This window comes from Lactuca serriola, chromosome 8 (assembly GCF_051521515.1).
Source record: "Lactuca serriola cultivar US96UC23 chromosome 8, Lser_US96UC23_V15, whole genome shotgun sequence".
NCBI lineage: Eukaryota > Viridiplantae > Streptophyta > Magnoliopsida > Asterales > Asteraceae > Lactuca > Lactuca serriola.
In genome coordinates this window covers 42,161,095-42,222,042 of record NC_136415.1, presented here as the reverse complement: position 1 = coordinate 42,222,042, position 60,948 = coordinate 42,161,095, and the positions used below count along the sequence as shown (strand labels likewise).

Sequence of the window (60,948 nt, the reverse complement as noted above, 5' to 3'; positions counted from 1 at the left end):
GAGTAGGTTCCATCGGGTCATAAGCTGTGAGATGAGCTTGATTATCTGCCAGGCCATTGGTACGAGAAGCAGGCCTACGAGAAGAAGGAGTCCAAGGCTGGGATGGTGGACAATTCCATGGAGAGTTCCAGCCTGCAGTTGTTGGGTGAGGACAGGGAGGTGGGCTCCAATAAGCCCAATAGGGAGCACGAGCATTTGAGGAAAACCAAGGTTGTGCCTCTGCTTGCTGAAGCTGCTGAGACCTAGGCTGTTGATTCGTGGGGTTGCGCCTTGGAGCAGAGGAAGAACTACTCTGCTGAGAATTAGGCCGCTTGCCATTTGGCATGTTGCCTTGGCGCCGACGATTGAATTGAGTAGATGGAGCAGAATGTACAGCAGCCATGGCTGTGGGTGGGGATAGGGTCTCACGGGCTATCTGCCTTTGGTGTTCGAGTTCCAGCATACTCACAGCCGTCTCCCACGAGGGAAGAGTCTGATTAATGTAGGCCGTTGTTGTATCATACCCAGCAGGTAATCCACGGACTAATTGAAGAACTAATCGTTGATTGTTGACAGGGCAGTCCACATCATTAAGTCTGTCACCTAGTTCCTTGAGCTTTTGACAATATGCTTCGAGGGATGGCATGGCTTTCAGAGTGAGATTGTTGAACTCGTGTTCAAGGGCTGCAGCCCTTGAACCTTTATTATTGAGGAATATGGTCTGAATGCAACACCAAGCTTCACGAGCCGTAGACTGAGTTTCAAGGACACGAGTCAGCAGGTCATCAGATAGTGTCCCATAAATCCATTGCAGGACGATTGCATCGATTTCGGACCATGATTCATACTCTGGATAGGTTTCGGCAGGAGGTTTCGTACCATCAATATGTGCCATGACTTTATAGCCCTTGGCATGAAGCTGGAATAACTTAACCCATGATGAGTAGGAGACCTTCAAGCCATCGAGAACCCTGACCTTGTGTTGAATATTGGCCACAGTATACACAGGGTGCAAGGTTTTGGCGACAACAGTGGATGAGGCTTCCGGCTTTTCAGACATGAGAACAGGTTGGAAAAAGAAAAAAATAACAGAGAAAAGAAAATAGTAGGAGGTGCAGATCGTGATCTGCAGGTAAGGATTTTAGGTAGAGAGCGATGACTCTGATACCATGAACGCAATTGAATTTCGCCTCCCTTCATTCCACAGCAGAAAACGTACATATACAGGGAGATAGCTATAAAATAGGAAATTACAATCTTCTAATTTTGGAGCAATATCTTGACTAGGTATATAAATACCCTACTAATATACAGCTAATGATATACAACTAATATACAGCTAATACCAAGATGTCATCTGTGAAGATTAATTAATTTTACTGCCTCATTTTATGTTAGTCTTACATGTTTTATCATTCCTCGCATAATCTTACTTTGTCGATTTCGCCCTAGCTGCACAATGTAAGAAATTGTATCCCAAATGTTGATCTAGCTCCTTGGTAACTTCAAGACCGAGGTTACCCAATGTTTTGCACATTCCGCAAAATATGAATATTTTTTCTTAAATATGATTGATTTTTTAACTTTTTATTTATCTACCAAAGCATATTGGTTTTCTTGAAATTTTCCAAATTATAAAAAAGAAGATAAAGCTCTTATCATCACGACCTACATATGCTTTCCATAGGGTTAATTGCCTTTTCTTTTACACAGTTACTTCTTTATTTCTTCTTATAGCCCTTGACATGAATTCCTTTTTCCAGCAAAGGCACAAGTGCATAAGTTCATTGCTTATTTTAGGCTGAATTGACTTCCTACACATTTGGTTTTTCTAATTTTTTCTACTGTCAAGTTGTGTTATCATATGGATCTGACTTGTACTTAAGATTGTTATATCTTTTTTTTTCATCTTATTTTCAGTGGTACACTTTGTTGAATCAGAAGGCATATATATTAACTCTTATAACTTGTTCTCCTTGCTTATTCATAAAATTTGATGCCAGGTTGTTTTGATTTAACAAAATACATTGTGGATGGGTAATTGCAGCTATCGGGGAGGCAATTTTTTTATAGAAAAACGTGCACTTTGAATCGGTTTTATTGAATTTTTTTGGTCAGATTTGTATGTAAATAGGACTGCATATTTGGGTGCTTTCATGGTCCATGGATCATATATATATATATATATATATATATATATATATATATATATATATATATATATATATATACATATATATATATATAAAAGTGTTTGGCTGATTCCATATTGCATTGTGCATTGCTATACTTTTTCCTTTAAACTTAAATTAGCAAGGACCACCAACTGAAAACTTACACAGATGCATTGTTAAACGCCCTTTGGGGTAGAATTTCATAAACAAACCTCAGTGGGCGTTGCTTAGCATGGCCCGTACACATCCCTAGTATATATATATATATATATATATATATATATATATATATATATATATATATATATATATATATAATAACAAGACTAGTACAAAAATGACCTACGGACACACCATAAAAGTGTGACCATATGCGTATAGTGACATTTTACTTTTTCACTGAAAGTGTGATAGAAGGTGGCGTCATTGTATGGGTCTTATGGTCACTTTAAAATGTAGTGTCCGTATGATATGAGAAAATCTAGTTGTATCATAAAAGTGTGGCAATTGGGTAGGGAATTTTGTTGCTATAATCAATAATTTTATCCAATATTGTGGCGACAAACCGTCAGTAGACACACTTTTTTAGCAATTATAGTGACTGTATATCACCAACTGGCGACATACATGTTATTTCAATGTGGCGTTTTGCTAGTAAATTGTCATACAATTCAAAGTTTATTAAAGATTATTAGGTATGTTTTGCAGACATACAATTATAGTGAACATGACCATGATCACTAAATGATCACATGTAATTAGTTTCATAAATAACGATTTGCTAATGATTAGTCACAAAAACAATATTTTAGTGTGACTATTGCTTATCGTATAGAGACACACATTTAAGTGAAACATGATCATAAGTATTATAAAGAAACACATTTTATTAAAATTATGGATTTGATATTAGCTTGCATCCATGTTTATATTACTTATCATAACCGATACTATCATTCAGATATATAAAAAATCGTAACTATGACTATTTTATATCGTTTCGACATAGACAATCAATCAAGAATAACCATAATTGATTTGTAGATACATTGGTGTGACTAACATTTATATAAAGCCACATAAAATATTGTAGTTATGGTGTGACTAATATTTATATAAAGTCACATGAATTTTGTTTAATATGGTGAAACTAATGTTTATGTAAAGCTACATATATCAATGGAAATGTTATCCATTTTATTTCCAATTTTTTGTAAAATAAAAACAGTAGTAAACATGATAAAACTTAAAAAGAGAATGATATTAACATTAATAATAAAAAATCAATACATAAGTTTTCAATTTAAATAGTTAAGACATTAACTTGTAATCAAAAGATATATATTGAAGGCTTTACACATAAACTAAGAACTATTTCTCTATCATTTTTGGTTTGTTCACCTTACTGTTGCTCCTTGTCTGTTTCATGCCCTCTAACGGTGTATACGTTTTCTTTTTTACTCTGAAAAAATAACAAGTTCAAACATATGAATCTAAAATGGCATAAAATAAGTGTATACAGATGGATTGGGTGTCTGTTGAGGTTGCAGATGGATTCCCGGTGGTATAGAACCAGAGGAGTTCGAAAGGGATGCAAGGATGGAGCCTTGGATTTCCAGTATGATTGTGAACAGGAGGTTATGTATGTAGCGGTAATTCATCCTGGGGATGTTTGGAGGTATCGTCAGTGTGTCGGGTTTTTCCAGCCCGAGGATGTTAGAGCAAGGTCAGCATGTGTATGTGATTGCAGAGTAGAGCTCATGGGAGTTGCTTAGGAGCTGAAGGATGTGTCATCCTGTCAGCATGGAAATAAAAGAATTGGATTCGGAAAGGAAGCAGGATAAGTCCCAGCAGTAAATTGGATAAAGTTGTGGCAAGCGAGGAAAGGGATAGCAGTTAGTACCGGGTCAGAACCCGGTGGTTCAGGGTGGTATCTATTTGTAAGAGTCAAGTGATTATGTGACTTAGAAAGATGGAAGTATCATCAGGTGATCATTGGTTGATAAGTGTTCTTGTCAGAGAAAGAAGTCGGTGGCCGGCTTGAAGCAGGTGTCGTGACTTTGTGTGAAAGAATTGGACTTTATAGGGGTTTGATAGCAGTGTTTGGAGGAACCTGGGTCGGTTGAGACCAGGAGCTGTGTTGTGGGAGTATCATCTGAGATGTGTCAATTTAGGCTTTGAGGACGAAGCCTAATTTAAGTGGGGGAGAATTGTAACATCCCAAAGTCAGAATCAAGAGTTCAGGGGGTAAAAATGTAAGTTTGGAAGAGAGGAACTCGGCAAGTAGGAGCTGCAACTCGTCGAGTCTAAGCGTGTGTCGGGCCCATGTTAAGTGACCGGACTTGCCGAGTTAGAGGCTGGACTCGACGAGTCCGTGCTGGAATAAGAAACCCTAATTCCTGGGGTTTGCACCCTATATAAGGAACCTTAAGCCCCACCCCAGCCTCTTTAGTTGTGACAACCCGAAGTTGTCCATCCCCGAAACCCATTTCGTCCGTAAAACCCGTCTTTAACGATTCGTTCCGATTTCATTTTTGGGCTAAGATTATTTAAATTCATAAGTTTATTTTAATCTCATGAGTGTTCAAATCCCTTAGAAACTCATGAAAATGGCCCAAATCATTAATTTGAAATTTTCTAAATTCAATCCCGCCGGATTACGACAACTTAATCGGGTGCGACCAAAAGCCTAATTAGATACAAGTCCTAATTAGATACAAATGTATATCTTTTCATAATACATAGGAATCTTGTGCGTTTGCAAACCCAGAACTGACGTTTAGGATCCAAAACGACGCGTTCCTCAACCGATGAGGTCATACCCCTACCATTTTTCTGTGTTTTTCAAATGTTTTCAGGGGGAATACAAGCAGAAGTACAAGGAAATCTTGTACTTAAACTTATTATTTTCTGTTCAAATGTCTCATATTACGTATGCTTTTAATACCGAAAATCGTACTAACCATTGGTTCAAATTGCAGAGTAAATTGTCAGACTAAACGTAGATTCCTTTAAAAGATGTTATAATCTATGTTACATATTATATTTTGTAAAGGAATCATACTAATCATAAACTAAAATTAATACTAATAAAATACGAATACGGATACGAAAGTACCATTAGGATAGAACAAATACGAATACGAAATAACCATTAGGATAGGACGAATACGAATATGAAATAACGCCTTTGGATGACGCCAAGACTTCGGAAATACAGTTAGTGTACGCCTTGAGTGTCACCAGAGTTTCGAAAATAATTCGAAAGTACGCCTCTAGACATCGACTGAGTTTCGAAAACATACGCTTTAGAATGTCGACAGAGTTTCAAAGATACGTCTAATGTACTCTTTTGGAAATCACCAGAACATCGAAAATACTGTTAATGTACGTTTATGAGTGTATCCAAATATTCGAAAATACAAATAAGTATAGTAGATAATCGACATTCAAGTGTAGGATAACTAAGATATCAGAATACCTAACTAATACTATAAGTATGGTAGTTACTAGTACATCGAAATCTAAACTAATAACTAACCACAACACTTTGGAAAATATGGGATTTTCCTGGGATAACATAACAACTCGTAATCGAATTTATAATAAATGACAACTAAACTGATTTTACATAAGAAAATATGGGATTTTCTTGGATAACAACTTTTTTCAGAAAACCAAAGGAAACTCGATCTTTTCAAAACTAAACCGCTTATGAACTCACCATCTTTATGCTGATTTTCAAACTGCTTGTATTCTCAGGTCCATATTAGACAAGTACACCGCCATCCTTTGGAGAAGACGAAGCGTCTGGAAGACTCATCTTTGCTCTTGTTCATATGATATATATATATATATATATATGTATGACACTTGTAACATTTTGATTTCAAAGAAATATAATAATTCTATGTAATGTATTGTTTTGTGTTTACTACGCTTACTATGTACATTGGATTTGATACTCAACGTGGAGTCCGCCCTGGAAATGTTTCCGCCTTCGGTTTTCGGGGTGTGACATTAGCACCCCCTTTGATGTCCAGAAGCTTTCCCCATCGTTTCCAAACCATAATTTGGGAGCGAGATGGATTTAACTGTTTTGTGGAGCTTGAAGAAGAAGGATACTTTAAGCAAGAGTTGGTGGGATCTTAGAGGAGCAAAGTGGATCTAATTTCCTTGCTTGCTGACATCAGATTAAAGGTAAAAACTTGTTGCCTTGACTTTGTTGTGCTTAGATTGTTCATGAATGAAGTTTTAGGGCCAAATTGTCATATATTAGTCTCTTTTCGAGTTTTGAGTTCAGATCTGTGGTTACCACTACAGATCTAGACTGGTCTTCACTCATGAATCTGGAAAGTGATAGCTTTGGGGCTTGTTTGAGAGTGTCCTTGCCTTAAACCTTCATTTTAGCTTGATTAGAGCTTGTTGAGCCTTGCATGCACGTAAAGTTGGAAACTTTATGTGTGAATCTGGCCCTAGGAGTCCAGATCTATGTATTGGAAGCATTGGAATGGCCTGAAATCGGCTGGATGAAGATGTCACGTCTAGACTCAGCGAGTCATAGGGGTGCACTCGACGAGTTATATGAACATGTGCATGGTCTCGGCGAGTTGGAAGAACAACTCAGCGAGTCTGTTGAAGATTGCCTTGGACTCGACGAGTCTGTTCTTGGACTCGGCGAGTCTGGTCGTGAAGTCCTAGCCTTTTTGGTTGAGTTGTGAATCGGTGAGTCGAGGGACGACTCGGTGAGTTAAGCAGGAAGTGACTCAGAGTTTGTTGGACTCGGCGAGTCTTGGGGCGACTCGTCGAGTTGAGTCGTCGAATGGGAGCTTCTAAGTATAGGGACTCGACGAGTCAGCGGGTTGACTCGGCGAGTAGAGTCAGTCAGGAAGGTTGACTTTGACTAAGGACTTTGACTTTGACCAAGAGTTGACCAGTTGACTTCTAGGGGTATTTTGGTAATTATTTGGTATTTGTTGATTTCAGTCATTTGGTATTGATCAGTGGTGGAGTTCGTGTTGGAGGTTGGAGCAGCGTGATCTTATCTTTCCAGTCAGCAGTTGCGAGGTGAGTTATCCTCACTATATCAACAGGGTCTAAGGCACCAAGGCCGGCCCTTTATCGGATGGAAATCCTGGTAGTTGTGTGTTATGGTATTGCTTTGTTATGTTTGCATCCTGGTAGTTAGGATGGTATATGTTAGACACCTGGTTAGGGTCGGTATCCTGGTTTTAGGATGATGCTATGCTAGTGACCGGTTAGGTCGGAATCCTGGTAGGGATATGCTATGTATGTGATCTGCTAAGATCGGTTTGATTAGTTGTGATTTGATATATCATTATATGTTTATGTGCACATGGTTGTTGGACTGGAGTTGGGTTGAGGCGGGTCCTGCTTTGTGTTGTAGGCCAACATACCCAGGGCGGACCGGTTATCCCGAAGGCCCAGCGAGCGGTCCAGATAGACTGTAGGCCCCAAGAGGGCGGACCAGACGTGTCGAGGCTCGGAGAGTGGACCAGGCCGACTGAAGGCCCGGTGCAGGCGGACCATTCATACTATAGACTCGGAAAGTAGACCAAGTGGATTGAAGGCCCGATGCGGGCGGACCAATCACACTGTAGACTCGATGTATATGGCTAGACTCGGAGGGTGGACCAGGTGGACTGTACGCCCGGTGCGGCGGACCAGTCACACAGTACACCCAAAGTGCATGGTTGTTCTATTTTGGTTATGATATTATGTGTGTTTGGTATTGTGGTTGGTATTTTGGGGGTATCTCACTAAGCTTTCGGGCTTACAGTTGTGGTTTAATGTTTCAGGTACTTCAGGAGACCGTGGCAATGCAAAGGCGTGATCGTACCGCTCCTCATGTCTATTTTTTGTGATATGGTTCTGGGACTACTCTAATAATAGATGTATTGAAAACCTTTTTGTAATAACTTATTGAAATTGGGTTGTTTTTCAAAAGTTTAAATTGGTTGGAATTTTAGAGTGTTACACATGTTATTGTTTTTTGTTGGCAAAAACATGGTATTTGTGTGTGAATTATATTAGATCGTCTCTTGATCAAGAGAAAAACGATGTAATAAAATATTTTTCGGAAAGATAAACACCTCGATCCAGGAATGTAGAGTGATTGTATAGCGTCTATAACTAACACTGCTAGTTCCCGTTGTAGCTCAAATATTCTCTTCCCTTCTTCAATGTTACTACCAAATGTTGTACGTGAAATAACATCACCGAATAACATTTCACTACAAGGATCGAGCACTATGCAAACGAATGATAATAATAACAATAATAAAAGGTTCCAACCTTTCATATAGTATATACAAGTTTTCAGCATTAGAGACATCAAATAAAGTTAGTGTAATGGTAAAGGTGTTGCCCTTGACACCCAAAGGTCGCACCTACGAATAATGTAATCCCCAAGGGTGTGTTTTTCAAACAAGCTTAAAAAGCTGGCCTTTCAGCGACATAGTCAGTCTAGATGTGGTTTTCCATGTATGTAAGCAACTTGTTTTTTTTGAACGACCATGTTTGTATTTGTCTGGGATTGAACCCAAGACCTCCTGCTTAGAAACCCTAGTTAGACACCTTGTATGTAAGTAACTTGTAACCGACAAAACCTGCTAAAAAGCTATAAACGAAAAAATTAAACAAAATTTCTGTAAGCAACTTGTAACCGAGAAAACCTGCTAAAAAGCTATAAATGAAAAAATTAAACAAAACTTTTGATATTACTGAACCTAAAATAGGTCAAAGGGTAAAACCAAAAATTTTATAAAAACTTAATGACTTTTAAGTCACTAGCCCTATTAGCAAAAAGCTTGTTTTTTAAAAAAGCTTAAAAAGCTACCTTGTCCGGCTCAACGCCATGTCCGCTGATTGAGCCAAGTCCGCGTAGACGTGGTTTGCCACGTCTTTAAGCAACTTGTCGTAACCAGAAAAATTTGCATACTAAAACGGTGTAAACGAAAAAATTAAACAAAACTTGTAGTTTCACTAGACTGAAAATACATCAAAAGGTAAGACCAAACATTTCCTAAAAACTTTAACGACTTTTATATTATTAGACTATTTATTAACATATAACCCAAATGTAAAAGCCATAACCAAAAGGTTGCAAGCGCCCATTTTATGCCAATCTATGAATATGAGGAAAAAATTAATATCAGACTCAAAATAATATCGGAATTAATAAAATAATAATGTAAAAGATTTGAAGTGTTTACTCAAAAAATTAAAACAAAATATTTCAATATTAAATATATATATATATATATATATATATATATATATATATATATATATATATAAATTGCAACTAATAATATAATAATTATATTAATATAATGATTAATAAATAATAATCATTGAAGTAATAATTAAAATAAAAAATGTATATATAATGTTAATCTATTAAGAAAAGTAAAATTAACTATTAATTATTAATAATTTACTTTTACAAACTACAACTAATTAATTATTAGTATTTAATTTCGCAATCTGCTAATAAAATAATTATTAAAAAGATATGATAAGAAAAACTGCAATCTGATATATTGGAACTCAAAACAAAACTGCACAGACAAAGTTCAGGAAATGAGCAAGAAGGTAGGAGTTCTTAGGCGGCTATAGCTAACAACTGCGCGCCACTCTCTTTTCTTACCAATTTCCTTTACTCGGACTATATCGTTGACTAAAACAATTGGTCAATGTTCGAACAAACCATTGGGGGAATGATCGTGTATAAATAGATCCTTCATAAATGGTTACTTACACATTCATATTCATTCAATCATTGAAAAAATGGCCTCAATCTTAAAAGGAGGAAGACTTACCTTGGCTCTTATCATCCTCATCGTCATTAGTTCATCATCTCACATCATTACAACCACCGCCACTGCTCGGACTCCATACAACCATGTCCGCCAACTAGGTTCGGTTTTCTCTAAACCTCTCACAGTTAATAATAAAAAAACGCTAATAGAAGCTGCTCCAGTATTTCTTATAAAGTAACTAAAGTTGCATTGAAAATACGTGTAGTTATTTTTTTATTATTAGTAATAAGAAAACAGTTTGATTTTATCTTACTTTTGGAGTTGTAGCGTTATGTTCTGCTGATTTTTTTTATCTATATCTATTTCATTCGTGTATTTAGTATCAATCGTCTATAGCTACCTAATTTGTTTTCCATTCATCACCGATTTCCAGATTTTCTGATCAAACTAACCTTATATAAGAGTGCGTATGTACAACTTGTCCTTCCCTAATTAAAGATTAAAAATATTAGAAATTGATGTATGCAGCTACAAATTGCGATTATGACCCCATACAACAAAATGATGGACCCGACGGGTGTGGAAGTGGAAGTGGAAGTGGAAGTGGTGGATCACCAAAACCAAAACGAATACCATGCGGTTCAATGCCAGGTAGGAGCCTTTGTAGGAAGGGTTGCTGTGGAAAGACTAAAATGGGAAGGGCCGAATGTTGCTAGTAGTACCGGAGGTTGTACTACATCAAATAATGTATCTGAATCCCTTGTTTGGATCAGAAAATAATATTTCAAATCATTTCCACCCTCTGCTTTTCCTTAAATTCTATATGTAAGTCTACAAAAATTTTATATCCAGTTGTTCGAATCTGGAGGAAAAGATTCTATCATTATATTTGTCAAGATGGTTCACAACTTTAGTAGAAGAAAACAGAAATCAAACATGGCTAGCTAACTTTAACTTGCACAAGTGGCATGAGCTTCATCCACGTAACTTTAGATCCCATATCGACCTGAAAATGTTGGTTAATTTAATGCTGAATCAAGATGGAAATATGGGTTGTTTGTATAAGACCAATATCCTAAAACGGAGACTAACCATTAAAGGCTAATCATGATGGTGATGTGGCAATGAGCTATTCGAAGGAACGACTGTGCACACCATCATGAAGGTTGACCGGTTATGCAGTCAGAATTGTAACAAATTGATAAAACGAGTGTCTAATTTAAGATTAAAAAAAAATAGTCTCGAAATCAGATTTTTATGAAAACTTAATTACCATAATTTGCAATATTTAAAATTTTGTGAACATAAATATCAAGTGTTGGGTTGAAAATTGAAACCATAACAATAGACATAACTTAATGTCTATTTGAATGAGTAATTGAAGTTGCAATGTAAACGTAAACAAAGGACAATAATAGAAACATGTGCTCAAATACACGTCATTTAGAGTTTACGCAAAACCGAATGACCCCCAAACTGAGGTTGAAGAGTGACAATGGTATGTGGAGCATGTGAATAGGAGGGCGAGAGATCAAAGCAAAAGTGTTGCAGAATCACGACAAGTGCCATTTTGGCTTCTAACAAGGCAAAATTCAGTCCAACACATATTTGTGGACCGCCACCAAAAGGGAGATATGATGTTTGTCCCTTGGTCACCTTCGAGACACCTTCAGAAAATCTTTCAGGCTTGAACTCGTTCACATCATCACCCCATATATCACGATCATGGTGCATAAGCATAATCTGCAACCGGAGGAAAGTTCCACCTGGTAATTTTATGTCCCCTAATTTAGTTTCCTCATGTGTCATTCTTCCTAGTCCTACTGCTGGTGGGTATAGTCTAAGAACCTCATGCAGAATCATGTTAACCTGAAAAACATAATTGGAGAGAAACGAATACATAGCATCACAGGAGGATGTATGGTTTTATAAAGCTATTGAAAGGCTCACAATTTTTAAACGATTCAACCCATCACTTTCTGGTTTTTCATGCCCAAATACTTGTGAAACTTCTTCTCTGGCACGCTCTTGCCAATTTATGTGTTGAGCCAACAAAATCATAGTCCAAATTGCTAGTAAGATTCCAGTGGTCTGTTGTCCAGCAAAGTAGAAAAGCTTACACTCATCGATCACTTCATCAATGGTTAATCCAGAATTCTTATTCCCATGTTGAATTTCTTTGTAATTTGAATCCAAGAGTATGCCCAACAAGTCATCTTTACTACTTTCTCCAGCTTTCATTGCGATTATTCGTATGTCAATGATACTCCTTATGGTAGCCCTCACTTCTCGGTCAATTTTATTTATCCTGTTATTGTTTTTTGTTGGCAAAAACATAATATTTGTGTTTGAATTATATTAGATCTTCTCTTGATCAAGAGAAAAACGATGTAATAAAAGATTTTTCGCAAATATAATTAAGCACCTAGATCCAGGAATGTAGAGTGATTGTATAGCGTCTATAACTAACACTGCTAGTTCACGTTATAGCTCAAATATTCTCTTCCCTTCTTCAATGTTACTACCAAATGTTGTACGTGAAATAACATCACCGGATAACATTTCACTACAAGGATCGAGCACTATGCAGACGAATGATAATAATAACAATAATAAAAGGTTACAACCTTTCATATAATATATACAGGTTTTCAGCATTAGAGACATCAAATAAAGTCAGTGTAATGGTAAAGGTGTTGCCCTTGACACCCAAAGATCGCACCTACGAATAATGTAATCCCCAAGAGTGTGTTTTTCAAACAAGCTTAAAAAGTTGGCCTGTCAGCGACATGGTCGGTCTAGACGTGGTTTGCCATGTATGTAAGCAACTTGTTTTTTTTTTTGAACGACCATCTTAGTATTTGTCTGGGATTGAACCCAAGATCTCCTGCTTAGAAACCCTAGTTAGACACCTTGTATGTAAGCAACTTGTAACCGAGAAAACCTGCTAAAAAGCTATAAATGAAAAAATTAAACAAAACTTTCGATATTACTGAACCTAACATAGGTCAAAGGGTAAAACCAAAGATTTTATAAAAACTTAATGACTTTTATTTCATTAGCCCTATAAAATAGGTCCGGTGGTGCATGCTGCAAGTGCGGAAGAGAGGGGCATTACGCAAGGGATTGCCGCCAGTCAGCCCCGATTCAGAATATGAGGATTTGTTATCAATGTCATCAGGTTGGTCACATGAGGGCCAACTGTCCTCAGCTTGCTGCAGGACCGGTGCTGACTCCAGCACCGGCCACTTTGAGGATTACGGGTGGAGGTCAGGGTGGAGCAGTGCCCCCGAGGACTCATGGGCGTGCTTTTCAGCTTACAACAGAGGAGGTCAGGGCAGAGCCGTATGCAGTTGTGGGTATGTTTTCGTTTCGTGTTGTCTGGTTATCTTGTTATTTTTATGATGTTGTATTTTTTCGCCTTTCTGCATGTTTCATGGTTTGGTTGGAAGTATTAGTAGTCAGGATTTGTACGTGGTTAGCATCTAAGGGATCGATAATCAGAAATTGGTTGTAAGGTCTTATTGTCGGGTATAGCAATTGCGATTTGAGAAGTGTTCAGCGGAGAGTCGAACTCCCTAAGAGTTCGTGATGTGCGATGCCGAAAGGTGGTTTTGTGGAGGTTGCTCAATTTAAAGGAAATCGGTTCATGAATAAGAGGAGTATGTTCAGTAGGGGTGATTGTTTTATGCCGGTTGGGTCACCGGTGGTTGTGAGTCAGTGTTCTAAGTAGGGAGAATTGGAAAATTCTCAAGAGGATCGACAAGCATTAGAGGTCGATTAGCTGTTGTGATTCAGCAGTGTTTCAGTCAGCCAAGAGTATGGGCTGGTATGAGTAAGTGACAGACAAGTGGGGGGCAGGGAGCAGACCATGGGTTCGGGGAAGGTAGTGGTCGACGGGAGGCCTGGGTCGAGGCCATGGAAGGATTCCGGGAACGGAACGGGAGTTCGGAACCACAAGAGGGCTAGAACAGTATGTAGGGGAGAAATTCCCGGGAAGGAATGGTTCAGGGTGACGTAAGACAGTTTTGAGCGGTCCGAACAGACTGAAGGCCTGTGGGCGTACCAATCAGGCCGAAGGCTCGGGGAACAGTCCAGACAGGCTGAAGGCCCAGGAGGGCGGTCCAAACATGCTGAAGGTTCCGAGAGTGGTCCAGATAGGTTGAAGGATTGGTAAGGTGGTCCGACCATGCTGAAGAGTCTGTAAGTGTTGATAGATCTGTATGCGGAAAGTGATTTGAGTATGCTGCTATGAAATAGCAAGTAGTGGGTCTGGCCCCGGGTATTGATCATGTTAGTGGAAGGCAGTGCATGGACCTGAGAGTCCCTGCGAGCAGATTCAGAACACATGTGATGCATGAAGTAGCGGTTACTCTACAAGAGATAGTGTAGAGTGGGGTGTGAGCACCGTGACACTTGTCTGTAGTGGCAAGGTTGGCAAGTAGATTTCCTTGGATAAGGAAAGGGAAAGGTATGTAACTCCGGGAGGGAGTGTTGGTTCACGGAAGTGAAAGCAGTAGTGAAAATGGATGATTGAGAGTATTTCAATTATGGTTGTTGAGCACTGTGATTGTGCCAGTAGTATGGAAGCACATCTGGATTGGGTGTCTGTTGAGGTTGCAGATGGATTCCCGGTGGTATAGAACCAGAGGAGTTCGAAAGGGATGCAAGGATGGAGCCTTGGATTTCCAATATGATTGTGAACAGGAGGTTATGTATGTAGCGGTAATTCATCCTGGGGATGTTTGGAGGTATCGTCAGTGTGTCGGGTTTTTCCAGCCCGAGGATGTTAGAGCAAGGTCAGCATGTGTATGTGATTGCAGAGTAGAGCTCATGGGAGTTGCTTAGGAGCTGAAGGATGTGTCATCCTGTCAGCATGGAAATAAAAGAATTGGATTCGGAAAGGAAGCAGGATAAGTCCCAGCAGTAAATTGGATAAAGTTGTGGCAAGCGAGGAAAGGGATAGCAGTTAGTACCGGGTCAGAACCCGGTGGTTCAGGGTGGTATCTATGTGTAAGAGTCAAGTGATTATGTGACTTAGAAAGATGGAAGTATCATCGGATGATAAGTATTGTTGTCAGAGAAAGAAGTCGGTGGCCGGATTGAAGCAGTTGTTGTGACTCTGTGTGAAAGAATTGGACTTTATAGGGGTTTGATAGCAGTGTTTGGAGGAACCTGGGTCGGTTGAGACCAGGAGCTGTGTTGTGGGAGTATCATCTGGGATGTGTCACTTCAGGCTTCGAGGACGAAGCCTAATTTAAGTGGGGGAGAATTGTAACATCCCAAAGTCAGAATCAAGAGTTCAGGGGGTAAAAATGTAAGTTTGGAAGAGAGGAACTCGGCAAGTAGGAGCTGCAACTCGTCGAGTCTAAGCATGTGTCGGGCACACGTTAAGTGACCGGACTCACCGAGTCAGAGGCTGGACTCGACGAGTTTGTGCTAGAATAAGAAACCCTAATTCCTGGGGTTTGCACCCTATATAAGGAACCTTAAGCCCCACCCAGCCTCTTTAGCACCCCTTTTGATGTCCAGAAGCTTTCCCCATCGTTTTCTAACCCTAATTTGAGATTGAGAGGGATTTAAGTGTTTTTTGGAGCTTGGAGAAGAAGGGTACTTGAAGCAAGAGTTGGTGGGATCATAGAGGAACGAAGTGGATCTAATTTCCTTGCTTGTTGGCATCAGATTAAAGGTAAAAAGTTGTTGCATTGACTTTGTTGTGCTTAGATTGTTCATGAATGGCCAAATTGTCATATATGAGTCTCTTTTCGAGTTTTGAGTTCAGATCTGTGGTTGCTACTACAGATCTAGACTGGTTTTGACTCATGAATCTGGAAAGTGATAGCTTTGGGGCTTGTTTGAGAGTGTCCTTGCCTTAAACATTCATTTTAGCTTGATTAGAGCTTGTTGAGCCTTGCATGCACGTAAAGTTGGAAACTTTATGTGTGAATCTGGCCCTAGGAGTCCAGATCTATGTATTGGAAGCATTGGAATGGCCTAAAATCGACTGGATGAAGATGTCACGTATGGACTCGACGAGTCACATGGGTGCACTCAACGAGTTGTATGAACATGTGCATGGACTCGGCGAGTCTGTTCTTGGACTCGGAGAGTCTGGTCGTGAATTCCTAACCTTTTTGGTTGAGCTGTGAATCGGTGAGTCGAGGGACGACTCGGTGAGTTGAGTAGGAAGTGACTCAGAGTTTGTTGGACTCGGTGAGTCTTGGGGCGATTCGGCGAGTTGAGTCGTCGAATGGGAGCTTCTGAGTGTAGGGACTCGACGAGTCAGTGGGTTGACTCGGTGAGTAGAGTCAGTCAGGAGGGTTAACTTTGACTGAGGACTTTGACTTTGACCAAGATTTGACCAGTTGACTTCTAGGGGTATTTTGGTAATTATTTGGTATTTGTTGAGTTCAGTCATTTGGTATTGATCAGTGGTGGAGTTCGTGTTGGAGGTTGGAGCAGCATGATCTTGTCTTTTCAGTCAGCAGTTGTGAGGTGAGTTATCCTCACTATATCAACAGGGTCTAAGGCACCAAGGTCGGCCCTTTATCAGATGGAAATTCAGGTAGTTGTGTGTTATGTTATTGCTTTGTTATGTTTGCATCCTGGTAGTTAGGATGGTATATGTTAGAGACCTGGTTAGGGTCGGTATCCTGGTTTTAGGATGATGCTATGCTAGTGACCGGTTAGGTCGGAATCCTGGTAGGGATGTGTTATCTATGTGATCTACTAAGATCAGTTTGATTAGTTGTGAATTGATATGTGATTATATGCTTATGTGAACATGGTTGTCGGACTAGAGTTGGGTTGAGGCGGGTCCTGCTTTGTGCTGAAGGACAACATACCCAGGGCGGACCGGTTATCCTAAAGGCCCAGCGAGCGGTCCGAATAGACTGTAGGCCCCAAGAGGACGGACCAGACTTGTCGAGGCTTGGAGAGTGGACTAGGCCGACTGAAGGCCCGGTGCGGGCGGACCAGTCATACTGTAGACTCGGAGAGTGGACCAGGTGGATTGAAGGTCTGGTGCGGGCAGACCAATCACACTGTAGACTCGATGTATATGGCTAGACTCGGAGGGTGGACCAGGTGGACTGTATGCCCAGTGCGGCGGACCAGTCACACAGTAGACCCGAAGTGCATGGTTGTTCTATTTTGGTTATGATATTATGTGTGTACGGTATTGTGGTTGGTATTTTAAGGGTATCTCACTAAGCTTTCGGGCTTAGAGTTGTGGTTTAATGTTTCAGGTACTTCAGGAGACCGTGGCAAGGTATTGAAAAAACCTTTTTGTAATAACTTATTGAAATTGGGTTGTTTTGAAAAGTTTAAATTGGTTGGAACTTTAGAGTGTTACACATGTTATTGTTTTTTGTTGGCAAAAACATGGTATTTGTGTGTGAATTATATTAGATCGTCTCTTGATCAATAGAAAAACGATGTAATAAAATATTTTTTGGAAAGACAAACACCTTGATCCAGGAATGCGGAGTGATTGTATAGCGTCTATAACTAACACTGCTAGTTCCCGTTGTAGCTCAAATATTCTCTTCCCTTCTTCAATGTTACTACCAAATGTTGTACGTGAAATAACATCACCGGATAACATTTCACTACAAGGATCGAGCACTATGCAGACGAATGATAATAATAACAATAATAAAAGGTTCCAACCTTTCATATAGTATATACAAGTTTTCAGCATTAGAGACATCAAATAAAGTTAGTGTAATGGTAAACGTGTTGCCCTTGACACCCAAAGGTCGCACCTACGAATAATGTAATCCCCAAGAGTGTGTTTTTTAAACAAACTTCAAAAGTTGGCTTTTCAGCGACATAGTCGGTCTAGACGTGGTTTGCCATGTATGTAAGCAACTTTTTTTTTGAACAACCATGTTAGTATTTGTCTGGTATTGAACCCAAGACCTCCTGCTTAGAAACCCTAGTTAGACACCTTGTATGTAAGCAACTTGTAACCGACAAAACCTGCTAAAAAGCTATAAACAAAAAAATTAAAAAAAACTTCTATAAGCAACTTGTAACCGAGAAAAAACTGCTAAAAAGCTATAAGTGAAAAAATTAAACAAAACTTTCGATATTACTGAACCTAAAATAGGTCAAAAGGTAAAACCAAAGATTTTATAAAAACTTAATGACTTTTATTTCATTAGCCCTATTAGCCAAAAGCTTGTTTTATAAACAAGCTTATAAAACTACCATGTCCGGCTCAACGCCATGTCCGCTGATCGAGCCTAGTCCGCGTCGACGTGGTTTGCCACGTCTTTAAGCAACTTGTTGTAACCGGAAAAACTCTCATGCTAAAATGGTATAAACGAAAAAATAAAATAAAATTTGCAGTTTCACTAGACTGAAAATACATCAAAAGGTAAGACCAAACATTTCCTGAAAATTTTAAAGGCTTTTATATTATTAGACATATTTATTAACATATAACCCAAATGTAAAAACAAGAACCAAAAGGTTGCATGCGCCCATTATTATGCCAATCTATGAAATTAATATTAGACCTAAAACAAAATCGGAAATAATAAAATAATAATGTAAAAGATTTGAACCGTTTACTAAAAAAATTAAAACAAAATATTTAAATATTAAATGTTATATATATATATATATATATATATATATATATATATATATATATATATATATAATTGCAACTAATAATATAATAATTATATTAATATAATGATTAATAAATAATAATCATTGAAGTAATAATTAAAATAAAAAATGTATATATAAGAAAAGTAAAATTAACTATTAATTATTAATAATTTTCTTTTACAAACTACAATTAATTAATTATTAGTATTTAATTTCGCAATCTGCTGATAAAATAATTATTAAAAAGATTTGATAAGTAAAAATGCCATCAGATATATTGGAAGCCAAGACAAAACTGCATAGACAAAGTTCAGGAAATGAGCAAGAAGGTAGGATTTCTTAGGCGGCTATAGCTAACAACTGCGCGTCACTCTCTTTTCTTACCAATTTCCTTTACTCAGACTATATCGTTAACTAAAACAATTGGTCAATGTTCGAACAAACCATTGGGGGAATGATCGTGTATAAATAGATCCTTCATAAATGGTTACTTAGACATTCATATTCATTCAATCATTGAAAAAATGGCCTCAATCTTAAAAAGAGGAAGACTTACCTTGGCTCTTATCATCCTCATCGTCATTAGTTCATCATCTCACATCATTACAACCACCGCCACTGCTCGGATTCCATACAACCATGTCCGCCAACTAGGTTCGGTTTTCTCTAAACCTCTCACAGTTAATAATAAAAAAACACTAATAGAAGTTGCTCCAGTATTTCTTATAAAGTAACTAAAGTTGCATTGTAAATACGTGTAGTTAAACTTTTTTTTTTTTATAAGGAAACAGTTTGATTTTATCTTACTTTTGGAGTTGTAGCGTTATATTCTTCTGATTTTTTTTTCTATATCTATTTCATTGGTGTATTTAGTATCAATCGTCTATAGCTACCTAATTTGTTTTCCATTCATCACCGATTACCAGATTTTCTGATCAAACTAACCTTTTATAAGAGTGCATGCATAAACAACTTGTCATTCCCTAATTAAACATTAAAAATATTAGAAATTGATGTATGCAGCTACAAATTGCGATTATGACCCCATACAACAAAATGATGGACCCAACGGGTGTGGTAGTGGAAGTGGTGGATCACCAAAACCAAAACGAATACCATGCGGTTCAATGCCAGGTAGGAGCCTTTGTAGGAAGGGTTGCTGTGGAAAGACTAAAATGGGAAGAGCCGAATGTTGCTAGTAGTACGGAGGTTGTACTACATCAAATAATGTATCTGAATCCCTTTTTTAGATCAGAAAATAATATTTCAAATCATTTCCACCCACTGCTTTTCCTTAAAGTTCTATATGTATGAGTATGTATGTCCACAAAAAATTTATATACAGATAATGTTGTTCGAATCTCGAGGAAAAGATTCTGTCGTTATATTTGTCAAGATGGTTCACAAGTTTAGTAGAAGAAAACAAAAATCAAACTTGGCTAGTTAACTTCAACTTGCACATGTGGCATCAGCTTCATCCAGATAACTTTGTACCACATGCATTCTGTAGCACATCGCTAGAAGCCGATGGTCATTTCTTTGTATCGTCTTTTAGATCCCATATTGACCAGAAAATGTTGGTTAATTTAACGCTGAATCAAGAAGGAAATATGGGTTGTTTGTATAAGGCCAATATCCTAAGACGGAGACTAAGCATTAAAGGCTAATCACTTACCGATGTGGCAATGAGCTATAGGAAGGAACGGCTGTGTACACCATAATGAAGGTTGATCGGTTAAGCGGTCAGAATTGTAACAAATTTGATAAAACGAGTGTCTAATTTATGATTAAAAAAATCAATCTCAAAATCGGATTTTTATGAAAACTTAACAACCATAATTTGCAAGTGTAGGGTTGAAAGTTGAAACCATATTTATGATATAAATAATATATATGACTTAATGTCTATTTGTATGAGTAATTAAAGTTGCAATGCAACATAAACAAATGACAACAATAGAAACATGTGCTCAAATACAGAGTTTACGCAAAATCAAATGAGCCCCAAACTGAGGTTGAAGAGTGACAATGGTATGCGGAGCATGCGAATAGGAGGGCGAGAGATCAAAGCAAAAGTGTTGCAGAATCATGACAAGTGCCATTTTTGCTTCTAACAAAGCAAAATTCAGTCCAACACATATTCGTGGACCCCCACCAAATGGGAGATATGATGTTTGTCCCTTGGTCACCTTCGAAACACCTTCAGCAAATCTTTCAGGCTTGAACTCGCTCACATCATCACCCCATATATCACGATCATGGTGCATAAGCATAATCTGCAACTGGAGGAAAGTTCCAGCGGGTAATGTCATGTCCCCTAATTTGGTTTCCTCATGTGTCATTCGTCCTAGTCCTACTGCTGGTGGGTATAGTCTAAGAACCTCATGCAAAATCATATTAACCTGAAAAACATAATTGGAGAGAAACGAATGTATAGCATCATAAGAGGATGTATGGTTTTATAAAGGTATTGAAAGGCTCACAATTTTTAAACGATTCAACCCATCGCTTTCTGGTTTTTCATGCCCAAATACTTGTGAAACTTCTTCTCTGGCACGCTCTTGCCAATTTGTGTGTTGAGCCAACAAAATCATAGTCCAGACTAGTAAGATTCCAGTGGTTTCTTGTCCAGCAAAGTAGAAAAGCTTACACTCATCGATCACTTCATCAATGGTTAATCCAGAATTCTTATTCCCTTGTTTAATTTCTTTGTAATTTGAATCCAAGAGTATGCCCAACAAGTCATCTTTACTCCTTTCTCCAGCTTTCATTGCCATTATTCGTTTGTCAATGATACTCCTTATCGTAGCCCTCACTTCTCGGTCAATTTTCTTTATCCTGTTATTGTCTTTTGTTGGCAAAAACCTAATATTTGTGTTTGAATTATATTAGATCGTCTCTTGATCAAGAGAAAAACGATGTAATAAAAGATTTTTCGCAAAGATAATTAATTAAGCACCTCGATCCAGGAATGTAGAGTGATTGTATAGCGTCTATAACTAACACTGCTAGTTCACGTTGTAGTTCAAATATTCTCTTCCCTTCTTCAATGTTACTACCAAATGCTGTACGTGAAATAACATCACTGGATAACGTTTGAAGATAAGGCCACACATCCACTTCACATGACCTTTCCTTTTTTAACCTTTCTTCCCATTTGTTGATCATCTCAGCACAGCTTACATAGATTGCAGGCACCATATGCTATAAAAAATTATGTTATTCATGGTGCAATGGGAAAAAGACATAAGAAAAGGAAAACCAACCTTGAGCTTTTCGACATGATAAGCAGGATTGACTATTTTTCTGTGTTTGCTCCATCGATCACCATCTGCATCTGTTAAACCTGCTCCTAGCGTCCTTATTAATGGGTTTCCTCCTCTTGGCTTTTGAAACTGATAGTTATTTGCCAAGACCTCCCTTACCATAGACGGATCAGTTATTTGCACCTTAGGTGTCGTCCCCATCCATGTGAAACAAATCTTGCCTAATTATACGATTAGCCCAATAATCGGTTTCTATCACTTGGAAGAATCAAATTTCACAACTATGATATGTAAACAGTTAGATAGAGGAAAGAAAAGGGAAAACACTTAATTACCATAAGCAGTGTGCGATTTGTGGTCAAAGGGCAAGACTCGGGGGACAATTTCATTATTTAGATTTATGGGTGTAGATTTCGCATCTCTTAACATGTTAACCACCTCTTTCAAGTCTCCGAACAAGAATTTATAGGAGCTTCCGTTCAGGCCTTGGGCTCTTAGACATTTTTCGTTCTTCTTTGGTTTCAGCCATACCCAATTCAGAAATCTCCAAGCATAACAAACCAGGATTATTAACGCTCCCATCCCACACCATACTGCACTTACTTCCATGATGGGGGAGAGTAGTTTGAATCTTGTGACATTGAGATGGAGGAAAAGGATAATTATTAATGGATGAATTTCACTTTAACTCCCCTATACTTTTCAGTAACGTACGGTTATGCCTATATGTTTGGTATTTTTTTTCGTTTGACCCCCAATATATTTAAAGACTAATGAGATACTCTTCACACCTCACCATATAATGGGAGACTGTATTGGAAGGTGGTGTCAATTGCATGAACACACTAGTCACTATATATCCCAAATATGGACCAGGAAACTAATGAAAGCATGCGACTCGAAGCTATCATTAGTACAAAAATGGGTTTTGCCGACGCATAAAATTTCACTATGACGGTTTTTTTTTTTTTTTTTTTTTTTTTCATTCAATACCTAAGGAAACTTCGCGTCATTGATGATTAGTTATGGTGACTTGTAATTATGGTGACTATAACCCATTAAAACCCATTGTTGTATGTATGTCAAACTTGTCACGATATGATAGAGAGCTTTTGAAGTTGTACGTATTTTATTTTGGTAACCATCACATATAATACACTTAATATATATAGGGTTAGGTTATTTTGTTTTCACTATCTATTGTGTGTATGTATGACTGATTCTGCACCAATCATTTTAGTTATTTTAAGAAAGTAATCAATGCATATTACATGTTGAAGATATAATATGTATTAATTACATCTTCAGCATATAATAAGCATTAATTACTTTCTTAAAATAACTAAAATGATTGGTCCAGAACCAATCATACAGACACACAATAGATAGTGAAAATATTTGAACCTAACTATATATATATATATATATATATATATATATATATATATATATATATATATATATATATATATATATAGGAAAAAGTAAATATACCCTTAAGGGTATATAAACTTAGGTACCCAAACTCACTATATTACGTCGTTTTGTATCATATATGCACATTGTAATCGTCCAATGTTCTCCTAATTCAACTTCGAACTTAATTTATTTCCAAGATTTTTATAAAATTTGCATTTATCTTCCTCTTACTTAATTTTCATTTTTAACTACAATATATATGGCCTATTAGGTGTTCGACATAAAGATGTGATGTAATAGGAAGATAATATTGAAATTTTGAAAATCTTGAAACTAAAGTTAAAGGTTGGATTTTAAGAACATTATAATGAATATATCAAACAAAACGAAGTATTATGGTGGGTTTGGGTACCTAAGCTTATATACCCTTAAGGGTATATTGACTTTTCCATATATATATATATATATATATATATATATATATATATATATATATATATATATATATATATATATATATATATATATATATATATATATATATATTTTCAAAACACATATTACATATTACTAGCTTAATATATATTCATCTTAAATAAATAACCAGAGGGACCAAAATCTATTTTTTATATTAAGTTTGTCCTCTTTTGACATGCCTAGATTTATTTCAAAATTCGAAGGCGTTCCAGAATTAGTTACATGATATGGGCGGATCAAGAGGAACTTTTGGTATTCTTTTGTAATGAATCGCCTTGGGCACCTTCCCATATTATAATATTATAACTATTTTTTACTTTGTTATAAGTTTTTTCATGTGGTAAATTTCAATATAAGAATTAATCACTTAAAATTAAACTTTGTGACCTTATATATCCTTACATCTTATTTAACAAATGTCACAAGGCAAAGATACATATCAAATAAAAAATCCGTTATTAAAGATGACATTTGGCCACCGTTTTTTTTTACTGTGATACTACTTTTCACTATTCTTATGTAAACTGATGTTACTATGTGAAGTCTTATTTGCAATTGTAACAACGTGAATTCCAAAAACAATTTTTCATTTTTAAAACATAATTTTATTCATAAAATAATATCAAAACATAATGTATCCAATGTTATTATAACAAAACATATTCCAGAATCTCAAAACATAAACTCCATGAGTGTGTACGGATCATGTCGGCGCCTTCCCGCGATCCTCGCTAGTATCTGAAACACATAACACAATAACTGTAAGCATAAATGCTTAGTGAGTTCCCCAAAATACCACATACAACGCATACGCCACTCAAGGCCATATCTCTGTGGGACCTTCCGGTCCAAGTGTCTCAGGGGACTTCCGTCCAGAAATCCTGATAGACCTTCCGGTCCTACCCGTATTGACCTTCCGGTCCTACCCGTATCGACCTTCCGGTCTGTAACCTCCTGACCTTCCGGTCCATATCATCTTGACCTTCCGGTCCTTATCATTCATAACATACATAACACATACATATCATATAACAGTATACAACACATACATCTCATAGCATATAATACCTTCCGGTCACACATAGGTACCACTCTAGGTACAGTATAGTGATAAGACTCATCTCGTACGAAGTCGGATAAACTCTCGTGCTTGACGCCCCGACCTAGCCTCCTCCTATCATTCAAATAACATTCTTGATCAATACCCTCTCATAGTCTCATCTCTAAAGATTGGGTAGAAAGCCATTCTACCCCTCCCTGAACCCTCTTGAATCAGCTTGACCAAAACCCTAAGGTCAACTGAAGTCAACGGTCAAACTTTGACCCGACTCGTCGAGTGCACATGGGCGACTCGGCGAGTCCATGCGGGTCCTCTGAATCCTTCTAACCTCACTTGGCACGTTGAATCATCCGTTCACTCGACGAGTTACTCCTGTCACGAATCGCGAGGCAACCTCGACTCGACTCGTCAAGTCCACTTATGAACTCGGCGAGTTGCTTCCATGGCAACACTCAAATGACCTTCTGAGGCCAGATCTGCTTCTCTAACCTATAGATCTGCCCTTCCCATACACAATAATCACATAAAGGTCCAACCTTTACATTCATGCAACACCCATAGGGATCCCTTTGGTGAAATTATCTCTAAAAAGGCAACCTAAGGTCATTTCTTCCATGGAACAACATAAAGCAGGTTGGATAAGGCTCTCTGGACCTCTAAAGGTCCAGATCCAAAGTCTAACATTCAAAGGGACAATATACTCATCATTTCAAGCCATAAAAAAGGTATAGAAAACCCTAGATTCAAGGATCTTATACTAAACAGAAGAAGGGATCGATTTACTACCTCAAAGTTGCAGATCCAAGCTGGAAACCCACAGAATAGCAATCCCCTTGACCTCCTCTTGCTGGAAACACCTTCTCCTTTGCAAAATCACACTAACAAGGATCAAAAAGGCTCTCCCTCTCTCTCTCACACAACTCGTTCAAGCTCTGTACGGTTTCTCTCTTTGTACTGGTAGCCACAATTGAGGGCTATAAGGACCCTTAAATAGGGCACATACCCAAAGATTTAGGGTTTCTGCCGCCAGCACGGACTCGTCGAGTCACCCTGCTGACTCGTCGAGTCCATTCATTAATCCAGTCAGCAAATCGCGATCCTACTCGACGAGTCTAGGCGTCGACACGTCAAGTCTTTCTCTCTAACTCAAAATAATGAATAACATAGAATATCTGGGAATCCGGATGTTACAGCAATGTTGACGTGTTTTGAGTAAAATGTTATGGAAACAATCCTGTAAATTAATTTATTATCTTTAGCAATGAGAAATATGAAAATCGACACATCGTTGTTTTTAGAAACCATTGCTAAAAGACAGTTTGTATTAGTGTGTGAGAAAACTATATACCTCTAACGAGGGAATGCCAATGAAAACCTAAATTTATTTTTGAACCATATTGTTTAATTGTGGTAGTGTGATGCAAGAAATACAGATAAAATAAGCACACGAAGAATATAATGTATGTGTGGAAGCCCTTTCATGAATAAAACTAATATTGAATCTAAATAGCTTTATTTAGGTTAGTGGGTATCCATACCAAATTTTCGCCACATCATCCTCCACGTCATATCATTTTTTGATTAAAATACCCACCACATTACTAAACCACTATACACATAAAAGCATTAATTTTTTTGTTTTTTTTAAATCTAAGGTCAAAGGTCCGTTTCTTCTTCTCTTTTATCGTTGATTTGCGCTGATCAAGCAACGAGAATTTACACAATGGCTAGGTATTGCGGTGTTTCTTCAGCCTCAAGGTTGTGAGGGCGTTCCATCTCAGCCTCTCAATAAAGTTGAGAGACCCATACCTAACAACCTTATAGACTTACAAATATAGTTATAACATTATAGTCGTATAACTCCTAACAATAAGGAAGCATTCGTAACCAGTTGTGTGACTTGATAATCAACTAATCAACTCATATTTTAGGTAGGATTCAGCTCACATGCTAAAACTCATGCATCATTAAAACAAATGGTTCATTCAAATTGGAATATGCAATGTTGCATAATGCAACATTTTAGAAAATAGAGGTTTCGATGCATCTTCAAGAACTCCATCTTGAGATGAATCCAATCTTTAGAAAATTTAACGCCCGTATTTTTGCGTTAAGCATTTCATAGAAGAATCTTAAGTTACGTTAGTTAATAAAGTAAATTTCTTATAAATAAATAAATAAGCATTTTCCATACATGATATGTATTTGTATAAATGTTATTTGTATATAAATAATATACGAGTTAGTTTTATAATAGAATAAAATAATCTATATAAATGTGTAGTAACCATAAATACAAACCCATGAGTATAAACATCGTGAAAATCTGACACTTTATAAAGAAGTTATGATTTGTCAAGACACAACGTGCCAATCTTGTTTATAAAATATCAAATGAAAATAGATTCTGAAGTAGTTGTTAAGATATAAAAGAAAATTTTAGCAGACATAAATACGAAACAGTAGATATAAAGTATTTTATTTTGAAAATGGAGCGAGTATGCGAAAGTTACGATTTCCGAAGACATCAAGAAAATAGGAGTTTCCAAAGCAGCAACCTGGCCACCAACTACCAACTCGCCTCTATTGGACGCACCAGATGTTGCCACATGGCAGTTGGAGAAGTCTCAACACCAACAACCACTTGATGACGTGGTAGAAGTAGAAGACACCACGTAAGGCGCGACACGCTTTTCAAAATTTTTTCCTATAAGAAGATTTCGACCTCCTCCTTCATTCCTTACTAATTCCGATCGGATTCTCTTTCAACCCTTGAGATTTTAGTCACTCATGATTTGATTTTTTCTTTCTTTTACTGAAGCGTTGTAGAATCTTTTCAGAAGATGGATTTAACGTCGAAGTCACGCTCACATAATTCCTAATGTTATCCCAATAACTTTTAATAATAATGAAACATTCATAAATAACTGTGTAACTTGATAAACAAGTAATCAACTTGTATTCTACATAGGAATTGGTTCAAACGATAAAACCCATGCAACACTTTACGAACGTTTGTATTGCACGAAAAAAAATATTTATTGTCCAATGTAGAATTTCTTGATATCTTCAACCACTATATAGGTTGATGTATCTTGCAATGTATTATATTTGTATCATGTTGTGTATTATTTACATCGATGGTTAATGTTTTATACCATTAATTTGTCAATCGGAAATGGTTATAATCATGGCCAGACTTGAGGAGGTTCGAGGTGTACGACAGCATAGGATTGTGTCTTTAATGGGGGCCAAAAAAAATTACGTAAACGGAACTTTTTGTTGGAAATTTGTCACTAATTGTCGTTAATGCATCACCAATCCATCGCTAACCCGTTGAATCTTGGATTCAAGTGGTTTCTTTTGTTGTTGTTGTTAATTATTTGTAAATAAACATTTTATTTTATTTTATTCCTAGGCATTAACATAATTAACAACAATCTATTACGTATTGAATCTTATCGTAATATTAATAAATTTTGTTTATATTTGAAAATTATTATTAGAGGTCGGTTTTTACTTACCCCCCGTCCTTCAAAATTCACCCCTAGGGACAAATGAGAAAAAGTCCATGACATTTAAGGGGACAAATTAGAAAAATGAGAAAGAAGTCCATGACATTTTCCAGTTGTAACATTTTCCAAGTCGAGTGAGCGTTCTATTTTAGTGAATGTAGGACCTTATGTTAAAGGCCATGACATTTAAGGGGACAAATGAGAAAAAAGTCAATATTTGGGTATGCAATTGGAATGATTCCAAAGTCCAGGGATGCAAACGTACAATAAATTTGTGTCCCGATAATTTATAGTGAGAGAGGATGGGAGGGACGATAAACATTCAGCGAAGACGTGGAGAGAGATGAAGCATCATAAGCCTGCAGCTGTTCTTGGAACCTGAGATCAAGATCATAATTGAACCCTTCATATGCCACATCTTATAAATTACTTGTTTTCACGCATATAGCTAGGGAGAAAATCCAAATGTGTTAATCTCTCTACTTCTCGCCTCTTATCTTTTTATTCGGATTGAATAATTATTTGATTTTACAACAAAGATTACTGTTTAAATTATTTTATTAAATAAAAGCGACGTATTTTATAAGATCAAATTAATGTTATGAATACTACTTTTTAGGGCGTTTTTAACATATTTTACGTCATAAAAGAGTATTTAAATTAAGAATAATAACAAAATTGACCATTGTAATTTTACCTTTTTATGACTACTTTTGAGTCATTTGCTAAAATAACCACCATTGAAATGGGTCCATTAAGACTTGTTTCCGACTAACTTTAAGTTACATATGTTTTCTTTCAAAAAATATATATTTTGGATTTGGCAATACACAACAAAAAGTTGGAGTATTAGGGACGTACCTTTTTGCGACGACATGAGTAATAGCGGCGACACTAGAGTACACGCAATTGGTGTCGCCGTTAAAACATTGATGTCGTCGCTAATAGCGTCGTCGCTAAAGATCATCACCGGTTATCCGTCGGAGACACGCTACTTTCAATCCGCACCCTTGGTTCGGCAAATAATCCAACGGATAGGGTTTGTTCCTGTGAATAAGAATTAGAGACGACGCTTTTAGCGGCGACGCGTCGCCGCTAAAGGTGTCGATTCGTTGACCAACCTTAGACCAAATACTGGCCCTACGATGCTTTCCCAATCCAACGGTTGGGAATTGCCAGAAAGCGCGTGTATGATTTCCCTCCAGCTTGTCGCCGCTAATAGCTCCTTCCTTGTCGCCGCTAATGGTCCCTTCCCGTTTAGTTCCAGTTCGTCTTCCCCAGACGACATTTTCTCCCATTTGTTGAAACGGCGATCGATTCATATATCTCCGGCGACGACCACTTTTTCCACCGGTGATTGGGCTCCAAACTCGACTCCCACCCCCGATTTGCCTCCAAGGCCGAGTCCCACCACCTCCTCAGCCGATTGCCGCCAAATTTCCGACTGGAACTTCGATTTCCTGTTCGTATCTCCGGCGAGGTTTGTTTTCAAGACCAATTTCTCTTTCAATTCTTCTGTTAACACACATAAAAACCACCGATTAATTCTATTTCAATTGTTTTTTTTTCGTTCCAGTTGGGACATCGACGATTGCAGCTTCACCACTGCATTTACCTTCGTTTTTCCTGGAGAGAAGAGGTTAGTTTCATTTGTTTCAGTTCTTAATATTGATTGTATGTGGATATTCATAATTCATGAAACTGTTAAATTTGGAAACTGTGAAATTTATTATGACTTTGAAATTTAGAAAGTGTGAAAAAACTGTTAAATTGAATGTGTATGTAAAATTTATTGAATGTATGTGATTAAAACTTGTTAACTTTGTTAATTCATGGAAACTGTATGTAAAATTGATGGAAACTGTATGACATGAAACTGTTAAATTGAATGTATATGATTTTGATTTTGACTTTGGTTATTTTGATTTTTTTCACTTGTTTGAATGTATGTTGAATGTTTAAGTTGTTTGAATATATATGTAAAATTGATTGAAATTGTTAACTTTGTTTGAATGTATATGTAAAATTGATATGTTTGAATGTATGGAAACTATTGTATGCAGGAACATGGTAGTTTGATTAGTTTGATATGTTTCATTTGTTGATAATGTAAGAATTGATGAATTTATATGTAAATTGATATGTTTCACTTGTTGATCATGTATGTTCATGTATGAGTTAATGAATTTAATTATATGTGAAGTTTATGTATATATATGTGAAACTATTGTATGTTTAGCGTGAGTTTATATGTAAAATTTAAGAATGTTCATATGATTATTAGAAATATATTTTATTCTACCTTAAAAAAAATACATCATAATAGATTGGTCAAAAAGGTTTTTAAAAGAAAAAATAATAATAAACTAATTAAATAAATAACAAATATATAATTACTAAGTTATAATTACTCAAAATAGAAAAAATTAAAATTGGTCAAAAAGGTTTTAAAAAGAAAAATAAAAATAAAATAAAATTGTTTAAAGTACTCAAAATAGAAAAATAAACCAAAATTAATAAATCAAAGTTATAATTACTAAGTTATAATTACTCAAAATAGAAAAAATAAAATTGTTTAAAGTACTCAAAAAGATTTTAAAGAAAGTCTACGAAGTTATAGTTACTTAAAATGGAAAAATAAAAACAAAAATAAGTTGATAAATCAAATTGGTCAAAAAGGTTTTAAAAAGAAAAAAAAAAGAATAATAAACTAATTAAATAAATAACAAATATATAATATCGTTTAAAGTAAAATGTCATAAAAAAAATTTTAAAATTAAAACGCTAAATCTACTAAGTTATAATTACTCAAAATAGAAAAATAAAAATAAAAATAAGTTGATAAATCAAATTGGTAAAAAAGGTTTTAAAAAGAAAAAGAAGAAGAATAATAATAAACTATAATAAAATAATTAAATAAATAACAAATATATAACATCGTTCAAAGTAAAATGTTTTAATAAAAAAAAATTAAAAATTAAAACGCAAAATCTACTAAGTTATAATTACTCAAAATAGAAAAATAAAAACAAAAATAAGTTGATAAATCAAAATATGAAAAAAAAAAAAAAAGATGATATAAATAACAAATATATACTATCGTTTAAAGTATCATGCTATAATAAAAAAAATATTTTTTTTAGTTTAAGCCTCTTCTTTTTAAACCATCAAAAGCCTAGAAATACCCGCCCGAAATTGATTAGAAATTAATTTCGGGTTGTCCCCATTTTGGGACTGCTTTTTGAAAACCTTATCTCATTTAGGATGCATATGTGTATTACATGATTGATTGTTTAAGAAATATTCGGTTGTTATTTTCTCTTTGCTCATCGGTATATAATTTTATATATACTTAGGAGCTAAAGGGAAATGATGCCGAATTTTTCTTAAATGATTAATCATGTAATACACATTTGCATATGAGGTAAGGTATTCAAAAAGTGGGTTTAGAAGCCTACCCTTGTGAATAATCTCATGTTGTTTGGTTTTCTACTCTATCCTTATAAATATTCAATCCAAACTCTACTTCTTGTAGAGTAAACACTAAAACCTAACTTATGTTTCAGTTGCAACATGCCTATTGATAAAACTTGGACTACTATTGAAAACCATAACTCTACCTTGTTCCAACAAGGGCTCGAATCTTTTCTCGAGAGGTCCAAACCACATGTCGATAACAAAGGTCAAATTAGATGCCTGTGTAACAAATGTAATGTCAATAAATTTATAGTACTAGCCATAATGAAATTCCATATACTTCAACATGGTTTTAGTCCACATTATATTATATGGAAGTATCACGGCGAAAATACAACTCACCCGGTTGTCGAAGACATACCGCGTAGTAACGAGATGGCCGATGTTATTGATGATGTTATGGGGGGTGTGATTGAAAATGATACCAACCGCAACGAAGGGAACCCAGATACAGACGGTAGAGGTGTTGATGATGGATTTCAAAAGCTGTTAGAGGAAGTCCAATTCAAATTATATCCAGGATGTTCGTTTTCGTCCCTTGACTTTTTAGCAAAGCTGATGCATATCAAGGTGATCAAAAAATGGACTGATAGTTCATTCGATCAACTTCTTGAGTTGTTGCAAACTGCATTTCCTGAAGGAAACAAGCCCCCCCCCCCCCCCCCCCGTCACATTACGAAGCAAAAAAGACACTTAAAAAGATCGGCTTAGGTTATGAGTCAATACACGTATGTAAAAATGACTGCTTTCTTTTCTGGAAAGAACACGAGTTGTTGCAAAAATGTACAGTTTGTAATGAGAGTCGGTGGGTTGATGAACACACAAATGGTAGGAAGGTGGCTCATAAGGTTTTACGATACTTTCCCGTGACCCCCAGACTACAACGTTTGTCCTGTTCAAGACACACAACTAAAGATATGATTTGGCATAGTACCGGACAATCCAAAGATGGTACGATGATTCATCCCGTTGATGGTACTTCATGGAAAAAAATTTATATGAAGTATCCTGACTTCTCGAGGGAACCCCGAAACGTACGTTTAGGGCTTGCTGTTGATGGTTTTAATCTGTTTGGTAACATGTGTAATCCTCACAGCACGTGGCCGGTCATACTCACCACTTACAATCTTCCACCATGGCTATGCATGAAAGAGTCATCTTTCATGTTGACCTTGTTGATTCCCGGCCCCAAAGCACCCGGGAAGGACTTGGATGTGTTCCTTAGGCCGTTGGTGGATGAGTTGAAGCAGTTATGAAGTTTTGGAGTACGTACTAAAGATGCAGCGACAAATACATTCTTCAATATGAAAGTGATGTTGTTATGGACAATAAACGACTTTCCCGCTCGTAGTAGTTTATCCGTTTGGAGCGGACAAGGGTACAAAGCTTGTCCGACTTGCAACGAAGACACTCCGTCATATCGAGTATCAAATAAAGTCGTATATTTTGGTCATCGCCGGTTCTTAGATGCTGACCATCCATGGAGAAAAAGTTTGGTCTATAATGGCGAACATGAGACAAGAGGTCCTCCAAGACAGTTTAGTGAGGAAGAAATACAAGTGCAACACGCTCGTCTATTGTTTCGTCCACCGGGTAAAGTAGTTGCTCAACGAGCTGGTATTAAGAGAGATCGTGAGGATTTCGAGTTGAATTGGTCCTAAAAGAGCATATTCTTTGAACTTGAGTATTGGTCTTCTCTGGAGCTGAAGAACAACTTCGATCTTATGCATGTTGAAAAAAATGTGGGTGTGAGTCTTGTGGGTACTTCTCTGATGAATGATAAGTCTAAAGACACATCAAACGCTCAGGCGGACTTGACAAAACTGAACATTTGGAAAAATCTATGGTTGAAAAAGAATGGAAACAAGTTCCATAAACCCCATCCACCTTACTCGTTCACGAAACCTGACCGCATTCATTTTTGTAAGTTTATAAGAAATGTGAAACTGCCAGATGGATTTGGATCTAACATCGGTAAGAAAGTGAATGAAACCAATACTAACATTATTGGGTTGAAATCTCATGATTATCACATTCTTATGCAACGTTTGTTATGATGGGTTTTGAGCATTCTAACACTTCCTAAGTGTACATGCAACCCTAATAAACCTTGGATCTATGTTTGTCTAAGATACATGCAAATAATTAATTTTCCAAGGTTCATATCCTAACTAGCATGGCATGGGGAACATGAATCAAATAAAGCTAGTAGAAATACTTACCTTGTAGTAGTAGTTGATTGCTTGGAGTTTTAGACCCTAACACCAATAGTGTGAATGCCTCAAATGGAAATCACAAATCACCACAAACTTGGAACTTTGAGAGAATAGCCACAACTATCTTGAAATTGGCCCTCTTGCTTTACTCACTTCAACTAGTCTGATTTCAAGAACCAAAACCTCCTTTATATAGTGTGGTGGATTAGGGTTACATCCATGTAAACCCTAATACCCATGTCTCTTCATTTCCATGAGATCCATGGGTTAAAGCTCCATGGAGTATCCATGGACTTTCCATGCAAGCCTAGCCCATTCTAAATAAGCATTAGCCCACACTATATAAATATAGAAGCCCATATTTAATTAGTAATATCCTTGATCTCTAAATTAATCCTAGATTAATTATAGATCTGTAACAGCCCGGATTTCCAGGTATCTTTTATGTTTTCAATTTTTGATGTTTGTGAGCGGACTCGGCGAGTTGGAGCTCAGACTCGCCGAGTAGGATCGCGATTCTGGACGCGGGTTCGCGCCTGGACTCGGCGAGTCCGCACTGTTTAATGAAACCCTAATTTCTCGGGTTTGGGACCTATTTAAAGGGCCTTATGGCCGTCATTTGTGCTCACCAGTCCCTTGAGTGAAACCCTAATCGAGTGTGAGCGTTTGGAGCAAAGTAGGAGGCCATTATTGATCTTGGAGGTGTCATCTTGCAAGGGAAAGGGAGGATCAGCTAAAGGAAAGCAGGAGGAGTCACTTTCTGAGAGTTTGGAGTCCAGAGCATCGCTTTTGTGGTAATATCCTCGAGCTATCCTCTTCTATGTTGATGTTTGCATTGATTTAGGGCTTATTGAGCCCTTTTGTGGCTAGATTTAGGGCTCCCTTGGTCCCTTAAGCGATTTAGACCATAGATCTGGACCCTTGGAGGTCCAGAGTGTCCCTTTGCCCAAGCTTTTTGTGAATCAATGGAGGTTTTGGATTGGAATCCTTATGCCTTAAGTCAAAATACCATTTATGAGCCATGGGGTGTGTTATGGACACCAAGATAAGGACTTTACGTGATGAATCAGTCTAGGAAGGCCAGATCTATGAATTGTTGGAACATATCTGACCTTAGAGGCAAGTTTGAGCGATTGCATGGCATGGACTCGCCGAGTCCGATGATCAGACTCGGTGAGTAGCTTGAAGATTGCCTTCAAACCGCCCGGTGAGTGGTCCAGTCGAGTCATAGGTTGACTCAGTGAGTCAGGGCGAGTCAGAGAGGGTTGGCAGGTGGACTGAGTTGAGCTGGGACTCGCCGAGTTGTTCTTGAGACTCGGCGAGTTGAGTCAGGGTGGACCCGCGATTCTTCCAGGTGGAACTCGTCGAGTCAGGGGGGGAACTCGACGTGTCAAAAGGGAATCCTAGAGAGATTGGTGAAAACGTCTAGACTCGCTGAGTCCGGTCAAAGTTGACCGTTGACCGTTGACCAAGAGTTGACTAGTGTTGACTTATAAAGGGTAGTCAACCTTAGCGGTAAAAATGTTAATAAGAGACGTATGATGATATAGGGAGATTGTAGCTCAGACGATCGAGCACGTGTGATTCCAGGATTTGCTAGCTATCGGTATTCGCGAGGTGAGTCTTCTCACTATAATGTACCCGGAAGGGTTTTGACTGTGTGACCGGAAGGTCGGATATGGTATGAGACGTATGTGCTATATGTGAAAAGTTAATTGTTATATGCGCTAAGTATAATATGCTTGATATGGGCCGGAAGGCGAATATGTTATGGGCCGAAAGGCGTTGTAATGTGGACCGTAAGGTTGGATTGGGTAGGACCGGAAGGTTTACCCAGCAGGGACGGAAGTCCCCTGAGACACAGGGACCAGAAGGTCAGGGCCTGGAAAGGCGTATGTGCTTAAGTTGTATTTTGGGGAACTCACTAAGCATTTATGCTTACAGTTGTTGTGTATGTGTTTCAGGTACTAGCGAGGACCGTGGGAAGGCGCCGGCGTGATCTGTACACACTGATGGATGATTTATGATTTTGGGATTTATATGATTGTATTATGACATGATACATTGGATATTCATGCCTTGTTTTGGATGAAAATACATTTTTAGAAATGAAAAATTTGTTTTAAAATTTCAATTGTTACAATTTGGTATCAGAGCCTTGGTTTGAGGGATTCGGGTACACCTTCGGGCGTAACTGAACTCAAACCGAGGATTTGAGGAAAACTTTTAAAAACAAAGGCATAAAAATTTTATAAAGGATTTTGGTGGTAAACAAAAATGAAGCAGTGTGTACGATCAGCCAGCGCCCGAACGGTAAAGATCCCCAAAATACCCTTACAATGATGTGTTAAGAGATATGATATGATATGAATTGTTATGCATGCTAGAAGACTAGGTATTCATGATAGGACTAGAGTGGCCTGATTTGTGATGCCTTAGTCTAAGGAAGTCTGTTGCTATGAGATGCTTCGGGAGCGAGCGGGTGGTTAGTGCATAACAAGAATAGAGTACTCAGGATCCGGGGTTTGGGGAGGAGGGCTTGGGATGAATGCTGATGCGGTGTGGTCGGTAGTATTGGGCCCGTACTACCGAAGGCACCGGGTCAGTAGGCGACCCAAGTAAGAATCCCTGGGTATCGGAGACTGAGTAGCGTTGCGTTATCGAGTGCGATTATGCTCGATAGAGTCTCTGATAGTTCTATGTTGTATTTCAGAGGCATAATGGTTGGATCACGCCACAGACCGAGTACGAGCAGTGTGAGTGACGAGGAGATTCGTCAGATGATTCATGAGGAGGTGGCTGCAGCGATTCGGGCTGAGATTCCGGAGATGTTTGGGTCTATTAAGACCACTTTGATGGAGACCTTTGATGACCGGTACGCCGCGTTGACTGAGGCTGCAGCTACCCCAGCTGTGGCCGCTGCCAGACCACAGGGAGGTGACTCGTTGCTGTTTCCGGAGTTCAGCAACATGAAGCCACCTGAGTTTGACGGGACGTAGGATCCGATCGCTGCGATGAGATGGATTGCTGATATCGAGGGATGCTTCTACACTTGTTCATGTCCGGAGCATCTGAGAGTACGGTTCGCCTTGAACCAGCTCCGTCTGGGAGCGAAGGATTGGTGGAAGTTCGTGACGGCGAACTTCACTTTGGCAGAGATTTCAGCTGTGACGTGGGAGAGGTTTACCTCTATGTTCAAAGACGAGTACGTTCCCCCGGTGGAGAGGGAACGGTTGGTTCAGGAGTTCTTGACCCTCAAGCAGGGTAACGATTCAGTTACGGTGATCACGCGGAAGTTTCATGAGAGGGCGATGTTCTGCCCCGAGCAGGTGTCCACAGAGCAGGCTCGGATGAGCCGGTATTTGGGTGTGTTGAGGAGGGATATCCGGGAGTTCGTGTCGAACTCAACATATCATACCTTTGCTGAGCTTCAGGCGAATGCCAGGAAGCGTGAGATCGAGTTTGAGACCCAGGCCAGGGAGGAGGCCGAGTCTCAACGGGTGGATCGGCGGCCGACTCAGTCTCAGCCGGCAGCCAAGCGAACTAAGTCCGCCGATTCGAGGACGGGAGGTCCGAAGGGCCGCACTTGCGGAAAGTGCGGCAAGGGTCACTAGGGGACATGTCGATCAGGTGCTTGCTACAAGTGTGGCAAGGAGGGGCACATCGCTAGGGATTGCCCCAAGGGGTTTATGGTTTGCTTTCATTGCAACCAGACCGGCCATCGGAAGGTCGAGTGCCCTCAGCTTCATCAGGGATTTGCACCTGCTGTCAGGGCTACTGAGATTCGACCAGTGAAGGCCGAGACCCCGAGGGCTCGTGGGAGAGCTTTCCAGTTGACTGCGGAGGAGGTCCGCGCTGCGCCCGACGTTGTGGCAGGTATGATTTATTTCATGTATTTATTTTGATGTTGAGATATTATGCTTATGTTATGATATGTGTAGGTACTTTCCTTGTGAATTCTGTACCTGCTTTAGTGTTATTTGACTCGGGTGCGAGTCGGTCTTTTGTATCCTTGGCATTTAGTCGGCATATCAGTGTTAGCCGTGAGCCATTGAGTCGGCCTCTGAGAGTTTCTATAGCTGACGAGAGAGTGATTTGTGCCACGAAGGTTCTCCGGGGATGTGTATTAGAGATTTTCGGGGTTGAGTTTCCGATTGATCTGGTTCCTATTGCGATGGGTGATGTCTGTGTCATTGTAGGCATGGACTGGTTGAGTCGATTCGGCACAGTTATCGACTGTGAGCGTCAGCTGGTGACCATACGAGACCCTAGTGGGGGAGTTCTTTCAGTGTACGGCGAGGGTACACGTTCGGGATCAGCTTTTTGTTCGGCCGCTAGGGCGAGGCAATGTCTACAGCAGGGCTGTAAGGGTTATGTGGCGTATGTGATGGATATGCGGGTGGCTTCCGAGAGGCCGAGTTCAGTTGAGGAGGTTCCGGTGGTGCGTGAGTTTCCAGATGTTTTTCCCGAGGAGCTGCCGGGTGTGCCTCCTGTGAGGCAAGTGGAGTTCAGTATCGAATTGGTTCCGGGGGCCGCGCCTATCGCTAAGGTGCCTTATCGCCTTGCACCTCCAGAGATGCAAGAGTTATCCTCACAGCTTCAGGAGCTGCTGGGGAAGGGATTTATTCGGCCGAGTAGCTCGTCGTGGGGAGCACCTATTTTGTTCGTCAAGAAGAAGGATGGTTCACACCGGATGTGCATTGATTACCGGGAGTTGAACAAGCTGACGATCAAGAATCGTTACCCGTTACCGAGGATCGATGATTTGTTCGATCAGTTGCAGGGTGCATCTTGGTTCTCCAAGATCGATTTGAGGTCTGGATATCATCAGGTGAGAGTGCGGGATGAGGACGTCCAGAAGACAACGTTCAGGACGCGTTATGGACATTATGAGTTTGTGGTGATGCCTTTTGGGCTCACCAATGCCCCGGCAGAGTTCATGGATCTCATGAACAGGGTATGTAGGCCGATGTTGGATCGATCGGTGATTGTATTTATCGATGATATTCTGGTATATTCGAGATCTAGAGAGCAGCATGAGGAGCATTTGAGGGAGGTCCTTGAGGTCCTGAGATCGGAGAAACTTTATGCAAAGTTCTCCAAGTGTGATTTCTGGTTACGGGAGGTCCAGTTCTTAGGACATCTTGTTAACCAGGAAGGGATACTGGTCGATCCGGCCAAGGTTGAGGCGGTGATGAATTGGGAAGTGCCGAAGTCACCCTCTGAGATCAGGAGTTTCCTTGGGTTGGCAGGGTATTATCGGAGATTTATCAAGGATTTCTCCAAGATCGCAGTGCCACTCACCAGATTGACCCGGAAGGGTGTTGCTTTTTCATGGGGTCCCGAGCAGCAGACCTCCTTTGAGACACTTCGCCAAAGGTTGTGCGAAGCCCCGGTATTAGCTCTCCCGGAAGGGATGGAGGATTTTGTAGTATATTGTGATGCATCGATTTTGGGGCTGGGAGCGGTACTGATGCAGAGGGGGCATGTGATAGCATATGCATCGAGGTAGCTGAAGCCTCATGAGACGAGATATCCCACTCATGATCTAGAGTTGGGGGCAGTAGTGTTCGCCCTCAAGATTTGGCGTCACTACTTGTATGGGGTTCGGTGTACGATATACACGGACCATAAAAGTTTGAGGTACTTGATGGATCAGCCCAACCTAAATATGCGGCAGAGGAGGTGGTTGGATGTGGTCAAGGATTATGATTGTGAGATCCTGTACCACCCAGGCAAGGCTAATGTGGTAGCCGATGCGTTGAGCCGCAGGGCGGAGAGCACTCCACTGCGGAATGTATGTTTGAGATTGACCGTGATCGCTCCGGTACTGGATGCCATTCGTGGGGCACAGGCCGAGGCTGTGTAACCTGAGATGCAGAAGAAGGAACGGGTCGTGGGGTTGGTTTCGGAGTTTGTCACGGATGGTCGAGGGCTTATGACTTTTCAGGGTCGGATTTGGGTACCGTTTGTGGGCGGTACGCATACTACTTTGATGGAGGAAGCGCATCGATCGAAATTTTCGATTCATCCCGGGGCTACGAAGATGTATTTGGATTTGAGAAAGGAGTATTGGTGGCCCTGTATGAAGAGAGACGTCGCATGGTTTGTTGAGAGGTGCTTGACCTGCCGTAGGGTTAAGGCCGAGCACCAGAGGCCGCATGGCAAGTTGCAGCCATTGGAGGTTCCCGAGTGGAAGTGGGAACAGATCACTATGGATTTCATCACCAAATTGCCGAGGACTGCCAGAGGAGTTGATGCAATTTGGGTGATTGTGGACAGGTTGACGAAGAGCGCTCACTTTCTTGCCATCAGTGAGAGTTCTTTAGTGGAGAAATTAGCGGAGGTGTATGTGAGAGAAGTGGTATCTCGGCATGGGGTGCCGATCTCGACTGTTTCGGACCGTGATGTGCGTTTCACTTCCAGATTCTTGAAGAAATTTCATGAGGAGTTGGGTACTAAACTGCAGACGGTCAGAGTGAGCGGACGATTCAGACGCTTGAGGATATGCTCCGCGCATGTGTGTTGGACTTCGGGGGTAGTTGGGATGCGTATTTACCCTTGGCAGAGTTCTCTTACAACAACAGCCATCATTCGAGCATTGGTATGCCACCCTTTGAGCTGTTGTATGGGAGGAGGTGTCGGCCCCCCATTTGCTGGGGTGAGGTTGGGCAGAGAGTGATGGGTAGTACAGAGATCGTGCTTCAGACGACAGAGCAGATTCAGCAGGTCAGACAGAGGTTGTTGACCGCCTAGAGCCGACAAAAGAGTTATGCGGACAGACGTCGATCCGAGCTTGAGTTTCAGGTCGGTGATCTCGTTCTCCTGAAGGTCTCTCCTTGGAAAGGAGTGATTCGATTCAGGAAGAGGGGCAAATTGGGGCCCCAATATATTGGTCCATTCCGTGTGGTTGCGAGGGTAGGCCGGGTAGCTTATCGTTTGGATTTGCCAGCAGAGTTGGGGCAGATTCACGACACTTTTCATGTGTCGCAGCTGAGAAAGTGTATAGCCGATGAGTCGGCAGTGGTTCCATTAGAGGATATTCAGGTGGATGCGAGCCTGAATTATGCCGAGAGGCCGGTGGCCATCAGAGATCGGAAGATCAAGGTTCTAAGGAACAAGGAGGTACCCTTAGTGTTGGTTCAGTGGCAACATCGGAAGGGATCAGAGATGACCTGGAAGCCGGAGCGAGAGATGCGTGAGCAGCATCCGGAGCTATTTTCAGAGCGAGACTTCGAGGGCGAAGTCTAGTTCTAGTGGGGGAGAGTTGTAACAGCCCGGATTTCCAGGTATCTTTTATGTTTTCAATTTTTGATGTTTGTGAGGGGACTCGGCGAGTTGGAGCTCAGACTCGCCGAGTAGGATCGCGATTCTGGACGCAGGTTCGCGCCTGGACTCGGCGAATCCAGGGTATGGACTCGGCGAGTCCGCGTTGTTTAATGAAACCCTAATTTCTCGGGTTTGGGACCTATTTAAAGGGCCTTATGGCCGTCATTTGTGCTCACCAGTCCCTTGAGTGAAACCCTAATCGAGTGTGAGCGTTTGGAGCAAAGTAGGAGGCCATTATTGATCTTGGAGGTGTCATCTTGCAAGGGAAAGGGAGGATCAGCTAAAGGAAAGCAGGAGGAGTCACTTTCTGAGAGTTTGGAGTCCAGAGCATCGCTTTTGTGGTAATATCCTCGAGCTATCCTCTTCTATGTTGATGTTTGCATTGATTTAGGGCTTATTGAGCCCTTTTGTGGCTAGATTTAGGGCTCCCTTGGTCCCTTAAGCGATTTAGACCATAGATCTGGACCCTTGGAGGTCCAGAGTGTCCCTTTGCCCAAGCTTTTTGTGAATCAATGGAGGTTTTGGATTGGAATCCTTATGCCTTAAGTCAAAATACCATTTATGAGCCATGGGGTGTGTTATGGACACCAAGATAAGGACTTTACGTGATGAATCAGTCTAGGAAGGCCAAATCTATGAATTGTTGGAACAGATCTGACCTTAGAGGCAAGTTTGAGTGATTGCATGGCATGGACTCGCCGAGTCCGATGATCAGACTCGGCGAGTAGCTTGAAGATTGCCTTCAGACCGCCCAGTGAGTGGTCCAGTCGAGTCATAGGTTGACTCAGTGAGTCAGGGCGAGTCAGAGAGGGTTGGCAGGTGGACTTAGTTGAGCTGGGACTCGCCGAGTTGTACTTGAAACTCGGCGAGTTGAGTCAGGGTGGACCCGCGATTCTTCCAGGTGGAACTCATCGAGTCAGGGGGAGAACTCGACATGTCAAAAGGGAATCCTAGAGAGATTGGTGAAAACGTCTAGACTCGCCGAGTCGCCCTAGTGCACTCGCCGAGTCCGGTCAAAGTTGACCGTTGACCGTTGACCAAGAGTTGACTAGTGTTGACTTATAAAGGGTAGTCAACCTTAGTGGTAAAAATGTTAATAAGAGACGTATGATGATATAGGGAGATTGTAGCTCGAAGGATCGAGCACGTGTGATTCCAGGATTTGCTAGCTATCGGTATTCGCGATGTGAGTCTTCTCACTATAATGTACCCGGAAGGGTTTTGACTGTGTGACCGGAAGGTCGGATATGGTATGAGACGTATGTGCTATATGTGAAAAGTTAATTGTTATATGCGCTAAGTATAATATGCTTGATATGGGCCGGAAGGCAATATGTTATGGGCCGGAAGGCGAATATGTTATGGGCCGAAAGGCGTTGTAATGTGGACCGTAAGGTTGGCTTGGGTAGGACCGGAAGGTTTACCCAGCAGGGACGGAAGTCCCCTGAGACACAGCGACCGGAAGGTCAGGGCCTGGAAAGGCGTATGTGCGTAAGTTGTATTTTGGGGAACTCACTAAGCATTTATGCTTACAGTTGTTGTGTATGTGTTTCAGGTACTAGCAAGGACCGTGGGAAGGCGCCGGCGTGATCTGTACACACTGATGGATGATTTATGATTTTGGGATTTATATGATTGTATTATGACATGATACGTTGGATATTCATGCCTTGTTTTGGATGAAAATACATTTTTAGAAATGAAAATTTTGTTTTAAAATTTCAATTGTTACAAGATCAATACTAATTAAATAATATGATCTTATATTAATATATTAGAACTTATAATATATTAATAAATCATAACTTGTACTATTCTCAAAAGATTATCTATAAATTGTTCGGGTGAAGTGCAACCCAAATGGACCATGCCGGGTCGGGTCAAGTACATACCAAATATAGTTATGGACTTAGACACTATATCCAACAGTCTCCCACTTGGATAAGTCTAATAACTATAGTTGCAAGTATGACTTCAGGAACCGATCAGCAATCGTAGCTCTTTAAACTTTGTTGAACTAGAATGCGCCATTTAAGATAAGTGATCATATAATCCTCTGTTCTAGATATCAGCCGGACAAATACATGGAACATGGTCTTACTTATTGTCCAACATTTGTTTCCCGATTTCCGATTTGTTTGACATAGAACTTAACTGAACACATCAATTTAGTTCTGACCGGGCCCGGTACATAGTCAAAACATCAAGAGGCCCAGATATCGCTTCTAATCCTAGAAGGAACAGATAAACTTCGACTCATATGTTTGTTCTACCACTCATTGAATTATACACAAAGGCACGTTTTATAACATCGAGTTACCAATGCGTTTTCGTTCAATCAATGCATAACCAACTCGTAAGTAACAAATCATATCTCTAGGTTTAAAGACTTATATGATATTATCGTCTCACGATCACTCGAGATAAAATTCCATGAAGTGAGTCCAGTGAGCGAGGGTTGAGTCCAATGCTCAGAACTTATGAGCACTCATGATTGTTGTAGCCATGTCCAACACCTTAGACCTCTACAACCAATCATGACAGTCTTGATTCATACCTACTTCCGACATATGACCGACTGTAGAGGTTTGAATAATATGATATACCAAACATAATTATTCTGGAAGTCAAAACATACAAAAGAAATATAGTAAACGATCGACAAGAGATAGAAACACTTTACTCATAAATAAAACACCTTTTATTCATCATCTAATGTCAATTACACTTTATAAATTTCATAATTTATCTAACTACTAAAACTTATATCATCCTTCAGCCCTATGCTCCGAGCATGCTGGAGATGCTTAACCCTACTCAGTCCCTTCGTGAGGGGATCTGCTGGGTTCTCATCCGATGATACCCTCTTTGCCACGAGGATTCCTTCTTCTATTCGATGTCTGATGAAGTGATATTTTCTGTCAATGTGTCTGGATCTCCCATGATCTCTTGGTTCCTTGGCTAAGGCAACCACACTATTGTTGTCACAGAAAATCTCCATTGACTCCTTTATAGCTGGTACAACGCCAAGGTCTCCAATGAAGTTCTTTAGCCATATAGCCTCCTTTGCTGCCCCGCTTGCTGCTATATACTCTGATTCACAAGTGGAATCAACCACTGTCTCCTGCTTGGAACTTTTCCAAGTAATTGCCCATCCGTTTAGGGTAAAGACCCAGCCCGACTGAGAGCGGAAATTATCCCTATCAGTTTGGAAGCTAGCATCACTATACCCTACAACTCTCAAGTCATCACTCCCACCAAGGGTAAGGACCCCAGTCCTTAGTCCTTCACAGGTACTTGAGTATATTCTTTACCGCAGTCCAGTGTGCCTTGCCAGGGTTCCCTTGATACCCGCTTACCATGCTAAAAGAAAAAGCTACATCAGGTCGAGTACACGTCATAGCATACATGATCGATCCTACAGCTGAAGCATAAGGTAGTCGACTCATTTCTGCTATCGCAGCCTCAGTACTAGGGCTTTGTGTCCTACTCAATCTGGCATTACTCTGAATGGGTAACTCACCTTTCTTGGAGTTATGCATGTTGAATCTTTTCAACACTTTGTCCACATAGGTGCTTTGACTAAGTCCAATTAGTCTTTTACTCCTGTTTCTCAAAATCCTTATCCCTAGGATATAGGCAGCTTCACCAAGGTCCTTCATAGCGAAACACTTCCCAAGCCAGGACTTTACTTCCTGCAGGGTTGGGATGTCATTTCCTATGAGTAGTATGTCATCCACATACAGTACCAAAAAGCTGACTATGCTCCCACTAGCCTTGATATAGACACAAAATTCATCTTCACTCCTTGAAAAGCCAAATTCCTTGACTTTATCATCAAAGAAAAGATTCCATCTGCGAGGTGCCTGTTTCAATCCATAAATTGATTCCTCGAGTTTACACACTCTATTGGGGTACTCTATACTGACAAAACCCTCTGGCTGAACCATGTAAACATCTTCAGCTAACTTTCCATTAAGGAAAGCGGTTTTGACATCCATTTGCCATATTTCATAGTCATGAAATGCAGCAATGGCTAACAGAACCCTAATAGACATTATCTTGGCCACTGGTGAAAAAGTTTCATCATAATCAACTCCCAGAGTTTGAGAATAACCCTTTGCAACCAGTCGTGCCTTATAAGTGTGTACATTACCATCTATGTCGGTCTTCTTCTTGAAGATCCATTTGCACCCAACTACCTTATGATCAGGTACATGGTCAACCAAGTTCCAAACTTGATTGTCATACATGGACTGTATCTCGTTATCCATAGCCTCTTTCCATTTAGCAGACTCAGGGCCTGCCATGGCTTCCGTGGAGCTGTTAGGTTCATCCAGACCTACTAGTGTCTCATCACTAATAAGTGTCTCACCTTCCGCGGTAATATGGAAACCATAGTAATGCTCAGGTGCATTCCTAACTCTCGTGGAACGTCTCAGAGTTACAGACTCGTCAATTGGCTCAACAGGAGTTTCCTCCTCAAGTTAAGGGCTAGCGTTTGAAGTTCCTTCACCACTTAACTCTTGAATTTCTTCAAGATCAATTTGCCTCCCACTGTCTCCTTGGCTTATAAACTCTCTCTCTCGAAAGACTCCTCTTCTTGCGACAAAGACCACATTATCACTGGGTCTGTAGAAGAGGTAACCAAAGGATCTTTGTGGGTAGCCGATGAAAATACACCTCTCGCTTCGGGGTTCTAGCTTGTCATGATTCTCGTGCCTCACAAAATCCTCGCAATCCTAAATCTTGATGTGGTCTAGTTTAGGTACTTTACCAGTCCACATCTCGTGAGGAGTTTTGGCAACTTTCTTTGTAGGGACTAGATTAAGAATATGGGCGGCAGTCTCTAAGGCATACGCCCAAAATGAGATTGGTAGTGAAGCTCGACTCATCATGGAACGAACCATATCCAACAAGGTTCGATTACGCCTCTCAGCTACACCATTCAACTTTGGTGTCCTGGGAGGTGTCAATTGTGAGACAATCCCACATTCCCTAAGATAGTCGAGGAACTCTGAACTAAGATACTCACCACCTCGATCAGATCGAAGTATCTTAATGTTCCTGCCCAATTGATTCTTGACTTCCTATTTAAATTCCTTAAACCTTTCGAAAGTCTCTGACTTATGCTTGATTAAGTAGACATATCCATATCTACTGTAATCATCAGTAAAAGTCAAATAATAACGATTAGCATCCCTTGTGGCATGTTTGAATGGTCCACACACATCCGTGTGTACAAGGTCCAACAAACCTTCTGTGACAACCCGAAACTTTCATCCTATGTAATTGGTCCGCGTATTGGCTTTAAATCTTGAATTCATCATCCTTTGTAAATCTTGTGGTTCCATATGCGTGTTTTGGACATAATATAGTCTAGAGATGGGTCTTTGGAGGAGTTGGAAAGTGTTTTGCATCAAGAAATCAGATCAAACACGCCAAAAGAGGTGTGTGCGGCCACACTCATGTGTGTACGGCCATACACCCATGTGTGCGGCCGCACACCCAACTGCACACCCTCTAGCCTCACACCCAAACCTATATATGGATGGATACCCTCTTCATTCATTCATTTGGATGCTCCTTACCCTCTCTCTACTTTCTCTCTCTAATATCTTCAACCAAGAACACCTTGAAGGCCTCATATTTGTGATCTAGTTCATCTTCAAGCTAATTAGTGGTAAACACTTGAATCCCAAGCCTTAAAACTCATCATGTTCATCATATTCATGAGGGGGCAGCACACACTCAAATCTCCTTAGTGTGAAGAGCAAACACTTCATATGGACTCATAAGAGGAGTGTACGGCCGCACACTCCTGTGTACGGCCGCACATACATGTGTGCAGCCTCACACACCTTTCTGGCCGCACACCCCAGCCGCACACTCACTTCCAAGGCCATACACTCACTCAAATGCCCATATTTGGCCCTAAACTTGCATAGGTCATTATCTTGGAGCATGTGGCACTTATTCTTAGTAGTTCCAAACCCTAAGGGTGTTTTCCCCATCATGTTTAAGCATGAAACACCATATTTCTAACTCAATTATGTGTCATCACATGATTAATAGGCACCAGTGGCGTTCAGGGCATCCGTTAACACTCGAACCCTACGTTAAACTGTGAGCTCATACCCCTACCCTTTTTCAATAGTTTTTTTTCAATGTTTTCACGGGGGAATACAAGCAAACTATAAATGTTTTCAAATCATAACATTGATGTATTTCAACAATTATCTGGCAAACTTATAAATATTATTACCCCTTATGTATTATGCTGAGCATAAGGGATGATTTACCAACTACAACTATATGAATTTCAGTTAAGTAAATAAGCTAACTAATCAAATTATTATGGGAATAATTCGGGGTTCTTTAGTTCTCGTTTAATCACATATTGTTATATATAAAGTTATTAGATAAACTTTGTCTGATTCAGTTTATCTCTGTTTCGTATGAATGTATTGCCAGATAGTTTCATTGTATGTATCTATATTCATTGTATTATGTTTCATAGTCCTTGTATGTTTGATATCGTATGAGACCCTGTGAATAGTTTAGTACTAGCTTGTGAGTTTCGTCATTACCCTTGGGTTATCAGTAAATCCTCCCCGGAAGTGTAACCAGAGTCTCCTGGAGGGAGAGCGAGGAATTTGTGAATAGATCTATTCGGGACTGACAATCCCACACCTTAACTGCTAGCTACAGTTAGGCGGGCACGCCTGGGGTGACAAATTCTGGATATCGTCTGACGTCTGACAAGCGTCAAGGAGGTCTCGTTGGAAATCCGACTCACAATACGTATTAATATAAGAATATTCACGGTTTGGGTTTGGGTTTGGGTTTGGGTTTGGGTTTGGGTTTGCGTTTGGTTTTAAATTTGATTCCATTTCATATCTACTTTTTGTTATAGTTTCTATATCTAGTTCGGGATGATAATCCCATGATTTCCAACTTGTATATAGTACGGGATGCTAATCCCATGATTTCAACATGTATCTTATACGGGATGCTAATCCCATGGTTTTCAACTATATCTTATACGGGATGCTAATCCCATGGTTTCGAAACTATATCTTATACGGGATGCTAATCCCATGGTTTCCAACTATATCTTATACGGGATGCTAATCCCATGGTTTTGAAACTATATCTTATACGGGATGCTAATCCCATGGTTTTCAACTATATCTTATACGGGATGCTAATCCCATGGTTTTGAAACTATATCTAATACGGGGTGATAGACCCATGGTTAGGAATCTATATCTAGTTCGGGATGGTAGTCCCATGGATTTCAATCTATATTTTCAAGTATATCAAACTATTTTGTGTCATGTACGGGATGTTAGTCCCATGGTTTTCAAACTACTTTCCATCTACAGTCACGTATATCAAAGTAATCTATATCTAATTCGGGATAGTAATCCCATGATTCTCGATATATAGTTTTATGTATTAAACTATACTCCGTGACATTCAACCGGTCTTGCAAATTAGGAAAATATGGGATTTTCCTGGGGTAAAATACAACTCATAATCGAATTGGTAACAAGGGTTAACTAAACTAACTTTACATAAGAAAATATGGGATTTTCTTGGATAACAAACCTTTTCGGAAAACTAAAGGAAACTCGTACATTTTCAGAAAACGAACATCTTATGAACTCACCAGCTTTATGCTGATTTTCAAACTGCTTGTATTCTCAGGTGCGCGTTAGACATGTACCTAGTGATCTTTTTTTTTTGTGAAGACGGAGCGTCTAGAAGACTCGTCTCGTTTTGTTCATATAATATGTATCACACTTGTTCAATTTACTTTTGAAACAAATGTAAACTTTCATATATATATATATATATATATATATATATATATATATATATATATATATGTAATGGTTGTTTACTTTGATTACTATGTGCATTGGATTTGATACTCAACGTGGAGTCAACCCCGGAAATGTTTCCGCCTTTGGTTTTCGGGGTGTGACAAATTGGTATCAGAGCCCTTGTTTATAGTGAACGGAGTATACCAAACCTTACATGGTATAAAACTATAAACAGTAAAGGGCCTCAGTGCTCTGAATTAAAAGTATCTTCAAACTATAAGTATTTTCAAAAGTATACAAGTATACCGAACCGTCGAGATCCGTAACTACAAGTAGAACAGAACATAAGTAAATGGGTGTTGTACACTGCGGTTAAACCTGGGCAGTTATGTAGTCGTGTCTAGGGTCAATATAGCCTGGCCAACTATATTTATTTGAGACACGGCCAACATGTGCTTGGGAGTGACTGTGGTATGCAGCATACCTAAAACTTACCCAATGCCTCAAACAACGAGTCGTCGTTGCAACGAACCATGAAATACTATGGGAGTATTTCTCGAGCCAATCCTTAGTAGAAATCCTCGTATACGCGTTGTTCCTTGATCATTCCTTTAGCGATAAAATTATCTGTCTTGATAACTCTTTCCTGCTTTATCGCTTAATATGATGCTATATCGGTCTTGATGAGATATCCTTTGTTCCATATCTCTTGGTCCAATTCAGAGGACTTATGATCCTCTCTTTCCTGATCTTTTTAGATCACGATGCCTCCAAGGAAGAGACCCAGCTCGAGGAACACCAACAACCCTCCGCCACCACCTCCTCCTGAAATCGACCCCGTGGTATTTCAGGCAGCTGTTACCGCCGCGGTGGCAGCTGCAATGTCTCAAATGAACACCGGTGGTTCTGGTGGTTCGGGAGGTGATACTCAAAACCAAAATCAAGAGAACAGTCAGGGACACCGAAAAGAGGGTTCCTATAAAGACTTCATGAATGCGAAGCCCACATCCTTTGATGGCACTGGAGGTGTCATTTCCCTCACCCGATGGTTCGAGAAAGTCGAATCAATCTTCGAAATATGTGCCTGTTCGGAGTCTGACAAAGTAAAGTTCGCCGCCTGCACCTTCCTTGACAAAGCCCTGACTTGGTGGAACGGCCGAGTCAAATCCTTAACTCTACCTGTAGCAAATGCTATGGGTTGGGAAGTTATGAAGGAGCTTCTACTTGCAGAGTATTGCCCTCGGGGTGAAATTCAGAAACTAGAACATGAACTCTGGAACCTAAAGATGAAGGGTTCCGACATAGCCGCTTATACCTCAAGATTCGATGACCTGGCGTTACTTTGTCCGGGAATGGTTACCCCAGAGATTAAAAAGATTGAGAGGTTCATCTGGGGGTTGACCCAGCCAACAAAAGGAAATGTCTTGGCTGCGAAGCCAGACACCTATGACAACGCTAAATGTCTTGCGCAAACCCTGATCGATCACGAAGACAACTCTGAAGAGGAGGCTACCATTCCCGAGCCCGTCACTAGTGGAGGTGGAAGCAAAAAGAAATTCTGGAATAAGCGGAAGGCCCAAAGTACGCAAGGGTCTTCTAAGAAACAGCAAACAGTAGCAGTCCATGCTGCTACTGCCCCTGTTGTTGTTTCAGCTGTCGGTTCCACGGCCCAAACTCCTACCAGTGGATACACCGGTACCCTTCCTTGGTGCGGTAAATGCAGCTACCATCACCGTATTCCTGGTCCATGTCGCGAAAGGATCTGTGACAACTGTGACAAGAAGGGCCATCTTGCTCGAACCTGCAGAAAACCAGTCAAATCAACAAACCAATCATCCGGATCGGGAATCAGTCCAGCCTGCTATAGTTGTGGCGAAGTAGGGCACTTCAAAAGAAATTGCCCCAAAGCAACAATAACTGGCAACATCGGAAGAGTCCTAGCAATAGGACGAGAAGAGACAACTGCTGATCCCACTGTCGCCGCAGGTATACTCTTCTTTGACAACTCTTATACCTGCAACTCTTTTTGATTTTAGTACTAAAAGGGAAACCTGTTATCTATCCATTCGAACATCTTTCTAAACTCAATCCTTCGTTAGTAACCGAAAATGTGCACTGTCGAGATGATTAACCAGTGAAATAGAGAACGCTAACTTCGTACTTGTAGATCGTATTCTCAGTCCGGAGGATTCTTCTCTTCCATTCGATTTAAATGGGAAACTTTTCACGAAATACTTTGATGTTATGTTTGACATGTAATGACCGAGTCTCATTCATGTTGTTATCCTTGGTTTCAAAAGGGTCGCCTGTCTAGATCTTTTCCCCGACCCGACTCTCGTGATCTTCGGCATCAAACCTTTGTATCATTTCATGCTTTAAAGCTCAAGAAGTTTTTCCGATAAAAATTGCCATGCATTCCTCGTTCCTATGATCATCGGAAAACGGGAAGTCTGCAACTCTTTCCCTAAATGTCTTTCCCGAAGGATTCCTGAGAATTCCTTCCAAACGTCTAGCCTAGTCCCACATCGGCCTAATCTCTGGAACTACCTCGTAACCAAACCTCAGTAAGAAAGACGTGTCCAAAATGGTGACCAAGAATTGATATGATCACTACGGGTTAGTAGTGGTACCCTTCCGGTCAAATCATTTTCCTTGATCATGTAGCTAAGCAAAGCAGTCATACCCATGAACTTTCCAACAACTAAGGCGATAGGGAATTAGTCGGCACCGGAAATACCCATAGAAACCTGTCGATTCTTGGGTCCCATCGACTAATATCGCAGACTTACCCATAAATTTCTTCTAAAGCCATCAAACCTTTAGCTACCCGGCTCCATGAAGATGTGCTTTCCTGTTGGAGCGTGTGTCCTGTTGATGGATGTATCCCAGAAAAGCATGATACACTTTGGGAAGTGTAAAATACTTTCGTCGTGATACATTAGACCCTTCGTGATCCTTGTAGAATCGATTTCGTAACCTTCAAACTCTGGCTACTCTCAGAACTTAGTAATATCCATCCAGTACTTCACGTCTCGATTCCTTAGAAGTATCTACCTGACGAAACCCTAGTGATTTCTTTGAGGAGACCGAAGTTATCAAGGGTCGGAACCTCCATGGGAGAACAAATTGAGATCATGGATTGAGAGAGTCAATGTACGAAACAAAGACACGTCCCGATAATGAGGGTTCGCTGGAACGCCCAGCGGAGACCGGAATTCACATGGGAGCGCGAAGACTCAATGAAGTAGAAGTACCCGCATCTCTTTCCAAATCCTTGAATTGTATCTTGATTCTGAATTTCGGGACGAAATTCCCTCTAACGGGGGGATGATGTGACAACCCGAAACTTTCATCCTATGTAATTGGTCCGCGTATTGGCTTTAAATCTTGAATTCATCATCCTTTGTAAATCTTGTGGTTCCATATGCATGTTTTGGACATAATATAGTCTAGAGATGGGTCTTTGGAGGAGTTAGAAAGTGTTTTGCATCATGAAATCAGATCAAACACACCAAAAGAGGTGTGTACGGTCACACTCTTGTGTGTACGACAACACACCCATGTGTGCGGCCGCACACCCAACCGCACACCCTCTAGCCTCACACCCAAACCTATATATGGATGGATACCCTCTTCATTCATTCATTTGGATGCTCCTTACCCTCTCTCTACTTTCTCTCTCTAAAATCTTCAACCAAGAACACCTTGGAGGCCTCATATTTGTGATCTAGTTCATCTTCAAGCTAATTAGTGGTAAACACTTGAATCCTAAGCCTTAAAACTCATCATGTTCATCATATTCATGGTCCCTTGAAGGTGTATGGCCGCACACCTTCATGAGGGGGCAACACACACTCAAATCTCCTTAGTGTGAAGAGCAAACACTTCATATGGACTCACAAGAGGAGTGTACGGCCGCACACTCCTGTGTATGGCTGCACACACACTCTGTACGGCCGCACATACATGTGTGCAGCCTCACACACCTTTCTGGCCGCACACTCACTTCCAAGGCCATACACTCACTCAAATGCCCATATTTGGCCCTAAACTTGCATAGATCATTATCTTGGAGCATGTGACACTTATTCTTAGTAGTTCCAAACCCTAAGGGTGTTTTCCCCATCATGTTTAAGAATGAAAAACCTTAGTTCTAACTCAATTATGTGTCATCACATGATTAATATGGACCAGTGGCGTTCAGGGCATCCGTTAACACTCGAACCCTACGTTAAACTGTGAGTTCATACCCCTACCCTTTTTCAATAGTTTTTTTTTCAATGTTTTCAGGGGGGAATACAAGCAAACTATAAATGTTTTCAAATCATAACATTGATGTATTTCAACAATTATCTGGCAAACATATAAATATTATTACCCCTTATGTATTATGCTGAGCATAAGGGATGATTTACCAACTACAACTATATGAATTTCAGTTAAGTAAATAAGCTAACTAATCAAATTATTATGGGAATAATTCGGGGTTCTTTAGTTCTCGTTTAATCACATATTATTATATATAAAGTTATTAGATAAACTATGTCTGATTTAGTTTATCTCTGTTTCGTATGAATGTATTGCCAGATAGTTTCATTGTATGTATCTATATTCATTGTATTATGTTTCATAGTCCTTGTATGTTTGATATCGTATGAGACCTTGTGAATAGTTTAGTACTAGCTTGTGAGTTTCGTCATTACCCTTGGGTTATCAGTAAATCCTCCCCGGAATTGTAACCAGAGTCTCCTGGAGGGAGAGCGAGGAATTTGTGAATAGATCTATTCGGGACTGACAATCCCACACCTTAACTGCTAGCTACAGTTAGGCGGGCACACCTGGGGTGACAAATTCTGGATATCGTCTAACGTCTGACAAGCGTCAAGGAGGTCTCGTTGGAAATCCGACTCACAATACGTATTAATATAAGAATATTCACGGTTTCGGTTTGGGTTTGGGTTTGGGTTTGGGTTTGGTTTTAAATTTGATTCCATTTCATATCTACTTTTTGTTATAGTTTCTATATCTAGTTCGGGATGATAATCCCATGATTTCCAACTTGTATATAGTACGGGATGCTAATCCCATGATTTCAACATATATCTTATACGGGATGCTAATCCCATGGTTTTCAACTATATCTTATACGGGATGCTAATCCCATGGTTTCGAAACTATATCTTATACGGGATGCTAATCCCATGGTTTTCAACTATATCTTATACGGGATGCTAATCCCATGGTTTTGAAACTATATCTTATACGGGATGCTAATCCCATGGTTTTCAACTATATCTTATACGGGATGCTAATCCCATGGTTTTGAAACTATATCTAATACGGGGTGATAGACCCATGGTTAGGAATCTATATCTAGTTCGGGATGATAGTCCCATGGATTTCAATCTATATTTTCAAGTATATCAAACTATTTTGTGTCATGTACGGGATGTTAGTCCCATGGTTTTCAAACTACTTTCCATCTACAGTCACGTATATCAAAGTAATCTATATCTAATTCGGGATAGTAATCCCATGATTCTCGATATATAGTTTTATGTATTAAACTATACTCCGTGATATTCAACCGGTCTTGCAAATTAGGAAAATATGGGATTTTCCTGGGGTAAAATACAACTCATAATCGAATTGGTAACAAGGGTTAACTAAACTAACTTTACATAAGAAAATATGGGATTTTCTTGGATAACAAACCTTTTCGGAAAACTAAAGGAAACTCATACATTTTCAGAAAACGAACATCTTATGAACTCACCAGCTTTATGCTGATTTTCAAACTGCTTGTATTCTCAGGTCCGCGTTAGACATGTACCCAGTGATCTTTTTTTTTTGTGAAGACGGAGCGTCTAGAAGACTCGTCTCGTTTTGTTCATATAATATGTATCACACTTGTTCAATTTACTTTTGAAACAAATGTAAACTTTCATATATATATATATATATATATATATATATATATATATGTAATGTAATGGTTGTTTACTTTGATTACTATGTGCATTGGATTTGATACTCAACGTGGAGTCAACCCCGGAAATGTTTCCGCCTTTGGTTTTCAGGGTGTGACACCTTCACCCCTCTCACAAGAGCCTATGAAGGGTGACTTTGTCATTTTTCCAAGTAAGCATGATTCGCAACTATCATCTGACTTTAGGTCAAACGACTCCAAGACTCCATCCTTTTGGAGTTGGCCTATGCGTTTCTTGCTTATATGTCCAAGACAACAATGCCATAATGATGCTTTATCCAAGTTATTATTATTAATAGAATCAATACACATTACATTATTTCCTAAGTAATCAACCACAGATACTGTTTCATACACGCCATCACAAGGTAATGCTTTAAAATAAATAACATTATTAAAGAAAGCATTAATCGAACCAACTTCATTATCAAATGAAAAGGTGAAACCTTGTTTATACAATGCATGAAAGGAAATAATATTTCTTGCCATTTATGGCGAGTACCAACATTTATTCAAATCTAAATTTAACTCACTACTTAGCGACAAAGTATAAACTCCAATCTTGGTGACAGGTGTAACTTTCCGATTCCCCATGATTAAGTTTATCCTTCCTTGCTCCACATTCTCACTTCTTCTTAGTCCCTGTAAATCAGAACATATATGAATACCACAACCGGTATCAAGGACCCAAGAATTAGAATGGGGTGAGTTATTAAATAAGATAGTGTAAATACCTGCATGGTTGGGTTTAACTTTCCCATCCTTCACATCTTGCTGGTACTTTGGGCAGTTCCGCTTCCAATGTGCCTTTTCATGGCAATAGAAGCATTCAGCCTTTTTTGGGTCAGAAGAAGGAGTGATGAAACCTTTCTTGGTTCCACTTGAAGAAGAGCCATCAAGGGTCCTAACCTTGGTAACCTTCGAAGAACTCTTTCTCTTCTTCCCTCGTCCTTTCCTAATTGCCAAGACAAGGCGAGGCCGGAAGGTTCTATAGCTAAGGGTTATGTCGCTGAAGAGGCATTATCATTTTGTTTGATGTACCTTGAAGATGTTGAGACTCGATTCAATCTCCTTGAAAGAAACGAGGATGTTTTCATAGAAGAAATAAAGTTATGGGTGTTTCAGTCTAAGTTTCGACCGACTAGCGCAAGGAAAATGAAAAATCTCAGTCTAGAGGAGAGAAAACGTCTACATTGGTTTGTGCTTGATAATTGTGAGGAAGTCAGAAAGTATATTGCGTAAGTGTTCTTATCTTTTAATTCATTGTCTTTTTTTAATTTCTCATTTTTACTATATATATATATATATATATATATATATATATATATATTTCATCAATGTAGTGAATTCAAATCATTACATCCTTAAAGTGATGAAAAAACCGCATTCCCTAAATGGTTCCTTCATAAGGTCTATGATATGCAAAAACAAATATCTCCAGAGTTTAATAAGGAGTTATCAGCTCTTTCAATCGGTGTGCATGCACATGCCTTTACTTACACCGCTTGTATAGTGAATGGTGTTAGGTATATGGTACTTATGCGTGACGCCCAACGATCAACACAAAAGTCGGGGGTTCTAACTGAGGGAGAGAATAAGCAGAAATATTATTGTTAGCTAGAAGAGATTATCGAATTGCATTATCCTCTTAAATATTCCACCGTACTTTTTCGTTGCAAGTGGTTCGATACTGCAGGAGTTAAATCTGATAATAATTTCACCAGTATCGACCCACAACGCGAATTGAGCAGCGAAGATCAACTCATATTTGCTACACAGGCCAAGCAAGTATTTTACATCCAAGAACCTTCTCCAAGTGATGAAAATGACACCCAACGGTGGGTTGTTGAAAATGTTAATCATAGAAGAATTTGGGATCTACCGATCAATGATGTTGATCATGATCCCATTGAAAATGTCGACAATGATTCAACCGATGTCGTTCTTAGTAATGTTTCTTCTAATTTCACTCTCTCAATTGACTTTAAAGATGATATTGAAGTTGACCCACCGACGGGTATCATCAATAATGTGTCTGATTGCAAGACTGATTATGATGAGGAAGATTCTGATTATGATAGTGATGTATCGGCAGACACTGAAGTGTCTGGGGGCGAGAATGATTAAAAAAATCTTTTCACATTTAATTAGTAAAATAAGGTTTGTATTTGTTGTAATTATATTATATTATATACATACATATATATATATATATATATATATATATATATATATATATATATATATATATATATATATATATATATTCATATTGTGTTATAATTTTTCAGGATGTCATTTTTTTGGATTGCATTGCTCCATCTCATGGCTGCTGTGATGGGTCATGGAGGCGACAGTGGTGACGAGCCACCACATCCATTCGGTGGAGGGTTTGGTGATCACCAAAACGTTGATAATTAAGATTTATTCTAATTCATTGTATTTCACATTGTATGTATATAAAAAATTATTCTGACTAATATTTTTTTATGCAGTGGTGCCTCCGAAATGAAGAGGCAAGGCGGTAAATAAAAAAATGCATAAACTCTATAAAGCTAACGGTGAACGGCCTCTTAAGATAGTATTTGACGTAAATACTAACATGCCGATTGGGGAGGTGTACGAATATTTCATTCGGGAGGTTGGGAGCTATATGTGGCGGGACATCAGTTTTGATAAAGACACATGGATAGAGGTTTCTGAAGCCGAAAGGGTTGGAATGTTGCAGTATCTTTCGGTAAATTATTTATAAAGTTATATATTTAATATTTTTAATTTTGATTTATTTTTAATTTCTCTAATTTTTTGTAGAGATGGTTTGACTTTGACGCGATTACAAATCATCCCATGGCTTCAACTTATTGGGCATCACTGAACAATCGGATATGTGCACGGTATAGAGGCCGCAAAAAAATATTGCAAAAAACCGTTTTGATGATTTTGCAGGGAATGTGGAGGCAGCAAGGGCTCAAGCCCCTAGGGGTATGGATCAGCAGCGTTGGAATGCTGTTATTGACCATTTCTTAACAGAAAAACATCAAAAACGATCCGCTGGAAACAAAAAATGCAGAAATAAGCAAGTAGTGAAGAATCGTGGAGGGACGTGCAGCTACGGTAGAGCTTGTTTCAAGAAAGTAAGTTACAATAATGTTTATTCAGTTATAACATATTTTTTTAATGTTTATTCAAAATATAACATATTTTGTAATGTTAAACAGAATTTGAATAAACTTGAAGTATTTCATCGTGCGCATGTAAATAAAAGAGGGGAATTTGTTGATCCTTTGGTTGAAGAGCAATATGTAAGTTATTATTACTTAAAAATAAAGTAGATTGTTGATTATTTTTTTTTGTTAGTTTTAACGTATATTAACAATCTTTGTGAAATACAGAATGCCTTAGTTGCTGAGGTTGCTCTACAGAATCCTCACATAGCCGACTCTGGTGGTGATCCAGACACCATTGATTGGATCGCAATATTTTAGAAGGTATTGGGTACTCGAAGGGGGTATGTGAGAGGCATTGGGCCTAATGCTTCTTCGGCTGCGGGTACAAGTGCTCCATCCCAATGGCAGTCACAGTCACAAGCATCGCAACCAGCACAGGTTGTAACACCCAAAATCAGAAAGACCAAGAAAGGAAAGAGAACCCTAAGTCAAGGGGGTCAACTCGTCGAGTCCAAGGAGGAACTCGATGAGTCCGAGCGGGATCCGAGTCGAGGAGTAAGTGACCGACTCAGCGAGTCGGAGAATGGACTCGGCGAGTCCGGTCTGAAGAGGGAAACCCTAAATCCGGGACTTTGTGCACTATTTAAGCACCTCATTCTCTTCCTTGGGGTTCCTTTTACAACTTCACTCATCGAGAACATCAAACCCTAGCCACCATATCTGTTTCTAAGCAAAGATCTAGCCTTGGTGTTGTGATTTGAAGCTTGGAAGAGAAGGAAGTTCATAGTGGTGCAAGAGGAAGCCTTGGATCCAGAGTTGGTGTGGCTTTTCAGAGCATTTGAAGGTAAGAAGTCATTAGCTTCACTCCTTTGCTCATAGTTTCCTTTTTGTCATGAGATTTGGGGCTTTTATGCCATGTTCTAGAGCCATTTGGAGTTAGAAGTCCAGATCTGAAGTTGCTACTTCAGATCTAAGTGTATTCTGGCCTAGAGAGTCATAAAGCATCGGTCTTGGGGGGTAGGTGAAGCATGGTTGTCTTAAACCCGAGTATGGAGTGTTTTGGGCCTAGATCTCCTTAGCTACACGTAAAGTTTGCAACTTTACGTGAGGAATAGGCCTTGGAAGAGTGGATCTACAGTTTTGAGTCCCTGCATGACTCAAAAAGCTTCTGAATGTATGAAGGACTGAATAGACTTGGCAAGTCCTTCGAGTGGACTCGGCGAGTAGTATGAAGATTAGGAGGAACTCGACGAGTTGGATGAACAACTCAGCGAGTCTGTTGAAGTTTGCCTTGGACTCGGCGAGTCTGTTCTTGGACTCGGCGTGTCAGATCGCGAAACCCCGAACCCTTCGAGTTAAGACTCTAATCAGTGAGTCGAGTGGAGACTCAGTGAGTTGGACAGGACAGGACTCGGAAATCGATGGACTCAGCGAGTCATGGGCTGACTCGGCGAGTTGAGTCGCGAATGGAAGGACTCTGAGCATATGAACTCAGCGAGTCAGTAGGCAGACTCGGCGAGTAGGGTTGACCTGGAAGGTTGACTTTGACCATGACTTTGACTTTGACCAGAGTTGACTTAGTTGACTTTCGGAGGACAGTTAGACTAAGTGTTGCATTGATATTGGTAGCTCGAGGAGCTAGTGGAGCAGGAGTTCAGAGAGTTGTCGGGCAACAGCTAGAGGGGTTATCAGCAAGTTCAGCAAGTGCAGGTGAGTTTCCCTATGTGTGAATGGGTCTACGACCACAATGCCAGCCCATGTAGTTATGAGTAGGAAGACCCGAGGGTTAGCCCTAGACATAGTATGCTAGTATGATATTCAGGACGAGGTCTAGTGTAGTGGGCGGGAGCCCAAGGAATGGTTTGCATGATAGCTATACTTGTTGTTTGTGTGATATATGTATGTGCTTGGTAGTAAGGTGAGTGTGGGCGAGGTCCCGTATCTCACCAGCAACAGAGTATGGACGGTGCTCCATATCTCATTAGTAGCAGATTAGGGGCAAGGCCCAGCTTAGGGAAAGAGTGAGTGTGGGCCGGGCCCGTATCTCACTATCAGTAGGAGCGTGGACAGGGTTCCATGACTCATCAGTTGCAGGACATGGGTGAGGCCCAAGATAAGCGAGGCCTTTAGAACATGATTATGTAGTATATGTTTAGTTTATGTTTTGTGATATGTTTATGTGTTAGTATATGTTGGCCGACGAGGCCCAGTGACAGGCGAGGCCTAAGTAAAACATATATGTATCCGAGCGGGGATCGAAGCACGGCGGGGCCGTTGTAGTGGGTGAGGCCCGAGGTAGGCGGCGAGGCCCAGAATAGCGGGCGTGGCCCAGTATGTGCAGTATGCGGTTATGCATGGTATGTGGTAGGTTGGGGAACTCACTAAGCTTCATGCTTACGGTTTTCAGTTTTGGTTTCAGGTACTTCCGGTAGCGGAGGAAAGAGCTCGGGGTGATCGTATGGCACAGACCATAGATTAGACAGCCTGGGATGTTTTACTCTGATAATGAACATATGTTTTGGAAATTAATACTCTAAATTTATGTTATGACTTATGATATGTTTTTATAAATATGGCTTGGGTAATGATTTAAAGAAAAAATTTTGGTACGAATTTTTGGGACGTTAAAAGTTGGTATC

At 39.6% G+C, this 60,948-nt stretch overlaps 1 protein-coding gene, 2 long non-coding RNA genes and 1 pseudogene across 3 annotated transcripts; 2 read left to right on the top strand and 2 right to left on the bottom strand.

The window, feature by feature from the left end:
- The first annotated feature begins 9,752 nt into the window (after nt 1–9,752).
- On the top strand, nt 9,753–10,833 carry LOC145066486 (uncharacterized). The gene is made up of 2 exons (XR_013688751.1): nt 9,753–10,095; nt 10,466–10,833. It is a non-coding gene; the product is annotated as an uncharacterized LOC145066486 (long non-coding RNA).
- A 547-nt stretch (nt 10,834–11,380) lies between these two features.
- LOC145066847 (cytochrome P450 72A225 pseudogene) lies at nt 11,381–11,800 on the bottom strand (annotated as a pseudogene).
- Nucleotides 11,801–19,060: 7,260 nt separating this feature from the next.
- Nucleotides 19,061–19,922, top strand: LOC145065429 (uncharacterized). The gene is made up of 2 exons (XR_013688420.1): nt 19,061–19,216; nt 19,586–19,922. It is a non-coding gene; the product is annotated as an uncharacterized LOC145065429 (long non-coding RNA).
- Nucleotides 19,923–20,416: 494 nt separating this feature from the next.
- Nucleotides 20,417–22,476, bottom strand: LOC145065428 (cytochrome P450 CYP72A219-like). The gene is made up of 5 exons (XM_079012415.1): nt 22,164–22,476; nt 21,829–22,049; nt 21,522–21,766; nt 21,046–21,427; nt 20,417–20,964 (listed from the first exon to the last, which is right to left on the bottom strand). Exons 1-5 carry the CDS (start codon nt 22,435–22,437, stop codon nt 20,533–20,535), a joined length of 1,554 nt encoding a protein of 517 aa, XP_078868541.1. The 5' UTR covers nt 22,438–22,476; the 3' UTR covers nt 20,417–20,532.
- Nucleotides 22,477–60,948: the final 38,472 nt, after the last annotated feature.

Coding starts and splice junctions, on each gene's coding strand:
- LOC145065428 (XM_079012415.1), bottom strand. CDS start 22,437: ATGGAAGTAAGTGCAGTATGGTGTGGGATGGGAGCGTTAATAATCCTG. Junction 21,428..21,521: donor CTCTACATTCCTGGATCGAG/GTGCTTAATTAA, acceptor CACAAATATTAG/GTTTTTGCCAACAAAAGACA. Junction 20,965..21,045: donor GGTTGAATCGTTTAAAAATT/GTGAGCCTTTCA, acceptor TATGTTTTTCAG/GTTAATATGATTTTGCATGA.